We start from the raw sequence: 72,089 nt of genomic DNA on the forward strand, positions 1-72,089 counted from the left end.
ATGTAAAAGAAATTTTTCTTTACAGCAGTAAATGTATGTATAGTGAATGTGTTGTTCATTGAATTGAAATGCAACATATGCAATAACAGTGAATGTAAGAAATGTTTACACACAGCAGTGTAAATTTGTAAGGTGGGACAGAGTAATTGTTCCAGAAAAAACAGAGTATTCTGTCTTTGAAGAATGCACAGCAATGCAGAGTTTGCAAAGAAATGTAAGTGAAGTGCAGCAACACAACAGCAAGTGTAGACATAGCAGTGTGGGGTAGACGCAGCAAAGAAGATGGCACAACAGTGCAGCAGAGAACATGCAGCAGCATAAAAGAACAAAGTAATGAGTATGCACAACAGTGCAATGAATGTTTTGTTTTGAAACTGCATCTAAAGCAGTGTTTGGCAGTAATCCCTCCGTGAGAGGAAGTGAAGTTCTTAGTGAATCCCTATGTTAAAGAGGAAGGTGCTTTTCAGCACAGTGTCATGGTAAATCCCTCTGTCAAGAGGAAGATGCTTTTTAGCATACACATAGTAAATCCCTCTGTCAAGAGGAAGATGCTTTTTAGCATACACATGGTAAATCCCTCTATCAAGAGGATGATGCTTTTCAGCATAGTCACAGGTGAATCCCTCTGTCAAGAGGAAGGTGCTCTTCAGCACATTGTTATGGTGAATCCCTCTGTCATGAGGAAGGTGCTCTTAAGCACAGTTTCAGGTTAATCCCTCTATTAAGAGGAAGACTATTTTGCTGTTTGTGGAACTGCATCAGAAGCAGTTGGTGAATCCCTCTATGTGAGGAAGATGTCTTTGTAACAACAATGTTGGTGAATCCCTCTATGTGAGGAAGTGTTTGGGTATGACCGAATGCCCAGCAGTTGAAATTAAAGGGGAGTGTTGGAATGTTAATTCCAACTGCAGGTTGCAGGTTACAGGTGGACGTGGGCAGCAACGAATGCCAACTCAACAAGCGCAGCGATCATGCGTTTTTCGGCCGCCCAAAACTTTTCGCACCAGCCTTCCGGCGAAGGAATATTCAGGCGATCGACTCCGATACGATGTGGTGGTGGCACGTGTCTCTCGCCTGACATCAGCCGACGCAATTTTTCGGAGGCTAAAGTTTGGCAGCAAACTGGCTCCCGATATCTCCGTCCACCGTCCGATTTACTCCATCTACCTCCGCCGTCGATTGCTCCAAGATGCATACGAACCTGCATCGAATTAAAAATCATGCGTGAAGTAAAAGTCAAGTTTGATTGACCGCCACTCCAGTCTGCAAAAGGATTTAAATGCATAGTTAAGTGATCCGTAAATGTTTGGTAAAAACATTGAATATTGACTACACGGAGGTATGGGCACATATATTATATGTGTTATGTTTTTAAAAAAAAAAAACGTTGACCATATATATTATAAAACCACGTTTGTAAAAATGTTTTTACGTATATAATGAGCCAAAATGAAAAGCGTGTGTGAGTCGTAATTTTTTATGGACATATGTTGACCATTGTAAAAATATAGAGGAGCAACGAAGAACTATGTATTTTTGCATAGCAGTGCATAAATAAAAAAAAGGTGTGGAGCGCATATGGTTATGTAATATTATTGTTGCACACGGGAGAGGTGTAAGGCGCAGCAGCGAAAGAGCAGGGAGAGCTCAGAATGAAGACCAGGATGTGAAGCAGGGGAGTGCATATGTGCGTGTTTTTTTTAACCAGCGTGAATCAAGCTGTGTGTAAAAACAATTTTACACCAGTAAATGTAAAAGGGGTTTTACAACAGTAAACCCAGCACAGTAAATTCTCAGGTAGAGACAGAGTTTTTGTTGAATGTATTATTTTTGGTGAATCCCTCTCAGCAAAGAGGATGAATATGTATCAGAGTTGGTTGAATGTATTTTTGGTAAATCCCTCTGAGTGAAAGAGGATGAATGTGTATCAGTTATTTTTGTTTTAATGAATAGAAATGTTTTTATGGTGTGCAATACTCTGTTGAGTGAAAGAGGATGAATGTGTATCAGTTATTTTTGTTTTAATGAATAGAAATGTTTTTATGGTGTGTAATACTCTGTTCAGTCAATTTTTATTAAAAGCTTCCCTGTGCACAAAAAGATCCTGTGGCAGAAGGAAAAAAGAGGATTGACTCTGTGGAGTTTATTTTGTTTGTTTTTGGGATTTTCTCATAAAAATCCCCAACAGGATGGGGCTCCAAACGTCATGACACTTGGCTCCATTGTTTCCATATACTTCCTACCATGGTGATTAAAAAGACACTTTGAATAACTCGATGTCACACTCAATGCCAAATATCATCCTCCCAAATAGACCAATAGAAATCCTCCGTAGTCTCAACATAACCTTGCACGGCATCCAGATACATAATGCCCGGAGCTGAATCTCCATAGACATGGTTCTTGGGGATTCCATGTTCATCGACGGTAAAATGGTCTAGGAAGAAACCAAGATCGCAGCAAGCATCGTCGTAGTACGGGAAGTTTTCTTTATCAAACATCACCGCGGTCCTTCCAGATTCCCCATATACGGTTAATTTGCCTTGCTTATTTGAACCCACCTCTTCAGTACTGCTCATTTCGTCCGTGGGCTGAAAACTATTATCTGATCGCGCCTTCAACCCAATTTCATCTTCCAGATAATGTGTAACCACGTTGAGCTTCATCTCGCCCTCAACGTCATTCATTGTAGTATGCGCATCTGCTGAATTACTTTTGTTGGTACCCACATTATCGATCTTGTCGAGCACGGCCATGACATTACAGTCATGCCTCAACATTCCGCTACTACTACGCTTGGCCTCTCGCGAATCCAATCCACTATTCAAATATTCATGTCTCCCTCGCTTTTTCTGAGATATTTGAGAGAATGCGACCATCTCTGCGAAGAAATGCTGTGGGTAAATCGGAACATATACAACAAAAGAGACTTCGGTTTGTATCAGCGTTCCGTTTTCCTCTGCGGTTAAAATGGAACTCTTAGTATTTTCCGCCATACAACACTCATGGTCACACCACAACTATCTATCTATCTATATAAAGCTGCCATTAGATAGATCACAATAAATCCCGCTTCAAGTGGTAACTTCTCAAGTAACCTGTTCATTTTCATAGCCTTTTCCTTGCACATTGTTAAAACGGCACGACAGATGGAATCCCAAACCACTTGTTCAATCACGCACGTTGCCCGCATTTGCGCTCCTCTTTCAGCTTGATAAAGCTGACTACCGTCGACATATTTTGCACTGTATTTTGCATGTAATTTAAGCCATTCTTTATGTACTTTTTATCGCACACTTTTAGGATATTACCCGATCTATTCGCAGATGTTGATCTCATACACTTTCTTAAAAATTCCGTAATGTCAACTGAACATTTCTCCAATGTCTACTTTCCGGCATGCATGTGTTATACTGCCCCGCTATTGGTAGCTGGACAAAGCTGACTACCTTTAATTATTTGCTTCTGCGTTAATTATCCAGATTTGTATTAGTATCGTATCCAGAGTGCTACCCTCGCCATATTTGATTTGGCAATAATCCTTGAAATTTCTATGTATTTGGCCAGGAATTGAATCCATCGTACTATTTATAATGGATAAGAAAAGTGTTTGGAAATCAAGTCTTACTTAATAAATATAATGAACTTGCGTCACACGTTTGTTCACGACAAATATTATTGTTCAATATTATTTTGATGTAAATGCGCACACGACATTGACTGCGTGTTCGCAATCACGATTCTCACTTACCGACCTTTATAACGCTGGTCTCTTAGCCATCATTCCACGTAGTAGGGTTTTAGGTATGCCGTGCCTGGTCATTAGGGTTGCATAAGCCAAGGCTTTCAATGTGCAACCACACCTACTTTGGTAATGCTGGTGGGTAATCATGACAATCCGTATGCAATGACCTTCGAAATAAAAGAGTCCATCGTCGTCTGTTCTTCAAAACTTCCCACGTGGTAAGTGTATTCGCAATACCATGCCTGGTCATGTTCGTCGAAGAATTATCTTCATTTTTTTTTTTTAATTATCTTCAATTTTTTTATTACACATTCCTAGAGTATTTGTATTGTGAATCTCAATTACAATGTGATATTTTTAATTTTTTAATTAGGCTTTGGATGTTAGGTATAACTGATTGGAAAGATATATGTATAAAAGGTTAGAATATACTTTATTCTTATATTATTGGAATATAATTATTTAGGGAAACTTTTATATTTTCGGTGGGAAATAAATTTAGAAATAAAATAAATAGTATTTGTAACAAAGGAATTATTGTACTTATCTTACAAGGTAAAAGGAGAATGTAGAAACCCACTAAGCTCATTTCAAGAAGGGCATTGCTCGCAGTTTGGGCTTGCAACGAAGTCTAGCTTGGGTATTCTCATCGATAATGAGATGTTTCCAAGAAGCTTTGGGCTTTGCGCATAGTTAGACTTGCACCCAATGTAGGTTGGGTAACCTCTTACCCACGGAAGGGTGGTGAATATTCTAGCATGGAATTACAGTAGAACTTCATTAGCGATTTATCTATCAAAAGTGTTCAGTGTACAAACCCTCCTAACCATGACAAGAATATGGAAACTTGCCACCCACTTGAAAATAAGAATGTGGGAGCCTAGTAAGTAACCTGCAATTGAGCTAAAGTGTTATGCATTGCTCTGGTATTGTGGGGGTGTGAATGTTTCGTGCACGTAACAAAGTACATTCCAATTTTGCCAAAAAAAAAAAAAATTAAATTTTCTAAATGTTGACACCTAATCTTCATGATTGGGGAATTTGTAACATAAATAAATCGGGAATGTGAACAGTCATCGGAAGATGAACTGAACAATCACTCCTAATGTATAAAACAATAACATACCTATGAAATAAACACACCAATCTGTTTTTCTGCCCTTGGAGAGTTACTGCCTGGCCTGACATGGTATCAGAGCCAACCCTTTTTTTAGCTGTTGTAACTCCCTATTCTGCTCCTCTGCTCCTCTGCTTTCCATTCAAAATGCTGCCTGTTCATAAATATGGTAGCCTGCTTTCCATTCCTAGAGTATTTGTATTGTGAATCTCAATTACAATGTGATATTTTTAATTTTTTAATTTGGCTTTGGATGTTAGGTATAACTGATTGGAAAGATATATGTATAAAAGGTTAGAATATACTTTATTCTTATATTATTGGAATATAATTATTTAGGGAAACTTTTATATTTTCGGTGGGAAATAAATTTAGAAATAAAATAAATAGTATTTGTAACAAAGGAATTATTGTACTTATCTTACAAGGTAAAAGGAGAATGTAGAAACCCACTAAGCTCATTTCAAGAAGGGCATTGCTCGCAGTTTGGGCTTGCAGCGAAGTCTAGCTTGGGTATTCTCATCGATAATGAGATGTTTCCAAGAAGCTTTGGGCTTTGCGCATAGTTAGACTTGCACCCAATGTAGGTTGGGTAACCTCTTACCCACGGAAGGGTTGTGAATATTCTAGCATGGAATTACAGTAGAACTTCATTAGCGATTTATCTATCAAAAGTGTTCAGTGTACAAACCCTCCTAACCATGACAAGAATATGGAAACTTGCCACCCACTTGAGAATAAGAATGTGGGAGCCTAGTAAGTAACCTGCAATTGAGCTAAAGTGTTATGCATTGCTCTGGTATTGTGGGGGTGTGAATGTTTCGTGCACGTAACAAAGTACATTCCAATTTTGCCAAAAAAAAAAAAAATTAAATTTTCTAAATGTTGACACCTAATCTTCATGATTGGGGAATTTGTAACATAAATAAATCAGGAATGTGAACAGTCATCGGAAGATGAACTGAACAATCACTCCTAATGTATAAAACAATAACATACCTATGAAATAAACACACCAATCTGTTTTTCTGCCCTTGGAGAGTTACTGCCTGGCCTGACATGGTATCAAAGCCAGCCCTTTCTTTAGCTGTTGTAACTCCCTATTCTGCTCCTCTGCTCCTCTGCTTTCCATTCAAAATGCTGCCTGTTCATAAATATGGTAGCCTGCTCCACATTGTCACCTGATCATTGGTGCCTGACATTTCCTGCGCCCTCTTCTCTGACCATTTTTTTTCATATTTACTGTAAGTTGCGCTGCTCATCCTCTGAAATACATTCTGGACGTTGTCAGAGGCGTTAGAGGATTTGACAATCCTAGGCGTTGGAGGTAGGCAAAAGTGAGCACGCATTGGAATGAGTCTATCTACATGCCAAAGGAATGTATGAACGCTGCTCTTGATTTGAATGCTGCTCGTGAGTTGAATGGTAACCCTATATTGAATATGCTGCTCCTGATTTGAATGCACTCTGGAATGCTGCTGCGTTCTGAAGAACACTGGTATACGTTGAATGTGTTTTGGCTATACGCTGTCATGCTATGTTAAACGCTGCTTTATATAAATTCCAGAAATGCTGTGTTAAAACGCTGCTTTATATAAATTCCAAGATTGAATTTGTAATCACGTGAAAGGTAAACTAAGCAGTAATCCGTGGACATTGAAGAATCGATGCAATCATCTATTAACTGATCACATTTCTGAGCATTTCACAGATTCAGAATTTATGGTGAGAGCTGGTTATTTATTCATCTTCATTGTACGAGATGAATATAAGTTGTATGATCCTTTTTTTGTGGTTGTCGTTATATTTGAAATTACCATCTCACGTGGTAATTGAGTTTTTAAAAGGAGACATATGCCATATGCATATATAATAGTGGATTTATATGGATTTATATAAAACTTATATGAAGTTTATATGAGATTCATATGGTGGATTCATATGAGATATATAAGACTTATAAGGTGGAGTTTTTTAAGATTTATAAGGAAAAGTTTTATGAGTTTTATATGAGATTTATAAGATTTTTATGTGAGGTGAATTTATATAATGATGGATTTATATGAGTCACATTCTGGATTTGAAATCCTTTGAAAATGCTTTTTTGAGTACACTGGCAGAAGTATTCTTTTCTATCAGCAAAAGTTTTTTTTTACAGAATGCATTCAATCATCTCTATGGTAGGAATAGTTCTCACTGGCAAGGAGAACTATCCTGAATGGTCCCGAATGATAAAACACACCCTCATCTTCAATGAGTTGTGGAAGGGAGTGTGTGTCGGAGAAGGAGACAATGACCCAGTATAGCCTACATCAGACAAAGAGCTCATCATTTGGGATAACAAGAACATCAAAGCATATGCATTAATCGCAGCATCTGTAAATGAAGAAGTAAGTCGCCATATTTCATCATATTCAACTGCCTTTGAAGCTTTACAAAAGCTCAAAGAACTCTATGACTCACATTCTGCACTTGAAGTTGTTCAGCTCATGATTAAACTCTTCACTCTTGAACTGAAAAATAATGATCCTCTTGCTCTTGCATCTGAAGTAAAATCCATAATGCATGATATCAAATCCACTAAGGTTGAGCTGGATATCCCTCTTATTGCTTTTCTCAAGGCACTCTATCCTACTTACTCCAATTATCTTGAGTCTTTACAAGCAAATGGAAATCTTAAAGATGTAACCTTTGACTCTCTTGTGAAAAAGTTTGTTGAAAGAGAGAAAGCCTTTGGAAAGAAGACAGTCCCTGAATCTTTTGAAGAGACTGTTTGCCTTGCTCATAAAGAAAAGCATCCTGCTCAAGATTCCACAGGAGGAAGAGGTGGACGAAGAGGAAGAGGAAGATACTTCAGAGGCAGGGGGGGCAGACATTCTCAAGGAGAAAAAGCAGATCTGCATTGCATTCGCTGCAAACGAAATGGATCACATGATGCTTCTACATGCAAGCTACCATGGGACAAAATTGAGCAGAAAAGAAACCAACAGAAAGGTAAAACTGATGATACAGACAAAGGTAAAGCACCTGCATCCGCTCACTATATTGAGGCACAATGTAACATTGGAGTAAATGAAGATTTGTTTAATGCTTCACTTGCTTCTTCGAAAAATGATTGGTTGCTTGATTCAGGAGCAACATGTCATATGACTCATAGGAAAGATTTTTTGAAGATTTCACTGACAATGTTGATGGAGCAGTATACTTTGCAGATGAGTCAAAAATCAAGCCATCAGGGCTTGGCACAATCAGGCTTAAAGTGCCTGGTCTTCCAGATTTTCTTCTAGATCATGTTCTATATCTCCCACAGCTCAAGAGAAACTTGCTGTCCTTGGTCCACATCCGCCAGCAAGGTCACTCCATTCATATGTTTGATGGCAAGCTTGAGGTAAGAAAAGCATCTGACCACTCACTTGTCATGAGGGGAATAGAAGAAGAAATACTTCTCAAACTGCAAGGAACCTTTGCTCATGCACAACATTTCTCATATATTTCTCATCATGAAGAAGGTACACTTCCATCAAGTTTATTATGGCATGCTAGATTTGGACATTTAAACTATGACAGTCTCCGCTTATTGAAGAAAAATGGTTTTGCTGGTTTGCCTACAGTTCCTAGGAAACATAAGCAATGTGATGCTTGCATTCTAGGAAAGCATAGCAAATAGTCTTTTCATGATTCACATTCAAGAGCACATAGGAAGCTTGAACTCATTCATTCTGATTTATGTGGTCCAATGCCTGTTCATTCTGCAAATGGAAATAAATATATCATGACATTTATTGATGATTACACCAGAATGTGTTGGGTTTATTTATTGAAGAACAAATCTGATGCTTTTCAAACATACAAGAATTTTCATAAATGGATTGAAAATGATGCACAATCTCATATTGGGTCTATTCACACTGATAATGGAAAAGAATATACATCAAATGAATTTGAAAACTATCTTCGCCAACATGGGATCAAACATCAAACTACTGTACCTTATAATCCCCAACAGAATGGTGTAGCAGAAAGAATGAATAGAACAATTTTGAATATGTTACGATCCATGCTTTTCTTCAAAAATGTAAAGATAATGTTTTGGGCTGATGCTGTTCTATGTGCTGCATATATAAAGAATAGATGTCCATCTAATGCTATAAGAAACAAGACTCCTTATGAATTGTGGTATGGACATGTTCCTTCGGTAAAACATCTCAGGATCTTTGGTTCCACCTGTTATGCTTTGATACCAAATGTACATAGAAACAAACTTGGTGCTAGAAGTCGTAAGTGTATCTTCCTTGGGTATTCAAACACCTCTAAAGAATACCGCCTCTATGATGAAGTAAATAAAAAGTTTGTTGTATCTAGAGATGTCATTTTTCTTGAATCATCCAAATCTGACAATGTTGTTGAGCAGTAACTTGATCGCTTGGATAGATTCACAAAAACGAAATTATTTCAAGAATTTGATAATCAGATTCCACATCTTGAAGGGGGGATTCCTATACTAGAACAACATGTGGAATCTTCTTCTGAAGAACAATCTCCTCTGCATGAAACTCCAACAACGGATGATGCTTTAAGTGATGTAATTGATAGAATTGGGAGACTCAATCTTGATTCAGTCCCAACTCAATCAACAGAGAAGCCTGGACCATATCAGAAAGGTCCCCCAAAGTGGCTAACAAAGACACTTGAAAGTGTTCATCCTGATGAAATTGGAAAAATAGGAACCAGAAATTCAAACCGACAAAATGGAGGTGATGTAGATGACTCTAATTCACCTGTTGATATGAATGTTACTTATGATTGTGAATTGAACTTGTCTACAGATTTTGAACCAACTTCCTTCAAAGAAGCTGCTTCTCATGATGAATGGAAAGAAGCGATGAAAAAGGAGTATGATGCCCTCATAAAGAATGGCACTTGGAAGCTGGTTGATCCTCCATTTGGAACCAAACCAATTGGCTGCAAGTGGGTCTACAAGAACAAGTACAAAGGTGATGGCTCACTTGAGAAGCACAAAGCTAGGCTTGTGGCAAAAGGCTTTGCACAGAAGGAAGGGGTCGATTATGAGGAAACTTTTGCCCCCACAGCAAAATGGGCCACCATCCGGACACTCTTTGTACTAGCTGCTCAGAACGGTTGGAAAGTCCATCAAATGGATGTAAAAACTGCATTCTTGAATGGAGATCTAAAAGAAAATGTTTTTATGTCCCAGCCTGAAGGATTTGCTGTGAAAGGACATGAACATAAAGTATGCAAACTTGTGAAGTCCTCGTATGGCCTCAAACAAGCACCGCGAGCCTGGTATGAAAAACTAACTGAGCATCTTCTGAAACTCAACTTCAATCATTTTGATCTTGATGATGCAACTTTATTTGTCAAGAAAGTTGGCAAAACAGTTGTGTATCTTGTGGTATATGTAGATGATCTTTTAATGACAGGGAACAATGAAAGCTACATTGCATCCATAAAGAAGGAATTAGGGAAAGTTTTGAAATGACTGATTTGGGCTATGTTCATTACTATCTTGGCATTGAAGTAACCCAACATCCAAAATCCATATTTCTTTATCAAAAGAAATACATTGGAGATTTGTTAAATAGATTTGGCATGACAGAGTGCAATCCTCTTTCTACTCCAATGGAACAAAACTTAAAGCTCACATCTATTGAAGGAAATGAATTTGAGGATGCAACAAAGTATAGACAGCTCATAGGAAGTCTCATCTACCTCACTACTACCAGACCAGACATTTCATTTACTGTTGGAATCCTATCCAGGCTCATGCAAAAGCCTTGTGAGGGACATTGGTCTACTGCAAAAAGAGTTCTAAGGTACTTGAAGGGAACTCAAGACCTTGGAATCAAGTATACACAGGTGGACGACTTCAACTTGATTGGATACTCTGATTCAGACTTCGATGGAGACAAAGAAACTGGGGTATCTACTTCAGGATATGCTATGAGTCTTGGATCAGGAGCTGTCTCCTGGAGATCACGCAAACAATCAGTTCCAGCAGATTCCACAACTGAAGCAGAATACGTAGCAGCAGCTGAAGCAACGAAAGAAATTGTGTGGCTCAGGAAAGTTCTTGAAGATTTGCAGGTAAAACAAGTACAATCAACTCCACTCATGATTGATAACACCTCTGCAATAAAGTTGGCCAAGAATCCAAAGTTCCATGATCGAACAAAGCATATCAATACTAAATATCATCTGATTCGACATCATGTTGAGGCCAAAACAATCCATCTCCGTCATTGTTCCACAAATGAGCAAGTTGCAGACATCTTCACCAAAGCACTTGGAAAGGAAAAGCTTGAACGATTCAGAATGATGCTTGGACTCACCAACATCCCTTCAGATTAAGGGGGGGAATGTTGACACCTAATCTTCATGATTGGGGAATTTGTAACATAAATAAATCAGGAATGTGAACAGTCATCGGAAGATGAACTGAACAATCACTCCTAATGTATAAAACAATAACATACCTATGAAATAAACACACCAATCAGTTTTTCTGCCCTTGGAGAGTTACTGCCTGGCCTGACACTAAAAAACTAGTTTTAGAGTTAATTTGATTGGCTTTGTCTATTACTAGTAGAAGAAACCTACAATGTCAAATTTTTAATAGATGCAGAAGTTACCATTTAAAGAAACAACATCCCTTTTATACCTAAAAATGGCATTAAAATTTAGCAGCACCTATCCATGAGAGTAATGAAAAAACATTTTTCATTTATTGGGCATCCTGAATAGATTGTAGGGATTCAAGTACAAAAGAGAGAGAAAGAGAGATGTTGAAAAAATCAATTAAACTTGTTCTTCCAATATATTGAAAAAGCATATACAATGATCAATCCTACTTGAGTAGACTTTTATTTTCCCTATATTTGTCTCTCTATGCACCATGCCATATAATTGTTCAAGTGCAAGAAATGAACCCATTGCACCCACCAATTTGATAATGTTTTATGTGAGAGAAATCAAACAAAATGAGAATGTATTTGCAAATTGTTTACAACTGATCAACGATTTGAATTGTGTATAAAAATTAGGAATTTCAAATGCACTAGGTTGATATGCTTATTCGTAGAGGATATCTCTATCGAGTATCTCTTGTATCACCGTCAAGGCTAAACAAAAACATGAATAGGGAAAAATTGGCCTAAGAGAAAGAAAGATTTGAGGTCACAAGATGAGGTCACAAAGAATCTTAGAAAAATATGGGAAATACTATTTCTCTATGAATCAAATCCATTTTTTTTTCTGTTGTCTATAGGTGTTTCACAACTGAATGTGTGAATGATATGGTAATGTTAGCACAGAAAGACTGCATATTTCTGTCCAGAGGCTGTAATAATGCTTCACTGAATTTTCCAGGCCTTGTTGGCTTGGGAAAATAGTTTCCTTCACTTTGACACCATTGTTGTAAAACTTGAATGTGGGTACAATAAATTCCTTCAAATGTTACAAAAATCTGTTTGTTTTCAGTGTGCACCTTCAACAACTAAAGACAAGTCCATGTTAGAGAAAGTAAAACAATCCACAATTTTATCTCAAATGCAGCTCTCATTAACCAGCAATTCAATACGACTATGCTTTTTTTCAATGTCCACCTTCATCAATTAAACACAAGTTCATGTTAGAGAAAGTTAAAGAATGTTCTCTCAAATGCATCATAAAATAATAGTATTAATTCAATTTTAAAATTATATTACACATCAATTTCCAAAAAACAAATATCCATAATTTTCCTTTAGCATAAATCCCAAGCTCATCTACTGTATGCAATTTGACCCACAATCTGATGTAAAACATGAATGCTTCTAAAATATGTACCAAAGTTTTATAGGTCATCACTGTTCAACTACAACAACCCTTACTCCTTACGAGATGATCCACAATCTGATCTTCAACTTCATTGCTTGTAAAACATCTACAAAAATTCGGCATCAGTCATCATCGGTCAATTATATTAGCCCTTACCAAATTCTTCTGCCTATGGGTACCTTCAAGAAGTTGACAGAACGACACCTTCCACATAGCAGATCGAAAAAGGGAGAAATATGCATACATTGGTCGTTTTATATTGGGTGGAAATGGACTACTGTTAGGCTTGCATATCCATACACATATAAAGCAAGTTATTCGATGATTTTTTCATCTTGTGCTATGAAAAACATGAAACCTTAAAATGGGACTATTGTCGCTTCCAGAGACAACCTCAGATTGCTTACAAGACCAATGCCTAGTAACATCTAGATTTTATGTGTCTTATATGATCTTCAGGAAACCAAAGACATCATATACATTTTATACACAAATGTAAATACAAATATACAATAAACAACATGGGTTGGTTCCTTAATCCAAGGACATAAGCCATGTCCTTTTGGTATCCTTTCACATATACAACTCATAGGAATATAGGTATAAACTAGTGGAGGTCAAGTAATTCGAGGCCCTATAGTTTAATCAAATTTTCCAGAGTAATGAAAGAAGAGAAGGAGATAGACTAACTCATCACATAGAACTTGAAATATCAAGAATTCTACACTTGTATGAGTTAAAGATCGACATAATGGATGAAAGAGGATTGGATGTTGTGATTCATGGAGCACACTTTTAAAGATATAATCTCAAAGATACATACATGCATGTGCATTAACAAATCAATACAAATGAATATGTAATAACATATGAAATATTTCTGGCAGCTAGAATTACAGGAAATCAGAGAGGAAATGTGAAAATAATAGAATTTAAGAGAGAGGTGTTATAGACATTTTTGTGCCTTACAGCTCTAAGCATGAAATGTCCATAAACCAAGGGCTCCTAAGTCCCTAAAAGTGTTGTTCCAACCCATAAAGGAACAAGGTCAACAAATTACAGCTTCTCCCAGAAGTTCTCCACCAGAAACTGCTCAGAATAAGTCAAATCAGGATCATTTCAGCTGCTCCACTAGCCAAGTGCGTTGCATAGCACCTAAGTCCACTAGCTAGGTGCGTTGCAACGCACCTAAATGCACTACCAAGGTGTGTTGAGCGGGAAATGACAAATGGCAGTGTCATTCCGCGAGGTGGAGAGATAATGGAAGCTTCCAGAAGCTTCTCCAATGACACTTGCCTCACTGAATTCGACCAAGGATGAGTAAGAGGCTTTCAGTCTCCAAGTGGAAGCAAGAACTGACAGAGAGAAGCCACTAATCAAATCATGAGCTGACTCATCCTCCTTGCATACATCTATATATGGATCCCTCATCCCAGAGATCCAGAGGCTGGAATTTTGCACATTGTAAGGAATTGTTGTTGGTTTTGAGATACATATCAGAGAATTGGGTGATCTATGCTTTGTTGGGGTTGAAGAAGGGACTTCCTCGCTGGGAGGTTGATGCTGGGTCAGGAATCATCGATTGTAACTCCTCCTGGATCTTCTTGTATATCAATAAAACTATTTGAGTTTCTTCTCCATGCTTGTGTTTCATTGATGCTTGTTACATTTGTATGGTTAACTTAAATTTGATCCTAAGTTATTTATGAATATAAACCCATGTCTTTGTACAGTTTCCTTCTTCTGTGATCTTACAGGTACTTGGCGAAGCTAGGCGAGTAAGGGAGCAGGTAGCTGGAAGCTGTCAAAGAGGAGAGAGATTGGATCAAAGGACTAGCGCATGACACAGGTCGGTTCATCCTATTCCTCTTTGTTTATAGTTCATAAAGAAGAATACAAAAGTAGTTTTCTCTGTTTGTTTCTAAGGTAGCTGTCACACCTTAGTGGGATAGAGCAGTTCTAAATAGACACTTTTCCCGATAACAAAATGGCGACTCCACTGGGGATCGTGTCTAGTTAGTTTGTTTGTGTTTCTCTTGTTGTTTGTTTCATAAACTTATAAGTAGCAATTGAACTGCATTTGCCATTAACAAATGCAAAGTAGACATCTGCTGCTTCAATCCATTCACTCGATCTATTTATGATTTGAACAACTGATTCATAGACTAATTGATTGCCCTTGTGATAGCTCTTAGATCCCCCCTTAGATCCACCTCTGATTGTGCATTACTGATTGCTTTTACTCGGCCAAAAACCAAAGATTAAACTGCAAACCGTGACCCAGAACCTGGATAGAACTCTCGTTTCTGCCCCAGCGCAGGCTCTGTGAAGAGGTTCTGCATTTCAATGCACTTCCCGAGAAGGCTACCTGCGCTGCAATGTAGTTTCTCTGTGTAACAGGTGCGCTGATCAGCCTAGCCCTGTGCAGCTGAGGTTCTTTGCTTCATTCTTTCAAGTTTTGTCTCTGATTTTTGCAGCCTGTGATCCGTATTTGACTGTTTCAGACCCCTTTTCCTTACTGACATTCCACCTCATTTGTACAAAAGAATTGTAGATGTTTTTATATGTTTGTTGAGTCGTTTACAATTTTCCATTGAAAAAGTAGAATAGTCGTACTGTCGTCCTTTGATTTAGATCTGTCGCAGGTGTCGATTATGATCATAGGATGAAGTTTATTTGTTGCTGATAGTCGATTATGCTTTCACTTTTGCCTTTGGTTTGAATTTGTGACTTTCTAGTGTTGAAACGAGTATTTATTTCAAAATCATAGAGTGTCGTAATCATCTCTACCTTTTGATTTCGAAAAGAAGCTTGTTTGTGTTTGTCACTTGAAAGCAAATTTAGATTTGTACATCAACTTTTTTTTTAGGCATCAATATTAAGAAAGTGAAAAACAAATACATGCATGTGCATTTGCATATTGACAGTCTGTTTGGCTTGATTTAGGAAAGTGCATTTACAGTGTGCTCTTTGCTCTTTGCGAAAAGATTGTGTCTTTCTTTTCCCTTAGTAGCTAGGATTTTCATTGCTGAAAAGAGATAAAAGTTTGTTTATCATCTTTAGATTGCATTTTAGGAATTACATCTACATCTCGTGGTGATCCCAAAAGGCAAACTTCATAAGAAAGATCAACTTAAAATAAATTCAATGAACTTAACAACGCTTTGGAACTTAACGCACAACATTTAGTGTTCTAGGCTAGAGACGTATTCCGGTGTCGTAAAGCCTGGTAACTGTTGTCCTCATTGATGGTTGGGTGATTCCTCCACTTTGAGACGATAAGTGCCAGTACGGACTTGTGCTCCCACGTACCGTCGAGTATATATTGGGAGACCCCTATAGGCTTAAATCCTTTATCCATAGGAAGCCGTGTCGGCCGCCCTACTGATCGCAATGCACCGAACACAGCATTCGGGAAGATTGACTGCCGTACCGTAAAAAGTATTCTGCAGTTTTGCGATTGGTTTGGTACTCCCTCTACCTAGACCTCCAGAGCAGTCCCTTTCGTTCCTTTTCAGACTCTTTAACGGAAAAGGTCCATCTGAGCACTTGTCACTTCAGGCTCATTAAAAATCGAAGGAGACTAGAGTCATCTTTTGTTTTTTCTCGACTCTTAAAAACTGAAAAAACAAGTTGTGTCAAAGCGTGTTAAAATTTATTTTAAACGGAATATTCATACCCCTTTCCTATGTTGATCTTGGGTTGAGAAAATGGAGCCTACCAACCAAGGAATTCCCCTTGGTGGAAATCCTAGTCCCTTCTCCTCTTAGGGAGGTATTGGTGTGCCCCATATGGCCACATTGTCGCTTCCAGGACTGACAATTGGTTTGCCTATATGGCTCTTCTCAACCTCTGTCGTTCAGAACACCACCATTCCTGAACAATCGAATTAGCAATTAGACGAGTCCAGAGTTGCCCACCACCCTTCTACTTCCTCTAATTCTTCCTCTCCTCCTTCCTCTTCGCTTGATGGAGCTGGTAAAGCTAAAAGCCAAGTTCCTAAGGAGAAGAAGGAAAAGAAGAAGAAAGAGAAGAAGAAGAAGGAGCCAAAGGCGAATGGGGGAAAACGAGTGTCGTCTAACGAAAATCCACACACTGCACCGACCAGGCCTAAATCGCCATGTGTCATTTGTAAAGGAGACCACCTTCACAGAAATTGTCCTTGCATCCCTCGGATACTAAGGGACTGGTCTCCTCGTTTGCACAACCCGGTGTTGTCAACCTCTGATGATCATGTTGAAAGCACACCGTCAACTAGTGAAAGTGAAGCCCCAAGACAAAAAGGGAAAGCTAGATTTCCCTGTAAACTATGCAAAGGCAATCATGCCGTCCACCGTTGTCCCTTCTTAGACGAAGCTAAAAGAGTTTTGGATGATCGTTCGATTTCGCCATTACGACTTCCTCCTGGATATAAAAAACTCTTGCCAAGTCCGTCACTAGTTGAGAATCCAGCTGGCCCGCTCAGGTGGTCGGCTAAAGTGCCTATCATTGAAGATAAACCAATTGAATCCATACCAGACAAAAGTCAAAAGGTCGAGGTGGCAGTTGACCCGGTCTTGCCTTCAGAGGTTTCATCTTCAGATGATACAGTCACTGAAGAGAACAAGGATGACACCGTCCAAATCCTCTTCATAAACACAGACTCCGACGAACATGGGGGAAATTTACCCATTCCTTTACCGCAGGAATGAAGTTCGTCAGAGCCGTACCCAGCCGTCTATTCGGTCCCACCACCAAGCAACCTAGTTGTCTCCTTCGACTGGAATCAACTAGGCAGACCCCGTTTACCAGCTAGTGTACCGTTCCGAATTATCATTCAAATATATAGAATGGTTATGGCTGGTACCATCATAGATGAGGGGGCTTCTGTGAGTATCCTTTCCTCAACTGCGTGGAAAGCACTTGGTTCGCCATCGCTTTTGCCTGAAATGAGAAATCTGACAGGCTTTGATAAGGGAACCAGTCGACCTTTAGGGATCCTTCCCGATGTGCCCATAACATTGAGAAGGAAGACAGTTCGCATGAACGTAATGGTAGTTCAAGGACCCTTGGATTATAACCTACTCCTTGGACGAGACTATATTTATTGCATGGGAGCGATTGTCTCCTCACTCTTTAGAGTAATGTGTTTTCCGCACGAAGGAAGAGTGGTCAAGCTCGTAGACCAGCTTTCATTTCCTGGATCACGCATAGCAAATAGTCATATACCGTCCCTAAATGGTCTTTTCACGCAAGAAATGTCTCAATCCCCAGTCCGTCCTCCCGATGAGCGCGAGTAATTCGGAGGGATATGACTGAAACCCAGGGGGCATGCATCCTGGTCTGCTTCGGCAGGAAAACTTCAGGTATAGAGTAGGTTTCCGCGGGAGAATATGCCTAGTTTGTACCCCCGTCCGTGATTGGAAGAGGGGGTTATTCTAGTACAGGATTCTCTTGTCAAAGTTATGTAAGTGGGCGAGCACCGCCACTCACCTTTGTTTATCTCGGTAGACATCGCCGAAGAAATGTTTTGTTTGCGCCGCGAATAGAACAATCTTTGGGTAGCCTGTAAGAGGTAGTACCCTTCCTGATAAAACGAATGTTTTGTCAGCTCGAATAGAGGGTGACCTTGAAACTCTGGTTTATACCTGGGGGCATGCAAACCTTTTGGAGTGCAAGCAAAGAGCGATTATTTATCTGTTTTTTGGATTAGTCGTTTCCTAACTTGCATAAAGAAAGGATGTGGGGCAAAACTCTAAAAGTTGCCATTTTTATATGAGACATTCTTATCATATGACTGGATTAATCGAGCAGTGTTACCGCAAGGTTCAAGCTCGTTAAAAAAATAAACCCGCACCGAGCAAATGTTTCCACCCGCATTTAAGCTCGTTAAAAAATGAACTATCCCCTGGTAAATAACCACCGTGAATGTAACATTTCAGCCATTAAAGCCTTGGTCATGTTTGCACCGTCACCTCCACTTTTCCATTGGCCGATCATTCACCTCCATTTGATTGTTTACCCGTTTTGAGGAACAGCTGCGAAGAGTGATTTCACTAGCCATCCTTGTGACAATGCCGTGATTGGAAAATTCCAAACCTTACCTGGAATCAGCTGCTACCCATTTTATCACTCGTTCCTCAAAAGACGAGTCTTCTTTAAGCTCTTTCCAACTGACTCGTAAAATATGAAAAGATTGCCGAGTCCTTGGCCTTCTAGCTCGTTAAAGGGATAGGAAGTGCTATCCCTCATCTAGATTTTAATCTTTTTGGACCTGAGGGATTATTGCACAAAACGATCGAGCGCTTGTTTTGTTCGGCTCGTTAAAGCTATTGAAAATTCATCCCTTCTGTATTGTTTTATACTTTTTCGGACTTAAGGGATTAGGTGACGAAAAAGGAATTTTGGAGTTACCTTTACGTACCTTTTCAGACTCTCTAAAAATGAAAAGGACCGAGTTATCTTTGTCGTTAGACTCGTTAAAAAGATTAATAGCGACAAACTTGTCTTTAGATGAGAACGAGTTTCACTATCGCTAGGCTCGTTAAAACATAGCGATGGGTTTGCCCGAAGGGAAAATTATAGAACAAGCATATGTTCTCCTCCTCAAGCTTGACAAAAATAAAGAGGTACTGGTCAGCAATGACTGGGGAAAAATTGGGAAGAAAACTCAAAGAATCTTTATTGGTAGCAAGTCGCTCTTGAACATGACACTTCCACTCCGTGCCCGAGTCGGGTTGGGTTGTTTCATTCACCAGTCACATCGCCATGGTCTCGCCATACCATCCACATTTGGGGTTAATGCTACCAATCCATCACATAAGTGTCGCCTACATGTTCAAGAGAAGTCATCCAGAAAGGCCACCTGTGTCCCACCCACTACCATACATTATACTCCATTCTTTCATGACCGCCACCCTGAACCATATATCATCAGATCGTTTTCACCTCCATCAAAATCATTTGCTCCGTTCCGTGTCATTGATGTGGGATTCATTAAGGCCCTCCTATGACGGGTCACTTCTTGTCGACATCAGCTCATTATCCAAGAAGTTGATCTAGGAACACCCCATTCAGTACTTTGAAGCTTGCATGCCTCAATGGCAAGTTTCTCACATCCGGCGACAAGTTTACATCAATTACCTTCGACCGAAAGATTTTGCGTGGTGTTCGACACCAAGTCCTTTATTCACACCACGTGAATTGTACTGCAGTACCTTGAGGGTCATTATCATTATCGGTGATTCCTCTCGTGCTTGTTAACAATTTACATCATTGACTGGTAATCAAGCGATGTCTTTCCATGTTCGACTTCAAAACATTTCTCACATGGATCGACTTGTACTTCGAGTGAAGATCGGACGAGATTGAAGACCCCGGATCTAGTTTCATCCATCCGGGCTACAATATATATTCAGGAAAATAAAGACATTGAAATGTACAGCATTGCAGCACAGATAATCATCCTACCAAAAGGATGATGGCTCTATCAGAATCATCAGTCTACCATCAGACGATTGTCTGTCCTATGTACATGAAAATGAATTTATAAAGCTGAGCATGGGAATGCCCACCTCAGCTAGATCATGAAAACAGTATGAAGATAATGTATTGTATTGTATCTTATTACAGGTCTCCTCCCAGCATTGAAAGAACTTCGGATCCTCCTAATAAAGCATTTCACCCGATAAACGGCCTCATACTTTAGGGGGCAACTGTTATAGACATTTTTGTGCCTTACAGCTCTAAGCATGAAATGTCCATAAACCAAGGGCTCCTAAGTCCCTAAGAGTGTTGTTCCAACCCCTAAAGGAACAAGGTCAACAAATTACAGCTTCTCCCAGAAGTTCTCCACCAGAAACTGCTAAGAATAAGTCAAATCAGGATCATTTCAGCTGCTCCACTAGCCAAGTGCGTTGCATAGCACCTAAGTCCACTAGCTAAGTGCATTGCAACGCACCTAAATGCACTACCAAGGTGCGTTGAGCGGGAAATGGCAAATGGCAGTGTCATTCCGCGAGGTGGAGAGACAATGGAAGCTTCCAGAATCTTCTCCAATGACACTTGCCTCACTGAATTCGACCAAGGATGTGTAAGAGGCTTTCAGTCTCCAAGTGGAAGCAAGAACTGACAGAGAGAAGCCACTAATCAAATCATGAGCTGACTCATCCTCCTTGCATACATCTATATATGGATCCCTCATCCCAGAGATCCATAGGCTGGAATTTTGCACATTGTAAGGAATTGCTGTTGGTTTTGAGATACATATCAGAGAATTGGGTGATCTATGCTTTGTTGGGGTTGAAGAAGGGACTTCTTTGCTGGGAGGTTGATGCTAGGTCAGGAATCATCGGTTGTAACTCCTCCTGGATCTTCTTGTATATCAATAAAACTATTTGAGTTTCTTCTCCTTGCTTGTGTTTCATTGATGCTTGTTACATTTGTATGGTTAACTTAAATCTGATCCTAAGTTATTTATGAATATAAACCCATGTCTTTGTATAGTTTCCTTCTTCTGTGATCTTACAGGTACTTGGTGAAGTTGGGCGAGTAAGGGAGCAGGTAGCTGGAAGCTGTCAAAGAGGAGAGAGATTGGATCAAAGGACTAGCGCAAGACACAGGTCGGTTCATCCTATTCCTCCTTGTTTATAGTTCATAAAGAAGAATACAAAAGTAGTTTTCTCTGTTTGTTTCTAAGGTAGCTGTCACACCTTAGTGGGATAGAGCAGTTCTAAATAGACACTTTTCCCGATAACAAGAGGAAATATATTGTAGTACTCGAAGGTTGGAATCGCCACTATTTCATTTATATATTCAAAGATGCAAATATGGAAGTCATATAGTTTCAAAAATAACATGTAGTTTTATCTTTAGAATTCAGAACCATTTCTAAGTGTTTCTTCCTCCCTTTTATAAGGAGAGGTAGAACATGAACATTAAAAAATATCTCAGGCTAGAGCTTCCAGCAGCCTACATGACTAGTTGTCTCAACATGCTGGCTCTGTCACCTCCAATTATTACAACAATAATACACTTTATTGAAAATAATACAGAATAGCAATATCAATTAAAAAACAAAAAACAGAATTAACAAGTGAACTGAAATGATGGTCTTGTAGAAAATATCTCCACTCCACTCTCTTTTCTATCTTCTGGTCCAACCAATTGTCAATTTGCGATATCGAACCTTTGTTGTCTGCTCTTCTTTCCTTCCCTTCAAAGGCAACAAACCCATGAACTTCAATAGGCCATATCACATGATCCCAAAGTCCATTTTGGGACTTCCATATACCATTGGAAAGATTATTCTGAGCACTACTCAATGGAGAGGGATTGATTTGGCTTTGAGAGATTTTGTGGCTTGAAATATGCCTTCAATATTCACTTCTATTCTTCACTTTGAATAATTGAAAATTCATTTCGCAGTGAGTGACAACATTGGCTCCACCTAGGGATGGGGCATTAGATTGCAATGCATTGAGAACCTCCAGTTTGTGAACTTCTCTTTTTGGGCCTGGAGTCATCTTAAACAAGTGAAAATTTTGTGAAAGTGGAACTTTAAACAGAAAACTGAAAATTTCATATGAAAACTACAGTATGCACACCAATATTTACAATGAGTGCAAGATAGGTACCTTTAATTCTAGAAATAGAGTTTGAGGAATTGACCATTTACTAGAATCTCCAATGATTCACCTTCCAGATTTTCGAGTAGGTATGTATTATTTCCTTTTTCCTCTGAATTTTTGAAAGGGATGAATGAAAGGGAATCAAATTTTTCATGTTTACCTTTTTCTTCCTATCAGACACCCCATCGGAGAACTAAATCTCCCGGTTGAAGAGGTCGAGCCTTGATCTTTTTGTCAAAGGGATTTCATCTTCTATATGTAATTTTCCAATTTAGCCCCCACATGTTCCCTGTTTTCATGAAGCTCAATCAATTGGTTTATCCTTCGTGTCAAAGCACTTGGTTCCTCCTCACATTTTTGTAGGAACTTCGCCACTGACATTGCTAATTGGATTGGGAAGATTGCAGCCTTACTATACACTAGCTCGAAAGGCGATTTTCCAGTGGAACATTTAAGAGTCACTTGGTTGGCCCAGGGGGAAAACTTCAATTGGGTGTTCCAACTTCTCTAATTCTCGGTGATGGTCTTCTTCAGCACTCTCACCATGGTTTTGTTTGAGGACTCAACTAAACCGTTTCCTTGAGGATAGTAGGTAGTGGAGTGCCCGATGATGATATTGAACTTCTGACAGAAGCTGGTGAATTTTGTAGATTTGAAGACTTGAGAATTGTCAGTGATAATTTTGATAGGACAACCAAAACGAGCTAATATGTTCTCCTCCATAAACTTGATTACCACTAAGTTTGTAGTGTTTCTGGCTGGGATGGCCTCTACCCACTTGGTGAAATAATCCGTGGCCATTAATATCCACTTATGCTAACCACTAGAAGGTGGGTTTGTCTCTCCTATGAAGTCTACTCCCCACTGTCTGAAGGGTTTGTCCACATGCACTGGGATCAGGGGAAGAGGAGAAGTTTTTTTTCTCTCAGCAAAGACTTGGCACTTCTATCATGATTTGACTTGTAAATTCACATTTCCAAACAGTGTAGGCCAATAGAATCCCTCTTTGAGGATTTTTTGAGCGGTGGTCTTCCAGCTATAATGACCTCAACAAACTCCCCCATGAAATTCTTCAATCAATTTATGAGTTTCGCCTTCTACCAAGCATAACAACAAAACTCCCATCGGGTCTTTCCAGTAGAATTGACCATTAGATATGATATACTTTTGAGCTTGCTGTCTCAATGTCCTGTATTTGGATTTTTCCAACCCTAGTGGGCACCTCTGGAATAAGAGATAATGGATGATATTATTATACAAGGCTGATCCCTCATATTCAGCATAGATCTTTTGCTCCGCTATTTTAATCCCATTCTGCTGAACTTATGTTATGTCTTCCTCTGTTATCAGGTTTATTCCCAAATATTGGTAGTTAGATTCTAATAAAATATTAGTCAACCACTGGACTTTTATGATCTTAGTGGGCTTTATGTCTAACTCATATTCCTGTATCTTTTCTATCCACCTACCCCTTTTTTCTTCACTGTCTCCTTGCACAAGGATGTCCTCGACTGTTGTCATTGGGACAAATGCTCTGATTTCTGACTGTAACACATACACTCCAAATGCCTTCAAATCGTTGACTAGTGCATATGCCTATTTCTCCAAGATGTTATATTGTAGCTCAGCATCCCTCAGGACTTGGCTAAAGAAGGCGATGGGCTACTCATAACCATCTTTATTCTTCTGTAGAAAAACTGCAACAAGAGTATGTGGAGAAGCAAAAGAAAATATATCGAAAGGCATTGAGTACTCAGGGCTCACTAGTACGGGTGCTTCAACAAAAGCTTCTTTAATTCTAGCAAAAGAATTTGAAGAGGGAGGGATCTAGTTGATTTCATTTTCGTTTTTAAGCATATATGTAATACCCTTCACTATTTAAGCATAGTTGGGTATGAACGTTCTCAAGAAATTGATTCTCCCCAAAATTATTGGGACCTTTTTCTTCTTTCTGGGTAGAGGTATGTGACTGATAGCTTTGACTCATTTAGGATCAACTTTCACTCCCTCTTGTGCTACTATGTGTCCTAGTAGCTTCTCTCACTCAGGGAAAACTAATATTTCTTGGGATTCAAAGATAGTCCATTCCTCCTGCATTTCTGAAAGGTGAGCTTCAAGTGGAGGATGTGCTCTTCATCGGTTTTAGAGAAGACTATGATATCATTCACATATACCACTACAAACTTGTCTTTCTCCCCTACAAAAGTTATATCCATAGCTCTTTGAAACATGGCCGCTGAATTAGCTAGACCGAAAGGCATACAAGCATATATGAAAGTTCCCAAAGGGTTGGTGAAAGTAGTCTTCTTCTGATCATTAGGGTGAATTGCCACTTGGTTGTAACCAAAGAACCAATCCATCATGGACATTGTAACTGATCCCATCACCCTCTGTAATATATAATCCATCCTGGGCAGTGGGTAATTTCCTTTCAAAGATGCCCTGTTAAGGTTACAAAAATCTACACATAACCTTATTTCTCCATTCTTTTTTCAGACTGGGACTAGGTTGGCCACCCACTCTGAGTACCTTAAAGGCACTATGATTTTGGCCTGTAGAATTTTCCTCACTTCTTTTTTAATAGAGTGGATTAATCTGCCCGAGCTTCTGCTTGCATGGTTTTATTCCACTCTTTAAAGGTATCTTATGTTGTATGATTTTAGTATCAAATGCTTTTAAATCCTCATAAAACCAAGAAAAAAAATCCTTATAGAATTTGAAGAGATTTAAATACCTTTGTATTGTGAGGGGATTCCCTTTGATAGCCTGACCATCTGGGTTTCATCTTTTGAGCCAATATTGCAATCTTCTACTTGCTCGTCCATCTCCAGAGCCATTTCTTTGGAGGCTACATGATTCTGGTTAAATAATCTTTCCATTGGAACTAGCCCACGAGGAATAGTATTCCCTTCCAGTTGTATAATTTTCTTTCCAACCACTATGTTTTCCCATGAAGTCAGTCCTTGATCTGCCTCTTTTTCCTCTACTTGATCAATAGTTGAGCTGGTGAACTCCCCAACTACTTCTATAAATCGCTTGATCTCCTCATCATCCTCGAATACTTGCCAGTGCTTGACATTATCAGGTATAGAGGGTCTATGTCTCACCTCTACCTCATACCTGAGAAGCCTATTTCGAGAAGATTTGAAATTTCTTGCTGCTACCACAAGGGAATCAACCATTATGTTTCATTCTCTAGGCATAAATTGGATATTAAAGGCCAGGAAGTAGTTATCACTTAAATCCCATACTTCATTCCTGTACGTCCTCAATTTAGGGTGTTTAGCCTGGCATTGATTTCGAATCTGCTTTACGGTCATCTCAGAGTTTCCATGCACAATTAAGCATTCAGTATTCATATTCCTTGTTGTTTGTAGCCCAAGGAGAAATGCTTCATACTCTGCCACGTTGTTGGTTGCCTCAAAATCCAACTTGAATAAGGGAGGTATCACGTTTCCCTCAAGACTTACCAACAATACTCCTGCTACATTTCCCTCTTTGAAATTTGCTCCAACAAAGTATATTTTCCATAATTTGTTTTTATTTGTGGGCTAGTCGTCTAACGACATCATTAGATGTACCTGCGTTTCTTCTAATATGGTCTCATTTTCTTCTAGGAATAGGCAGGAGAGGTCACTTTCTTTTCCATACACTGGAGAATTTTTAGAACCTTCAGCTGGGGTCACAGTTTTGACAAATCTGGACTCTCTGTACAACCTCCTTTCTTCGCCTCCAAAAGTGGGAATAATGGCATAAGCTATATCTAATTTGATAGAGCCCCCCACCTTGGGACCCTAAGGCCTAGATAGGAGCATGCTGAACCAAGGGGGAATATCTGCCACTACTATGTCCATCACTACACTCTTCATAGGGATATGAGCCAGGTTTAACACCAGATATTTTATCATTCCCAAGCATTTGACCCTCTTGGATTCAAAGGAGTATAGGTCCTTCTAAGGTCTGGTGATCTACAAGCCAAGTTGTTCCATCACGGCTAAGGGCATGAGGTTATGCGAGGCTCCAGAGTCCAACATACAGTTGTGAAATAAGAGGTCATGAATTACCAAGGTCACATAGAAGGGTGCAGTGGAAGGATCAAGTTCTTTGACATGAGGCCCAAAGACAATCATTGGTCTCTCTTCTTGAAGGTTTAAACAATCATGGGTCGGTATTGTGGTGGATGGGAACATGAAATGGGAGACTTGACATTTATAAGTGGGTTGTTTTAGAAGTTCTGTTAGGGGAACAAGGATATTTATCTTCTTGAGTTCTTCTAAAGATTGAATGTAGACTGGCCCTTTTCTATGCCTCCCAACTCTACCTCTATTTTTTATCATCGGTAGCTTTTATCAGAATGGGTGCCTTTTCTTCTGTGTGTTCTTCCAAGCTATTTCATTCCTTAGTCAAGGAGACTTTTACTTTGGATAATTCAGGGCTAAGCTTCCCTTTTCCTTTATTTAACACCAGGGGAACATTTTTGGGAGTAGTTTCCTCTTGTTGTTCAGGTTCCCTTGACCTCTTTTTTGAAGATTTGAGGTCATACTTTCGATGTATCTATGCTTGAATGAAATCCGTGAATTCCTTACAATAATCCCCTACGTCTTCCTCATTTACTGTTGCTTCTCTATCATGGCACATCTCATGGTGAGCCATGTTTTCATGTTCCTCTTCAGAGAAGGAGGAATACAAGTTTCCCTACATTTCAGTCGTATCTGGTGATTGTTCATCCAGATAATCTTCTATATATAGAGGAGGATGGATTTGATCGAATTGATCTCTTCTTTCCCTTTGAAGTATTTGCAATGGTTGCCTTCTATATTGTGGGTTATAACCTCGGTTGTTACCTTGATCATTCTGTTTCGGGAGACTCTTGCTCTCAAGCTCAAGCTTCACCACCTTATGAGATAAACTCAATCCATTTCTTCCCACTTCAAATTTGGTTATTCTTTAGCTTGACCAGAGGAGGAAGTTTCTTCTTTCCCCTTTTTCTTCTCAGTAGGTTCATTCTTTCCTCTTGACTTCCCTGTCGAGGTGAAATTTTCTTCCACCTCAAGAGCATCAACTTGGAGTTGATCCAAAGTATGAGACTTCCTCTCCCTTAGGGTAAAGCCAAATTCGGACTCAAAGGCTCCCACAAATACTACATGAGAAATAGCTTGAGGAGGCTTTATCTCAACAGGCAGGTTATTATACTGCTTATTGAACATTTTTATGAATTCTGAAATATCATCTTCTAGCTTCTTCCTTATAGCATTGAACTCTGTGAGGACATACTCATGATCTCTCTTTTCACCCCACTTTTGTGTGAAAGAGTTTTCGAGTTCTTCCTAGGTGGTGATGGATGCATTAGGTAGGGCTTTAAACCATTTTCTGGCTTCTCCATCAAGGGATTGCATAAAGAGTCTTAGGTCCACATCCATTTTTTCTACATTTAGATTCTCAGCAAAAGCACAAAAGGTTTCAATGTGTCTCTATGAAGTGCTTTCATCTTCCCCATTGAACCTAGGCAAAAGATTTATGTAGTCCTTAGGAATATCACTTAGGCATCGAGGTAAATCAAGAGGGGCATATTTATTCAGTAAGAAACCTAGAACAACCATCTAGATTAATGGGGGAGGATTAAGATTTACAGGAGGAACATGGGCCAAAACCATAGTAGTTGGAGTAACTAGGCTGAGAGTAGTGCAACTGAGTGTATAGTGGATATTTCAATTATTGAGGATAACTTTACCTTTTTAAATATCAGGAGGAGGAGGAAATGAAATGAAAGGAGTCGTAACTAAGGTTTCTTTCTCTTCGATCTTTGATGTGGTGGCACGATGCTCTAGCTCATCTTCTGTAGGGTATGTAAGGACGTTAGGAGTAAAATATGAGAAGTGGATGACAACATGTTGAGAGATAGAGGAGGAAACTTCAAATAATGATGAGACAGTAGCACAGGTAGTAGGAGTTTTCTCCTTCTAGACTCTCTCGAAAATTAATTTCTCTGGGTCAGATACAGAAGGGGTTTTCTATTGATAGGTATCTAAGTAAGTGTGAGGCTTTCTAAAATCCAGGATAATAAATGATAATGAGATTCATGGAGTCTCCAAGGTGATGATGATGCACTCAAAACGTCTTTTCTCACCTACACAAAGAGTGCTTAACTTGTCATATCCCATGGGGAAAGTCCTTCAATACATTCCCTAGAAACAACACCAAAAGATGTTGTCGCTTCCAGAGAAAACCTCAGATTTCTTACAAGTCCAATGGCTGGTAACATCTATATTTTATGTGTCTTATATGATATTCAAGAAAGCAGAGACATCATATACATTTTATACACATATGTAAAGGAAAATATACAATAAAAACCATGGGTTGGTTCTTTCATCCAAGGACATAAGCCATTTATTTCTAGTATCCTTTCACATATACAAATCATAGGAATATAGGTATAAACTAGTGGAGGCCAAGTAATTCGAGGACCTATACTTTAATCAACTTTTGCAGACTAATGAAAGAAGAGAAGGAGATAGACTAACTCATCACATAGAGCTCGAAACATCAATAATTCTACAACTGTTTGAGTTAAAGATAGACATAATGGATGAAAGAGGATTGGATGTTTTGATTCATGGAGCACACTTTTAAAGATATAATCTCAAAGATACATACAGACATGTGCATTAACAAATCAATACAAATGAATCTGTAAGAACATATTAAATATTTCTCGCAGCTACAATTACATGAAATTAGAGAGGAAACGTGAACATAATGGAATTTAACAGAGAGGTAACATACTGTAGTACTCGAAGGTTGGAATCGCCACTATTTCATTTATATCTTGAAATATGCAAATCTGGAAGTCATACAGTTTCAGAAATAACATGTAGTTTTCTCTTTAGAATTCAGAACCATTTCTAATTGTTTCTTCTTCCCTTTTATAGGGAGAGGGAGAACATGAACATTACAAAATATCTCAGGCTAGAGCTTCCAGTGGCCTACATGACTAGCTGTCTTGACGTGCTGGCTATGTCACCTCCAATTCAACAGAAAGATACTTTTCTTGAAAATAAAACACAATAGCAATGTCAATCAAAAACAACAAAATAGAATTAACAAGTGAACTAAAATGATGGTCTTGTAGAAAATATCTCCACGCCACTCTCTTTCCTAGCCTCTGGTCCAGTTCCCGGTCGCTTTCTGTCTTAACAGTTTCACTCATAATGGCCATAACATATTCAGAACACAACTACCGATTCATCTATCCCTTTAACTTCATGTATCATGCTATCGGAGCCATGTTATGCCCAGTAATACTACCTTAACGTTGAACCGAGGGTTCTCATTTTTAGCCCTTTACACTAAACACATTTACAAAACATGCAAGTTTCAGGATCTTTAGGCCCCTTATGATTTAGCCACTTTCTGCATTCCTTCTCATATGACCGGGGCCAGTGACCTAGTGCTTAGCCTTATATCGGGGATCAATGATTGTGACTTTTGTAATCCATGTCTCTAGTTTTGCAACCTCCTAACCCTTGCGATTGCGATATACGATGAGTCGGGACCTCCGATCACCGATTTGCGAGATGATGTTATATTTTTACGCGTGTCATGTTATGAGTGGTGACATGTGTCACCCTATTTTGGCCCTGAAAAATGCCAAATCTACATGCCACGTGTCCTCCATACTGCCACGTCATCTCCGTAATGCGACATCATGATGACGTCAGCCACCATGTGGGTTTATCAAGACCAATAGTATTCTTCCACGTGGCCCTCTGGAAGAGAGTGAAAGGGTCTGCCTGCTCTTGGTTTTTTGCTACAAACCTTTGTTAAATCACAATCAGCCATTTTAATGTTATCGACATTGGGCTATTTCATGACGCTGCATTTGGTTGCACCCTTTGATACTTGCGATCATCGATTGCCAGTCACCCTCTATGCTAAGCCCTTGGATCTTCAATTCCTTATGTGATCGCAGCTAGCCCCCTTATCAAAGCCCTTTAGTCGGACGTTTAAACTTGATATTGTGATTTTCCTCATCCTTCGATCATCGATCCTTGAGATGACATCATCCTTTTCCACATGTCACCTCGTGAGTGGTGACACATGTCTTTTGGATATTCCCTCATAGGACCTTGAACACGCCAGATCAGCATGCTACGTGTCCTTCATACTGCCACGTCATGGTGACGTTAGCCGCCACATGGGTTTATCGAGACCAATAGTATTTGGCCACGTGGATTGTTTGGAGGAGAGAGAAAAGGCCAATCCTTCTCTGGTTTTGCAACTGATTTCATTTTTTAATCGCAATCATCCCTCCCTAGCAGTTTAACACCATCGGCGTATTCCCACCCAATTTCTTAAGAGTGGTTTATCTGTTGGACCCGCTGATCACCGATATGCCTAGACCCGCTGATGATTGATTTTCGATATTGGTGATCACTGGTTTTATCCCAAACCTCTGATTTCCTCATCATTGCCAGGACCCACCGATCCTTGATTTGTGATATCAAACCTCCACTCTATACTCTTCTTTCCTTCCTTTCAAAGGCTACAAACCCCTGAAATTCAACAAGCCATATCTTCTGATCCAGAAGTCCATTTTGGGACTTCCATATAACACTAGAAACCTTATTCCGAGAACTATTTAATGGAGAGGGATTGATTTATTTTTGAGAGCTTATGTGGCTTGAAGTATGGCTTCAATATTCATTTCTATTCTTCACTTTGGATAACTGAAAATTCATTTGGTAGTGAGTGACAACATGGACAACAAGTCGATATAGCATAAATGTCTCACATGAATGAATTACCAACTAGGTGAATTAATAACATCGTTGATTTGATCATTGCTGGAAACCACCTCTACTTCCCCTCAAAACTTGATATCGTAAATCTCTTCTCCACTAGATTTTTTGAGTTGTACTTGAACAGAGTTATAAGACTACAATAATAAAGCTGAAGTCAATAATAAAGTTGAAGAAAATACATATGAGAGGGATAGAGTGAAGGGGAAAACCTTAAGGCTATAGGAAAATAACATAAGAGGAAGAAGACTGAAGTCTCCCTAAATTGATGGCACTAGCAATTCTAAGGTATCATTGGAGCAGTCTGAGATGATAATGTTGAGATTGGAAGGTACTTGTAAAAGGATAAATTGACTACAATTTCAAGCAAGAAGAATGGAAAAAGGAAACTAGTTAGAAGGATAACCATGGTTGATTTAGTATTGAATCTTGGTCGATGCTTAAATGCACAATAAACATATTTCGTATCAATTTTGATGATTTCCATAAAAGTCCAATTTTGTTTAAAATAAAGGGCATGTTCCGAAGATAAATACCTTATAAGTCCAAAGATCACATGCGGGAACTTGCAACATTTTGTAGATGGTGGCATAGCTTATTCAAGGTAATGAAAAAGAAAGAGGGGAGGAATATACACAGAATAAGACAAGGTTGTTGTAAATTAAGCAGACAAAGAGATTGTAAAGGAGAGAGTGAAACCACCAAATGATGGAACAAAGGAGGGTGCCACAAAAGACATTTGAGGCGCAAATATATCATCAAAACCAATTGTATGAAATTTCTCATAAATAAATCGTAAAAGACAATTTTATGTTCAATGCTGAGAAATCTGCCCATGCAAATCGTAATGAACCAAAATTTTGATATAAAAATTCACAGAAAGAAATATCCTGATAAAATGTCCCATTAAAGACTGAGCTCTACATTCTCATGCTAATTAGTATGATAAACTAGGGCCTTCAATAATTATAAGAACTCAAACACAATTATGGCAGGAATTTAGAATTTTGTATAACCACCCTTCACGTTAATGTTGATTAAATTATGTACTTAGGCACATGGTGCACACAAGTACTGTCTTGAGTGTGAAAGTAATGCCTTTGGCCAAATCTATAACAATGTTGAAGCAACAACAAGATGGTGAATATCAGAATCGCCTATCCATGAGATAGACATTTGAATTCAGATGGTAGCAAAATAAGAATAACACCTTGCAGTAAAAGAAGTTGTAACAAAGGAGGGCACAAAGGAGAGGAGGTTCTGCTTATATAATATGTTACACATCAAGGAAGACTGCCAACCTCTAGAAATAGCAGCAAATGTTGCAATTTAGGAAAACACCACTGATAGAGATTAACAAATAGTTATACAATAGTTTTCTCTTTCCCAAAGGTCAAATCCCACACCAAAGAATTATTATATGCATACAAGAGGAGAATGGATGCACCATTGTGTGCACAACAAAGCCTAGAAAATTTCATTGATTTTGACACATATTCAATAGATCTCCACTCTCTCAATGTTAGGGTCCAACCCTAACCCCTTTATTTATGTAATAAGCCCAATGGGCCGACTCAGAGTCATAGTTAGTTAGACAACCAATAAAGCTCAGATTAATAATTTTAAGTGGTTGATCTGCATTAGAGAAAAGGGACCAAAGTTAGCTGTAAATGGGCCATAGTTAATAAATAAAGTGGTTAACCCATGTTATACAAGGTACCACTAGGAGTTAGGGTTTTGGATGTCATTTAGCTATAAAAAGTCTTAGTTAGTAAGGGAAATATCATCGAGTCTTATTGTAATTGAGATATGATTTGTTGGAAGTTTCCTCCTCAAAGAGGCAAGTGAACATTGAATATGATTATGAAGAATAAAACACCTTGCAATTTTTCTTATTTCATGTGATAATTCTGTTTGTTTGGGCTATATTTATTTGTATTTATGGTATTCTAGAGTTTTTGAAGGTCAAGAGTATAACAAGTGGTATCAGAGCACTTTTCGGGGTCAGATGTACCTCCAATTTTCACACAATGTTTTTTTAGGCTAGAGACGTGTGATCTATCGCTGAGTGCATAAACCTATGGATTTGGGGAGGCATGCATGCAAGAACTAAAAGAGTTGGTCACACTTGTTGGACTCCCTTGTAACCCCTGTGGGCACCCCTTCAAGTAATAGCGCATTAGACAAAACCACACATGGATTGCACTTCCATGTACCCTTGGGTATATCGGAAGCTCCCTAGGATCACCTGAAACCTAAGCTTAGATAAGTTGTTGACCGTCTTGATGCTACAATACACTAAGAATAACACTCGAGGCGATTATTCACAAATACAATAAGGTAGTTGGGTAGTACAACTAAGGGTACGGTTGATCCTCCTTAGTTAGCACCCTGAAAGATTAGTCCCAATACTATTGTTGGACCCCTGTGTATATTGTGATACGTAGCACTTGACACTCCTTTGTGATAATAGTTCCCTCCACTATATGAAGACCACCCTCTACATTATCTTCCATATTAGATCTAGCAATTGGGGTTCTGTCGCCACCATACAACTCATATTAAGTAGTTGGGGTTTTCATAGTGCAGGTCAAACTCTTTGCGTAGTGATGGTTTTGGCTGCCATACTCCAGATCAGATCGTCACAACACATTAGATAGTACCAAGACCTTAGGGTTTATGTTACTACAGTTCAGGCCTTATTTTTGCAAGACATTGGGCAATATTAAGATTTCTAGAATTTAGCCACTGTAGTATAGATCAATGGGGAGCAAAATTCCCTTCAGAGTAAAAAAAAAAAGCTTGAGACCATCCCAAGACACTTTCAAGAGACTTAGCCCATAATATTCAAGACAAGGAATGGGTCGTAGTGGCACCATTCGCTTATAAGCCCCAAATTTTTCGACGGTCCCAAATTTTTTCCCGGCGCTAGTTCAAGTGACCCACACCATTAGACTCCCAAGATTGTCGTCTTTCCAAGAAAACTACTCTTAAGCAAGCTCAAAAAATTGATCAGGTTTGGGGTATGTTAGGTACCAGATCTCAAGTTATGACTGCAGAAAAGGCAGTCAAGAGGGTCGACCACCTTGAGAAAATATTCGATGCATTCAAGGAGAATATTATGAAACAACTCTCACAACTAAAAACCCTTATAAAAATGTTTAAATAGGGATCAACCTAATGTTGATGCACACATAGAAGGAGAATCCAACCATCACATTCACTTCCATGGAAATCACCACTCTTCCAACCAGCAAACACCCAAGCTAGATGTGTACAAATTTGATGGCTCTAACCCTACAATATGGGTAGCACAAATGGAACAATATTTCTCCCTTAATGATATCTGCGAAGATGGAACTAAACTACATGTGGGATCCCTTTACTTGGACCAAGAGAGATGGTAGTGGTGGTAGTGGCATCAGAAATGTTATCCATGGAGAGCAACTTGGAACATGTTCTCAAAAGCCATATGTGATCGCTCTGACCAGGAATCTAATTCTTTGGGTCGTCTCACTATGCTCTAAAAAATAATTACAATAAAGGACTACATTGTAGCCTTTGAATAACTGGCCATCAGAAATGATGGTATAGGAGATGACTTCTACTTGGAATGTTTCATTAGTGGCCTAAAAGAAGACATATAAGCATGTGTCCAAATGCACCACCCAGCTACTTGGTTGGATGCATGTCGCAAGGCCTTAGATGTGGAAATTTCCTTAAATTCCCATTCCAATCATTCAAATTTCATCGCCAAGGCACATCCCACCTAGGCTAAAGGCCCCACCCAAACACTTAAGGTTTAAAAGGTGTCATTGATGGAAATGGTGGAAAGAAGGAAACAAGGACTGTGCTACTACTATGATGACAAGTACTCCCATGGACATAAATGCAAGGAACCAAAATTATTTCAAATTGATGCTACTGATAACAGCTCAAAAGATGAAGCTCCATCACTTGAGGTTCTCGAGGAAGAAGCAGGGGAAACCCAAACCGAGAATGATCTCACATCTACGCCCTAATGAGTTGGTTATATCACTACATGCCTTGGCTGGGATTTCTTCTCCTCAGACTCTCAAAAACTGAGGCTTTATTAAACATCAAATAGCAGTGGTATTGATTTATATTTGAAACACTCATAATTTTATCCATAAGAGAGCCACAGAAGCTACTCATTACTTTGTACGGGTGGTATCTAATTTCCAAGTCATTATCGTTGATGGGGGGACCATGAAATGTGAAGGTCGTTGCAAAAATATTAAGCTTCAATTGGGAGACTACCACCTAAAGACCCACATGTTTTCCATTGAAATTTGTGGCTGTGACATTGTCATGGGTGTTCAATGGCTTCACACACTGGGCCTTATCAAAATGGATTTCTAGGAGTTATATATGAGCTTTAAGAAGAAAAACCATATTCATACTTTGAGGGGACTCCAAACTAGTCCTCCTACTATCATCAACTCACATTGAATGGAGAAGCTTTCAAAAAAGGGCCATCATGGAGTAGTCACCCAATTTAATTCCATCTAGTCCATTGAATCCACTACTCCTCATATTCATCTTGAGATGCAATAATTATTAGATCACCACCAATGGGTCTTTGAAAACCCTAGAGAGCTTCCACTCTCTAGGGGTGAACATGATCATAACATCCCTTTGGTCTCAGGTTCCCAACTGCCTAATGTCCACCCACATCAATATCCTTTTTCCCAAAAGAATGAAATTAAAAAAACCATCAAGGAACTTCTTGAAGCTAGTGTTATTTGTCCCAGCATCAACCCTTATTCATATCAAGTGGTTATGGTTCTAAATAAATATGGAGAATGGCACATGTGTCTAGACTTTCGGGCCCTTAACAAGATCACTATCAAGGACACATTTCCTATTCTGGTTGTTGATGATCTACTTGATGAACTACATGGTGCTAAATTATTTACGAGGCTAGACCTCCACTCAGGCTATCACCAAATACACATGAAGGAAGTATACATTCCCAAGACCATCTTCCAAACTCATGAAGTCCATTATGAATTCCTGGTCATGCCATTTGTTCTTTGTAATTCTCCATCTACTTTTCAAAGCCTCATGAACCGCCTTTTGAAATCATATCTTCAAAATTTTGTCTTGGTCTTCTTCGATGACATTCTCATCTACATCATAACTTGGGGCAAACATCTTCAACATGTAGACTAGATATTGCAACTACTTTGAGATCACAAATTATTTGTAAAATTATCCAAGTGCTCTTTTTTCGTGGAAGAAGCCAATAATTTGGGACACATTTTGGGTCATGAAGGAGTGAAATTTGATCTGAAAAAGATTCAGGCAATGCAAGATTGGCCCCAACCAAAAACCTTGAAGAGTTTGAGGGGATTCTTGGGTCTCACGCGCTGCTATTGCAAATTTGTATGCAATTATGGACGCATTGCTAGACCCCTCACTAATATCTCAAGTAAAATTCATTTCTTTCGACTGATGCAACTCAACAGGCCTTCTTGGCTCTCAAACAGGCCACGTTCTCCACTCCCATATTGGCCCTACCTGACTTCACCAAAAAATTTGTGATTGAATGTGATGGTTCAGGTACAGGTATTGGTGTTGTATTAATGCAGGAAGGTAGACCATTGGCTTTCACCAATCAACAAATCAGTGGAAAAAATCTGAGTCAATCTACTTATGACAAAGAAATGATTATCATCTAACATCCAGTAGACACCTCGCGTCCATACTTATTGGGGCAATGTTTCCAAATCCTCACGGACCATCAAAACCTAAAATATTTTCTAAAGAAACTTCTATTGTCCCACAACAAAATAAATGGCTTTCCAAAATGTTGGGATATGATTACAAGATAATTTACAAGAAAGGGCATAACAACGTAGTGGATGATGCTTTATCATGCCATTTTGAGGATGAGAGAACCCTTTTATCAATCTCTCTACCCATACCAGATAGGAATTAAGAGGCCCACAAGGAATGTTTCTCCCACGCCTCTCTTTCCAAACTCATTAATAACTTAAGAGAATATCCTAATTCCTCAGCAAAATACTCTTGGAAGGATGATATTCTTTGCTACAAGGATCGAATAGTGACATCCCCGAACTCCACCCTCAAAATCCGCACCTTGGATGAGCTACACTCATCTGCAATTACAGGAAATTCAGGATTTCAGAATACTGATTCTCGTGCATGTCGTTCTTTCTTTTGTACTGGCATGAAAAACAACATTCTTACTTTCGTAGATGAATGTTATGTGTGCCAACGCAACAAAGGGGAAACAATCAAGTTACTGGGAACCTTACAACCATTACCACTCCCTCCTTATGTTTGGACAGATGTTTCCATTGATTTCATCACTGGTCTCCCAACGTCAGGCAACACACCAGTCATCATTGTGGTTGTTGACAAACTTTCTAAATATGCTCATTTTTTCACTTTAACACACCCATTTATCCCCACTTTGGTGGCTCAAGTTTTCTTGTACTAGATCTTGAAACTGCACGGCATGCCGACTTCCATTGTGTCTGATCAAAACCCCACTTTTACCACCAAATTTTGGTAGGAACGTTTCAAACTATAGAGCACATAACTCCAACTAAGTACCGCCTATCATCCCCAAACTAATGGTTAAATAAAAATTTTCAAAAAATGTTTGGAGACCTATTTGAGATGATTCACTTAAGACAAGCAACATCAATGGGTACCATGGCTACCTTTATCTGAATGGTGGTATAATACTACTTATCATGAAGCCACGAAGATGACTCTATATGAGGCAGTGTATGGCAAACTCCCACCTTTGCTTGTTTTTTATATCCCTGGATGTTCTAAAGTACAAGCAATTGATCGACTCCTACAGAATCATGCCACCATGATCGCTCATCTCAAAGATAATCTACATCAAGCATAGAACTGAATGAAGAAATAGGCTGATGAACATCATTCTAAGTGCTCATTTTAAGATGGTGATGAGGTATTCCTGTGACTCCAATCATATAAGCAAAAATATCTCAAAGAAAAGGGTTGCTAGAAACTAGCACCAAAATTCTATAGGTCTTATCAGATACTTCAACGCATAGGATAAGTTGCCTACAAACTAGCCTTGCCACCTACTTCAAAAATCCATTTTCTCTTCCATGTATTATGCCTCAAGAAAGTGGTGGGGAACAACTGTAGAGTTCAAACAAGTCTACCCGAATTGGTTGAGGAAGGCTAACTTTGGCTCCGACCAAAACAGGCCCTCGATACTTGTGAATGACATCTCTGCAGGTGCACAATCAAAGAAGTCCCCATCAAGTGGAAAGACACCCCTCCAGAATATGCGACCTAGGAACCAACCACTATTCTTTAGCAGTTTTTGCAGCTTCAACCTTGAGGACAAGGCTTCTTTTGATGGGGGAGGGATGTTAGGGTCCAACCCTAACCCCTTTATTTATGTAATAAGCCCAATGGGCTAAGTCATATTCATAGTTAGTTAGAAAGTCAATAAATTCCGCATTAATAATTGTAAGTGGTTGACCCGCATTAGAGAAAAGCGAACACAATTAGTTCTAAATGGGCCATAGTTAATAAATAAAGTGGTTAACCTGGGTTATGCAAGGGACCACTAGTATTTAGGGTTTTAGATGTCATTTAACTATAAATAGTCTTAGTTAGTAAGGGAAATATCATCGAGGCTTATTATAATTGATCTCTGCTCTATTGGAGGTTTACCCCTCGAAGAGGCAAATGAACATTGAATCTACTTCTAAATAATAAAATACCTTGTAGTTTTTCTCATTTCATGTGATAATTTTGTGTTTTGGGCTATATTTCTTCTTATTTATGGTATTCTGGATTTCTCGCAGATCAAGAGTATAACACTCAATCTAACAATTTTTCTTAAGTCTGGACATCAAGGATTGGTACCCACTTTCAAGAATACAGAGAATAAAGCATCCTCTAAGGCAACCATAACTGCATACCATTCTGGACAACTTTCTCAAAGTCATGTTTGAACTCAGTCATAAGGAATTTTCAAAGCAGATGAGTATCTTCGGAACGTTTAGTCCAATGGGAAAGAAAAAAAGCCTAACAATTTCTATTAAAATAAAGAAAGAGAAGATGGATGAGGTTATCACCAAGAATGGAGTGCCTTCATGTCACTCTAGAGGCTCCAAATTCTGTCGACTCAAGCAACATCTGGAAAGCCAAAGAGATTAATGGCTTTCCCTCTTGAGAATATATAAGGAGAAAATGAAGATGGTATTCTTGTTCTGGACAAAGGTTTAGCTACATATTTTCAATTTTCGAAACCAAAGAGGCAAGAATTCATGATTTTGTTGTAGATCTAGATAACATAGCATTTCCTTTATTTACTGAGGGTCCAAATGTGATTATACAAAGTTTTATGGTAATGCTCAACAATTTTTCATGCCCAAGGTACCTAACTACTTTTGATTGCAATTTGGTGTTAAGATAGAATAGAGATGAACATACTAGGTATGGCTAACAATAATGAAGGTCGACTTAAAAGCTACTTACTCATACTCCTCCGATGGGACTAATTCTAGTGCCAAAAATTGTCAAGTTGGTACGAAATTTAGATGCTAAACCCCACTTACCTACAATTGTTAAGGTTGATAAGTTAAGGTGTTAATTTCCTTTTTAGACCATTTTCTCTGCTCATTAGCTTGGTTCACGACAAAAGTAAAAGGGATGCAAGAAAGCCGAAATGAAAGTAAGACTATTGCATATTACATATGGCCAACCAAAGACATAACCTTATTACCTTAAAATAGCCTGATCTGGCAGGGTACATCAATAAGTCAAACAACACATAATAACAAGACCATTGTCTCTTTTTAATAGGAATTTTGATGGCAGCTTAAGCAACTTGTCTATGGTAATCATATGACTAGCCTTAATTACAAGGAAGTAAAAAAACGTATAATTAATATGGTGCTTACAAAACACCAATTTTTAGAATTCACCTGCAGTACCATTTCAGTGGTTTTATTTGTGAAAGCTTCTTTATGTGCTCTTACAATACATTAATAAAATTGTTCAAAAGAAGCAAGGATCTAGAAAATAAACCTGATAATTTATACTAAAACCATTCATATTGTCGAGGTGACAAATTTGTCAAAAATGTGAAGAACATGACCTAGAAAACATTCCAAAATTTCTACCTATGTTTCACAAACAACTAATGAGAAGAGTCCCTCAACCAAAGAGTGATATGTGTCTAAGTTACCAGAAGTGGGAAAAGGGAATAGAAGCAGGAATAGAGTGAGAGTTTGAACTAGAGGGTTTCAGGAGATAAGAAACATAAACCCCAACTTCCTTGGTGTATTTTACAAATGCAAAACTGATCAACAATGCACTAAGTTAGTGTCAAGACACGAACAAAATGAAAAATAGGTCACCTGGTCATGTTTATGTAATATAGATATGAATATAAGATAAAACCTATGATAAGGGGAATAGGCACACATAAAATGAAGTCGTGTATTTGATTCTATGATGTTATAGCCTATAATAAATCACTATATAGATATTTAAAAAAGATGGTCATTGGGAAAAAAACTAACATGTTACCCCTAATTTTGAACCAGGCCTCTATACACTACTTGTGAGAAGCAGCCAAATTATTCTTGCAGGAATAACCCAACACAATAGATGCCCCTGCCTCTTTCTTGGTCTCCAGAGTAATATGTCATAGTCTACACTCCTTCTCAGACCGACTCCCAATACTGTCTAATTTCCTCCCTTGATCAGAAGGTGCATTCCCTTATGGTGCCTTCACCTCTAGGTCAGGACCCTTCTCATGATCTACATTCGAACAATCAGAAAGAGAACACCTTGTGAGATCTGAAATTCCTACAATATCAATATGAAAAGCATTAGAATAATCATATTTCATCATCATAAGTTCCTCCATTTGAAGTATACTGTGAATGCCATGACTGATCTTCAACATCAGAATAATTTGGGTTGTCTTCACATCCATCCATAGTTGGTCTGCATCAGATGGGTTCCTCTGACTCCTCATATGATGGAACATTTTTCTACTCATCTTTAACTGCAAAAATTGAAGACCTCTCCAAGAAAACGTAGAATGGGCTATAAAATTTGGCTTAATCATCAATATGACTGAAAAAGCCCCCGTATTTCCCCCATTTCTCTTCAGAACTCTTTTTTCTCGCACTTACTATGTTTATGTGCTTAGGGACCACAACCAACAAGCAATACCCCAACAACAACAACGATCATTTATCATTTGTTATGTGTTGGGATGCACCCAATATTATCTAAGAAAATATCAAGTCCAAAACTGTAACTTTGAGAAATCTCCTTTGAGATGGCATGTGAATAACAATGCTCTTTAACGTCAATGATGACATGTGAGGGAGATGGAAAATGGGGCTCAGTGCAATTCAATTATGGAGGTATTTTTGAGGGGGCTCGATTGACCAACATGAAGGAGAAGGGTACAACATGCCAAAGAGGAGGGCATGAAAATGAAAAGTGGAAGGGAGGGCATAGGTATGGTGAAGGGTAGAGAGCTACAGAAATAGGTAGGTAGTAGAAAACAATTTGGACATATGATAAAATTACATTGGTTGGAGGGACATACATATGGAAAAAATTTATTGGTTGGAAGGGTGAAATCCAAGCTTTCCCATTGGTTGGGGTGAACAATGTCTTCCCACCCCAAGCGAGCAAAGAAATGTCTATGGGCATAAAATTAAAAACAAATTATTAACAGAATATGATTATCCATGGAAAGTTTGATTTTTTTTCAAGTTGGAAATAAATTTAGAAATAAAATAAAAATAGAAACAAAACAATAGAAATATTGAATCTTATATTTAAAAATAACTATAAAACAAAGTTAATTTACATAATTGGGAAAATTAATTATTATCTTTGTGATATAAATTATATTGTAATTAAAAATATGTTAAAAATCGTTATATTATAAAAAAATCAATTTATTTAATGGAATATCTTAATATAAATATGAATGTAAATGTGAATAAAAGGATGCAAATATCTCTCAAAATATATATCTAAAAACAATAAAGAGTAACAAATATAAATAAATTGGAAAAGTGTATTAGGGTGGATTGTGCTAGGAATCTTATCCACAACTAATTGCTTTTTGATTTGGATAGTCTTCCAACAGTTATGACACTCCCTATGATGAAGAGAAAATGTTTTTCCTACATATTTGTGGAAGAGGTATGTAGTCTTTGAAATGGAGGACCCTTTTCCATTGTTTTCGGTGCTTTGTATGAGTGTTAAGTATCAAATGTATTAGTCGTTTATTGCAGTAAATAATGCATGTGATTGTTTGCTTTAGGGTTTGGTGGATTTTTGTGAAGTATTAAAGCACATTCGATATGGGCAACAACTAAAATCCAACTTTTTGGTGGCCAGCCACATAGTGAATAAGAACAATTATCGTATAATAAATCACACTATTGGATGCACACACTAGATATTCTACCCAACCATAAACTATGTTTCTATAGTTCTCTTAGTAGCAGGTCATAATAGTTCGTCCCCAAGCCAACATTATGAATCCACAATAAAGGATGCCTCCTATAACACGTTATTGTCAACTCATAGCTCAATAACTACTAAAATCTTACATCAATATAATTCCTATAGGAAGTCCCATCCACAAACTCTTTCTTTCCCCTCAGCCTGTGTAATCCAAGTAATGGGATCCCCTTATGTGTCCGTCAGGCTATTCCACTTCCCTAGAGATCTCTAGCATAAACTGGCCAGGAAATATCTTTTTGTGTCGGTCCACAAAGTCTAGTTGATAAGAAACAATTTCCCTTACTCATGGGTAATGTCCTCAATATAAAATCACTCACAAACATAATATGTATTGTTCAACCCCAACCCCAACCCCACAAGCAAAGTTATCTTCAACCCAACTATGAATAACTTCTCTTCCAAGCACATAAGAATCTATTTTATTCCTTTCTCCTAGTTGTAAACATTAAACTATCTCCATATTTGAATATCATTTTCTCCCATGCATGTTTGAGACAAAAGTATTGCACTTATCCCATGATTTCAGTAACTATGTGAGTTTTCCTTCCAACCAAAACTCTTACACATTCAATGGGTAGGTTTTTCAAATAACGAAAAACAAAATTAGAAGGATCATTACTAAAAATTATTTAGAAAGGAGGATTGGGTTTATTAGACATATATAACTTTCAAACGGACCCCTTTTAAACCCCCTTTCTTGTGGAAAAATGCCACATGACTCTATCCTTATCCATTATGGTCAATGATGTACTTTATTTTTATTACATTTGATATATATAGTCTACATATTACATTTCTTAGCCCATGGCCATACATCATTTTAGAAACATACATTGTTAGTCTCAAGATTACAAATTGGGGCCTTACATTCTCCCCCTCCTACATTTTGCACCATTCATGGTGGAAATTATGATATCAGTGTACATGTACATAGATACAAAATTTTACATCAATACTCAATAATTTTGGAGTTTAACAAAACCTATATTAGTTCCAAGTAGCAACTCTCATTCCCCTCAACTTGCATAATCAAAATAAGTCTACCCACTTCTCTTCACCAGAGTCCCTCATGCCATCCTACTTCCCTTCCAAGGGTCCAACTCAGGTTAAACATGAAGACTCAAAGTTATGGCTCCAAGAAATCTAGATACAAAAAATGGAGTCTTTGTACACTTATATACAGATGTACATTCAGGTTTCTTCAAAATTTATAAAAATTTATGGGTATCACTCTCCCACGGTCTCCTCGTGCTCTCACATGGTGTCTTTAAGAACACAACAACTCCATTGGAACTTTACCAAGTTGATGGCTTGATTCCTTGATGTTGTTAATTTTTAGCCTACACTACAAGGAAAAGACCCTGTAGTGAAGGTTTTTGCGAAAGCCCCTATAAAAATAGCCCAAAAAATTGTTTGTAGCAAAGGTGGGCGGGAAAATGTTTTCGTAGAAGACTTTTTTATGGTGCATCTACAATATACAAGCACACTAGTGCATTACTATCCATATAAGCACCGGTGACGAATAGAACATGGTGCACTGTGGAAGATTTATTTTTATATAATAAAAAAATACGGTGCTCTAAATAGCAAAACACATCGATGCTTGACTAATCGATAACACCAAAAAAAGGTTAACTTTTAAAAAATTTCGATGCTATATACATCTGAAGTACTAGTGCCCTTCTTGAAGTAAAACACCCCGATGCATACCTAGAAGGAGCACTGTTATAGCTTCTAATTTTCAAAAAAATGTGGTGTTATATTCAAACAAAGCACTGGTGTTGTTAATGTATTAAAATGCACTAGTGCATCTTCTAAAGAGCATCACTAGGTTTTTTTTTTTTTTAAATGCAGTGCTATAGTCCAACAAAGCACCGATATGGTACATGTATTAGAATGCCCCATCGACGCATCTTAACAAAGGAATAACTATATGTTTTTTAATTTAAAAAAAGTAGTGCTCTTGGATATCTGAAGTACCCATGCGGTTATAATAACACATCGAAGGAGGGTTAAATAAATAAAAAAACTCCTGGCCATAAATTTGATTTTTACCATCTATAGTGCTGGAGAGATCTGAAGCACCAGTGCCACTCTTTCTTCATGCAAGCACCCTGACATTGGTGCTTATCTTGCTCACCATCTTTTTGTACCATGCTCAGTGTGTGGCTTTCCAAGTTTCTAAAATGGTGGTGATTTTTTTTTCTCGATTACGTGTCAACAATGCCTCCCCAACGAGAAAATGTCTAGGTAATGTCTATATTTCTCTCTAATTTATTTTTTTTAGCAAATTAGAATTGCAAATTAGCTCAAAATATCCATTTTTCTTGAAAAGAAAAAGAAATCATCATGGTGCGCTCATTATATTCGGCTCGCACTAATAATAGTTTATACTGTGCACCACATTTATGTGCATGAACCTAACACAACGTTATTATTTCGATGTGTTTCATAAATAAAATGCACCGAGAAAAGCTATAAATTGTACATCGATGCCTACATTTTTAGGTTACGCCTGGTGCTTTTACATTTACCAAGCGCACTGTAAAAGCAATATTGAAAAATATATCTTAGTACATTTGATAAGCTGAATGTTACATACAAGTGCGAAAATGTTATATGTGTGCACCAATGCATAAATGAGACACATCTCAATGAAAATTTAAACATGTGAACTAACCATGGTGCATCAAATGTATGTGTGCACTGATTTCAATGTGGATGTGTTTGAAAGTGCACTTGAGCCAGTGCTTTACTGTTTTTTGGGCACACTGGGGAATTTTTTTTTTAAATTAAAAGTTATGTTTTCATATTTATAAATACATTTTTCATTTAATAAAAAAAAATTGTATTTTATGTACGAGGCTGATGTATTTTATATGCCAATCATGTAAGAGAGACGTCAACAGAGGAAGCATCAACTTGAGCAAGAGAATATGGCATACCAATACAATATGGTCCGACAATGGGAGGCCAGAGAGAAGGAGAGATATCTATACCCTTGCCCTATTAGTGCAATGAGTTGAGCGCTATTCAGGAATGTAGGACTCCTACAGTACTATGAGGAGGTTACATCCCTGAAGGCACACTCTATCTTGTTGGTGCATCAGATCCATCAATGGAGTGTCTAGGAGCAGGATTTCCATGTCGATCCTGAGGTGTGGTATAGACCCTTTGAGGAGGATATATATTTTATCACTAGCCTATCTAGGAGAGGGGAGGATTTTCCCCAGTTCCCTGATGTCCCCCATGGGGTTGAAATGGAGAGTCAACTTGCCTACTCTCAAATATATGTTGGGCCTCATGTAGTTTGTCCCATAGATATTGAGGTGTGTGGTGGACAACTACAGATTTCCTCTTTTGTTTCACAGGATGTTAGGTGCCTCTCGTTATTATTCACCACCATTTCACACTTTAGTAGTGAAGAGAAGCACATTAATTTCCTTCTTTTGTATTATGTAGATTCTTTGATTCAAGTGCCATGATGTATCAGACGGTCTACCATTTTTTTGAGGCAGTTTTATATGGATTTAGATAGATGTTGTGTGATGATTCATGGGAGGGTGGGCTTCCCTTTCTCTTTAGAGCTTTATTTTTTATTTTTTGAGAGGCTTCGGGAGACAAGGCCTACATTTGACAGTCTCTTTCCTAGGCTAATGAATGAGGTCTGGATGCACATGTGAGGCAAGACAATTCACAAGAGGGGCTTGTTGGAGTATCCAACCTAGATTTTTGCCCAGGCACTAGCACCACTAGCTGGTGAGTTTGACCATGCATTTGTCTTATTGTCGTTTCATTATGCGGGGATTGATTGAAGACAATGTCCCAACATACTCTTCACACTAGCTGATCCTCCAAATGATAGAGGTAGTATTAGTGTTTTATTTAAATTAATCTAGTTTCATTTTATTATTTTAGTTAGAACACAATTTATTCTAGCACTTTTTTAAAGTTGTTTAATGAAATTGTCTAATTATTGTTGTGTACTATATATTTTGTAGATATCAACGTATTCCATGGAGACATGCCTCCTCCCAGAACGGCCGGAGGAGATGTGGAGATGGGCGAGGCCAAAGAAGGTGAGGCATATGTTCAGGGGGGCATGGGCATCTGAGCCCGTAGGGATGGTTTGAGATTTCAGATGGATTACTGTGACAGATTGTCTACAATTTTGGTTGAGGAGGGAGTCTTCCCTGTGAGGGCTTGAGTCATCAGTGAAGATCCTATGTTCATGGATCTCTACAAGGAATTTTCATTCGAGATGATGTCTCTTATGCATCATATTGTCAGAGCTAGTAGGATATTGGCAACGATGAGGGATGCAGGGCATCCAATGACACATACATTAGATCATGATCATGAGGGTGGTGAGCATGATGCTTCTAGTAGTACTACCCCATTGGATCATGGTCATCAGGGTGCTTGTGATCCTTCTGGTAGTTTATGTCCTCCTTAGTCAATTGATGATCAGATGCCAGAGCTATCGGATGTGCCTTATATTTCTCTTGATAGAGCATACCAACCACCTCCTCCTCCACCTTAGAGTTTGACAAACGTTGAGGTAGTTTTTGACCATCCATCATCTATTGTTGCAAGTTTCCACCTCCTCCTCCACCTTAGAGTTCGACAGACGTTGAAGCAGTAGTTCACCATCCATCATCTTATGTTGTAGACCAGGATGACACTACTATGTCTGTTGTATCAGATATTTGATTGCAATTATTTGACTTGATGTAGTTATTTAACTTGTTTGTATATATATATATATATATATATATATATATATATATATATATATATATATATATGGTGCATTTTTTTCTTTATGTTTTTGTACTTAAATTATATGTTGGCATTGATGTGTATATTGTTAGGTCATGTTAGATATGTTCATTTAATGTGCTTGTAGATATATATGTATGTGATAACAATTCCCTGACATGAGACATATATTGATTTGAGGATGTGTGTGGTGATGATGTTAGATTACAATGTTTGTGTTTTGTTAAATGTGATCACGATATTATATTTATATTATTATATTATTATATTTATGTGCTAGCTTGATATTTATATGTGCTAGAGTTGTATGTAAGTAGATAATGGTAGTGAATTTGAATGTGTATCTTAGATGATGTTTATGTTTGTTAAATCATTATCATCATGATGTTTATTTTTATGAAATAATATTTATTATAGATTATGTATTGGTGAACTTATATCAAACTTTTATATATGAAATTACATGCAATGACTTACTTTAAAAAATATGAACAAATATTTTTATAAATTACAAAGTTAGTATGGCTGAAACTATAATTGTAAAATTACAACAAATATTTTTCTATTTTTTAGATAGTTCCTTCATATTCATTCTATCTTAATTATAAAATATTTCAATGAACACAAGGATAAAATAATTAAAGGTTGTAGGTTTTAACCCTTTATAGAAATTACTTGCAAAGGAATTCTTAAAAAAGGAAAATATACAATGGCGAGAAACACAAAACAAATACAGAGAGATTTTCCCATGGATCCCAAAACCGATACTACCAAATTGATTTTTCATTATATTCCTTGAATGTTACAATACATATATATACATGCCGAAGCATTCATAAACCCGAATCCATTAAAATTAGATTAGGACATAACCGTAGTTCCCTTGACCGAATCTACAAAATACCATGGACAGAAAACCATCATGCCCAAAACCATGTGCAAAACCATAGGTACATCTTCCCACCTAATATAGGGTCCAAAAAAATTTCTGAGGCGCTACCCTTGACCCCGTGCAAGGGGGCTATCGCCCCCCCTGAAACCCCCAGACAGGGGGGGCTACACCCTCCCTACTGTGCCGGAAAGTAAGTCTTCAATGTTGTTTCTAAATTCACTATTTTCTCATTTTGGTTATATTCTTCTCATTTTCCTATTTGAGAAGGATTGTGACTTTGAATCCTTATTATCATAGATATTTTACACAATTGGAAATACTTAGTTTTAAGTGTAAAAATGTTTCCATTGCAAAAAAAACGCGTAAAAATGTTTGTGAATCTTACCAATTATATAAAATGCCAACAATATCAATACAAAAATATTATAATTAGTGAAATAAAGAAAACAAAAACATACAACAATAGTATAAATAATGAAATAACACAAGCACATATCACTCTTCATTGTCATCACCCTGATTATCTTCCTCTCTTGGCATGATAACATTGTTGTTCTCAAAAATATGTTTTGATATAGGGCTGTGTTTTAATACGAGCCACTGATACCTATCGAACACATCTAGGTAAAAAGACACCTAGTTGTAGTGATTTAGGAAAGCGTAAGGCTCCCTAGGTTCATGCGACATAATTCTAGAGTTGATAGATATCATCCCACTATTTCAATCTTTCTTTACATTATTCTGATCAAAGGTGTCTCACCACTTGCACCTTAAAATAACACATTGGAATGAAGAAAATTCCACTCAAATGGTCTCTTGTATCTTTCCAACATAACCTACCGTCCCCTACATTAGGTTTTGATCATGGTGGCTAGCACAACTAGGTTGGTCGAAATCGACTTCCACTCCAAAGTCTTGTGTAATGCATATATCATTGGAATCTTCTATGCTAAAATGATGTCCATATGCCCACTTAGATGAGAAAAAATACACCTATAAAATATTGAAAAAATCACAATGTCATGTGTCTCATGGCCCAAATGTAATTAAAAATATAAAATATATATAGACGTTGCAATTTTGTAGCGCCTCTGCCCACATTTACCCACTTTCAACGGTTTACCCAGGGTAAACATGAGCTAAGGATCACTATGATAAGAATGAACCTCCTAAATGACCTTAAGGAAATGGAGTCAACAACTTCAGACCTTACTGACTTTCTTGAGGCACTACAGGACCTCCAGGAGCAACTCAACCCCTCTAGGTGTCTAACACGTGAGATGAATTTGTTTGTCATTGACCTAAAGCTCCAATCTCTCCCTTGCTAATGCATGTTAGTGATTATGGCCCTCTAGTCACACTGATAAGCCAACCTCCATGCGACTATGTACTTTTCTACTCAATTTTATGCCAGTGACCCTGAACTATGTGCAAATTTTCTCATGGCCAATACTCAGGCCTTTGCCCATAACTAAGTAAAACTTACAAATATGATATATGCCATAGAAATAATGCTTGTAAACCAATTTAATTGAAACCAATACTTGACCTAACATTCCCCAAACAACACTGACATTCCGTGAAACACTTGGTAAACATGTAACCTACAGGTAACGAATGAAAATCTGAACATAAAGATCTGAAAACTTGTTTGAGGTTTAACAAGAAGGATCACTACATTCTCACATTAGCTATCATAACATAAATTAGGTCTTGCATTCATTATTCATTCAATTTCAAGTAAAAACATGGAAAGATCCATGACTAAGAACTATAAAATAACCATGTCTATAACCAACATATAACTAGATAAATAACAATGAGAGAACAACCATTAGAGCCACATAATAACAAGTACATTTACTCATCAAAATAAAGAGAAACGTAGCTCTAATTAAACATAGGAAAAATCCAACCAGGTTTGGGACTTCCACGTACTACTCAACCATAGGTTGGCTGAACCAAATATTTCTTTCAACCAATCACCCTCGTGACATATTCTAAGCATGAAGGTGGGATCTCATTGGATAAAACAATCCATAAAAAACCAAGATAATTGAGAGGTTAAACCATCTCCACCCTCACCATACCATAATCTCACCTAAACTAGTGCCAAGATCACAAAACCAAACCAATCTTGGATGCCTCAGAATTTCTTCTCCAATACCTTGAAGAATTTTCCTGTTTCTACCCTCAAGCTTTACCGTGTATCCTGCCATTACCAGTCAAGGGATTCCTAGGCCTTTGAGAATTTTCTTGAGCCAACCTCACCCGGATCTAAAATATTTTGGCAATCCAAAGCTCAAATCGAGAAAAGTCCCATCACAATATGGCTATCCAGAAATGGCAAGGTAATGCTAAAATCCATTGTCGAAACCCAAAAAAATCGATGCCAATGACAACAAAAGAACTAAATACCAACATGCAAATACCATGCATGTAAAAGCCTGTTAAGAAATCATACATGCAACCTGTTACCTGCAAGTATCCCTGTTGAAGCTACTTGATCCAACTTTCCCTTGCTTGATCCTTGTTTTTCTTCGCTTGCTTGCTTTTCTTCTCCTCTTGGTTCTCTTCTCCTCTCTGAGACTAATTCCAAAACTAAATTGACAAAAGGCTACCAACTGATGCTCTAATGTCTCTTTATTATTGATGCCTCTAATTTCTTCATTTTTACTCTATTTTCCTTCAATTTCCTCCTCACATGCAACCTGTGACCTTTTACCTCCGTTTTCTCCTAATTCCCTTTATTTTCATAAATAAAATATCAATTAATATAGTGGTGGTTGATAATCAACAAATACATTGTTGAATCTTCAACTCATTTTGTGTATCAATTTCAATTCTTAGAATGCAATGTTCAATATTTTGTGTTGAGTGTTCACCTATGACAAACTGCAAATAAATACTTAATAACCTGATAACTTGCGAACCATATTTTGTGTATAAATTTCAATTCTTAGAATGAAATCTTCAATATTTTGTGTTGAGTGTCCCCTCTGATAATCTGCAAATAAATTCTTAATAACCCAATAATCGGCAGACCACGATTGGCCAAGTTCCTCAACAATTGCAAATGGTCAGATTACCAAATGCAAGGGTGTTAAGTTAATAAATCCCATACTTCCATTCCCCGGCAGCGAGGAAGAATATAATGGCATCAAATAATGTTAGGAGCAAACTTGGGGGCGCCTATCAGGGCAGTTCGATATTCCTCTGATGCTACTCCAGAAGCCATATGGTACACTTATGACTATTAGTAATTGGAAAATTGATTCAATGCATATTCAAGTAAAGGGCCGATAAAATAGATTCCTGTTGTGTACCACTCCTAGTAATCTCTATGATATACCAATACCACTCTTTAATTGGCTACTGTAATTGTATTCCAACGCTGTAAATAAACGCTCATGAAAGTGTGTAATTTCAAAGAAATAGAACGAAGTGATGTTGACACGGTTCAGTAATCCGTTCGATTACAAATTAGAATGAAATTATTTCAGACCGCAGTTAAATATTATATGTTTAGCATGTTGACAAAAACTAGATATTTAGCTAAAGGAAAATGACTATTCCACGACGGCCTTCAGCTTTCAGTATGTCTTTAACTTATACACGATTCAAAGTTTCTTTTTCATAGGTGCATTACAATAATTTCGAATGGGGCTCCAAACTTCATGAAACTTGGCTCCATTGCTTCCATATACTTCCCATAATGGTGATTAAAAGGAAAGTTTGAATAACTCGATGTCCACTCAATGCCAAATATCATCCTCCACTCAATGCCAAATATCATCCTCCCAAATAGACCAATAGAAATCCTCCGTAGTCTTAACATAACATTCCACGGCATCCAGATACATAATGTCGGGAGTTGAATCTCCATAGAGATGGTTCTTGGGGATTCCATGTTCATCGAGAGATAAAATGGTCTAGGAAGAAACCAAGATCGCAGCAAGCATCGTCATAGTACAGGAAGTTTTATGTATCAAACATCACCGCGGTCCTTCCAGATTCCCCATATGGGGTTAATTTGCCTTGCTTATTTGAACCCATCTCTTCAGTACTGCTCATTTGGTCGATGGGCTGAAAACTATTATCTGTTCGCGCCTTCAACCCAATTTCATCTTCCAAATAATGTGCAAGCATGTTGAGCTTCATCTCGCCCTCAACGTCATTCATCGTAGTATGCGTAATCTAAATTACTTTTGTTGGTACCCGCCATGAGATTACAGTCTCGCCTCAACATTCCGCTATTACTACGCTTCGCCTCTCGCGAATCCAATCCACTATTCAAATATTCATGTCTTCCTCTCTTTTTCTTAGATATGTGAGAGAATGCGGCCATCTCTGCGGGGTAAATCGGAACATATACAACAAAAGAGACTTCGGTTTGTATAGCATTCCATTTTCCTCTGCGGTTAAAATGGAACTCTTAAGTATTTTCCACCATACAACACTCATGGTCACACCACAACTCTCTCTCTATATATATAGCATTAGATAGATCAAAGTGGAAACTTCTCAATCAACGTGTTGATTTTCACAGCCTTTTCCTTACACATTGTTAAAACGGCACTGACACGACAGACAGAATCCCGAACCAATTACATGGACATTGTCGGCTCAAATAAAACGGACCTGATGACATTGAGACTTGATGAATGGCTAGAAGGTAACAAGTTGTATGTGTATTTTTTTGGTTGATTTATGGATACATTATATATGTATGTGGCTTTCTAGTTATGTGTTGTTATTGGCATAGAGGATTGGTTGGATAGACAGTGATTTTAGCTTTTTCTTTCCATTTTATGGATAGTCATGGTGTTGTGGGTTTTTCCACTTGATTGTTTTATGGTTGGTGCTCATAATTCCTTATGGCTGTGGGTTGGAACAAACACTCTGAAAGCCCTAGAACAACTTAGGTTGAGTTACTAGTTCTAGAGCCTAGGTTAGGACAAGCACTCTGAATCCCTTGGTGAGTTGAGATACCAATCCTTAGATTTGGGTTTAACAAATGTTCTGGAGTCCTAGAAGGTTGTGGGTTGAGTTATTAGTTCCTCGAACCTTGGAAATCTTGGGTAGAGATCAATCTAGTTGGTGTTAGTGATGTCCGACCGTGAAGTGGAATCATTGGTTGAGGGTTGAGGTGGTTTGGACTCTAGAAGCAATCATTGGTATTTTTTGGTTTATTCCATGAGATCCTACATTCATGCTTGAAATATTGCATGGGGGTGATTTGCGGAAAGAGATATTTGGTCTAGTGCAATCTATGGTAATGTGGTATGTGGAAGTCCCTAACTTGGTTGGTATCTTCGTATGTTAATAAGAGCTATTCTTCTATTGTGATTCATGTATATTTGTTGGAAATATGTTCATGATATTATGGTTGGGTTTCCATGGTTTATATGTCGATTATTTTCTAGTTATAGGTTTGTTCAAATGATGTGTATCTTCTATGGCTCTTGTCATGAATTTTTTACCTATTGATCGGTTGATGAATAGATGGACTAATAAGTGTTGTTGTAGCTATGTGGAGAGGGAATATGTTCACCCCGGTGATTCCGACATGAATCTCGGACTTTTATGATCAGATATGCATTCATGACATGTAGCTTACATGTTTGACAAAATGTTTGTTATGTTCTACAAAGTCTAGGTAAAGTTCCACCTTCAAGTTTATATGTTTAGCCTTGTTGTCATGTCATTACTGATTCTAAGAAGTCTCAGGAAGTTCTGGGCAGTGGTATGGAAGCTGACATGGAAATAAGGCTCAAATCTTGGGACTGCACCCTCTGAATTGGACAATTTGGGTCCCAACTGCACTCAGGCAAGTTTGTGAGTGCAATTAGAGGCCTCCAACCACATGGAGGCCTTTTCATGCATGCAGTTGTGGGTTAAGTTGTGTGAAAAGGAACCACAACTTAGGGTTTGGTCACCTATGGCGGTTATTTTTCCCTCAAGTGACCTATAGCCCTGAAGGATGAGGTGAGTTGTCATTTTGTGGTCAATAAGTCTTTGCTGTAGGTCCCACTTACTTAACTGGAGCTTGGAGGTCGTGTCATGTCCTAGTAACTCTTCATCTCATGTTTACCCTCACGCGCTGGTGAAATTGGGTAAATGTGGGAGGGGTGGTTACACAAGGAGAAAAATAAATTGGGGGCCACGACCCACGGGTATCAGGATTGAAACAAGAAGATAAAATTTGATCTGAAGGAACCCTAGTAACCATTTTCATCATTATCTATTATCTAAGGTTGCATAAATATTTTGCATGATCCTATCAATATCATACACCATATTGTCTTCTTAGATGTTATGCATAGTCCTTGACCTATCTCCCTTGTGAAGATAGCCATTATGCATGTGGTATCCTTAATATTCCCAACACTTTATCGGATATTGTTTTAGCCTCTTACCTAAGCAACTTGTCATTTTAGGTTCAACTTATGTTGGCTTCCCTTGATAATACACATAAGAGATGTTCTCGATGTATGGGTACTTTAATCATTTCTTCCTCTAATCCATATTACCTTTCTTCTTATCATCCTATGGTTTTTGAAACAATGGCTTCCCCTTGTTTTGGTAAGACAAATCGTTTTCCTTCCTCGTTGTTTCCCCAAAATCTTAGGCTCATTGAATTTGATTTCATCTTTGTAGAATGATAGAAGCCCACTCAAGAATCTTTGATTTTTCACCTTATCATCCTTGATGAAATCCACATACTCCAAGCTTTAAGGAATTTTGTCTCATACTCATTAATGGTTATCTTTCCTTGCTTCAACTCAAATAATTATTTTATTTTCACTTCATAATAATGCTTTGAAGGGCCTTTGTTTCTAGAAGCATCTCTTAAACTATCTCTAAGAAATTATATTCTCATTAATATCCTTGTCTAGTTTTAGTTGGTCCCATCACATGGAATATTTCACCTAAAGAAGATATACACCAATAATTGTTTTCAGATTTTATGACTAAGCTCTAGCTAATTTTTTTTTGTCATCTTACCCTTCCTATGTTATTCATCAAAAGTTGGTGGCTTAAGCTTCCTACTCTCTTCTCGCAAAATATCCAACTTATGCTTCTTCCTCTGATATTTGACTAGGGACACACTAGGGTTGTTTTATAATTTTGAGAGTGCACACACTCTTCAAATTTAATCTCTAACTAGATGATGATTTCTACTAGGACTTCTTGAGTGCAAATGTCCTTTGTGATCATCCTTCCTATCACAATATATGTATGTTGTTGCATGTCTTGCATTAACTACATGTTTTTTGTTGGAATTAGTTACAATAATGAATGATAGTTAATGTAAAGAGATCCAAGACAATCAATGAACTGAGATTCCAAAGATGAAGACAAAGATGCCCAATATGTGAGTGACTGTGAAGGGTGACCATGTGTGTCAGGTATCTCTCGTTGGTGTTTTATATTGATGCAATTCTTTTCATATGTAAAGATCATTCCTAAGTTTGCTTAGTAAGAAGTGTTGTAGCCGAAAATGAGTTCTAGTTGCATGCACTCCATGAAATGTTTATTGAGTGGTGCACTATAAGTCTTGATTGACATGTATAGAGAATGTAATATAGAGATGGATACATTTTGCATCAAGACTACCTTCCTATAGAACTAATGAGTTAATGAATGGCACTAATGCATCTTGGTAGATGGAAGTAGGTCCATGGTATGTTCAATTACTTAGTCTTCATGGTCAGATTGATGTTAGGACCTAGAGTACAACATGTTCTCCATAAATCTAAGGTACCACTAATTCTAGTGATTTCCTATTTGTATATGGTGACAATTCATTAGGTGAAAGGAGGAGCATAAACACTTTCTGAGGTGGAAGCAAGTTGCAATGTTCTCGCTTGAGGAAAGCAAGTGTTGTTTGTATGGTAAATTTTTGAAGTGGAATAATGAGTTTGCTACTGAGAGTACAAATAGATCCTTGATACAATAGAGATATCTTTGAAACCTAGTCTAAGGAAAATAGGTGATAGTACATCTTGAAACATTATGGTAGCAGAGGATAGTGGTTGGAGCATGAACATAGATTGAGTGATGGTGGAAAAACAAATATGGGTAAAATTATGTGAGTAAAGTAGACTCGTGACCATATTGTAATATGATACACAATTTGTAGTTGTAGCAAGTCTATTTTGAGTTAGTGGTCCTTGGAAATGTGTAGAGCATGAAATCTCCATGAGATGGTGTGTGAGCATCCTCGTATTTATGTAACATAAAAAGGGCATATTGCTATAGGACCTAGAGAGGCATACACACCCCTTTTCCATGTGTCCTTGATGACTCAGATATCTTATCTAGTTTAATTCAATAGCCTTTTTGAGGATGTTCTTTAACACTCTAAACAATGCATGGTCTATTTGTTGGATACAATTGAGTGCAACATATTGGTTGTAGACTTTGGGAGGTGAATTTTAATATTCAAGAGGAATTCATTAATAAGTTTAATGAACCACGAGATTAGAGTCATGCCCCAAAATTCCACTATTCCTTCACTTTACCTCTGGGAAATCCTACCCACTATTCAAATATTCATGTGTCCCTCACTTTTTTCTGAGATATTCGGGAGAATGCGTCCATATCTACGAACAGATACTATGAATAAAACATAAGAGATACAACAACATAGACTTCGATTTGTATTTGTGTTCATTTTTCCTTTGTGGTTAGAATGCAACTTTTAATATTTACCACTATGTAGCACTCATGGTGACACCAAAGTTGTTTATATATATATCACTGACACTGGTGAGGTCACAATCAATCCCTCATAAAGTGGAGTTTATTTTTATATCATTTTCCTTATAGATGGTTGAAATGGCACTGATAGGGCAATGGAAACCCAAAGCACTTGTCCAAGCACCCACATTGCCCACCTAATTAAAAAGGATCTCACCACAATAATGAGATACATGATTATCACGCAACTTCCAACTAGGTTTGGAATTTCAAAATAGACCCACTCAAAGATTTCCACACTTCTCTAATCTAGTTTTACAAATTCAACAAAGGATATTTCTAGTTTTACAATTTTTTCCACTGTATTTAACGAGGAAATCACACCATGAGAAACAATTTACCCGTCAAATTCCATCCATACTTTAAACACAATTCAAAAGACACAACCTTCCTCATTTAGCTCGACAAAGTTGACTACCGTCGACATATTTGACGGGCATTAGTTACCCTAAATTCACTATTTTGCATGTAATCGAAGCCATTGCTCATGTACTTTTCTGGCACACTTTTCTTATATTAAGTAAACTTTCCTCAAACGTTGATCTCTCACACTTTTCTTGAACTTCCGTAATGTCAACAAAATGTTTCTCCATGGTTTACTTTCTGGCAAGCATTTGTGATTCTAACCGACCACTGGTAAATGGATAACGCTGCCAACCTTAAATTATTTGCTTTTGCTTTCATTATCCAAATATGAAAGTCTTTTGCAAGTATTGTACTGAGTTTTCTACCTTCCATATTTCTTTATAATAATGGATAAGAAATGTATTTGAGAAAAATGGTGCTTACTAAATATTATAACTTACGTCACGCGTTTTTGTTGGTGTACATGCACTTAGACTAGCTGTGTTGGTGTACATGCACCTAGATTAGCTCCAGTTAACTTATTGCTTGCATGTGGCACATGTGCACATTAACATAAGATAAAGCACACTTAGCTTTAGTTAGCTTTAGTTATTGCATGTAAAACTAAGCTTAACTTAGTTGCTTTTATGTATTTATTCTAAAACTAATATTGTAGAATCAATTTCATTCTTTTCTCAATTCTTGCTCGCTTCCTTCCTTCTCTTGCAAGATTGTTTATTGTTTTGCAGATCTAGATTTGTGTATCTCAAAAATCTTACATGGTATCAGAGCACAGGGATTTGTAATCAGTGCACAAGCAATTTTATTTGCAGGTTCAGAAGATTGAAGCAACAACAAAGAATGGAGTCTAAATTGGAGTTTCCACAATCGGCAATTCTCACTCCATATAATTATTTCGAATGGAAGCCAAAGATTCAACTTCATCTCAGAAGTAGAGGTTTATTTCGAATAACCATGGAAACGGAAGTTGAACCAATATCGGCAATGGAGAAAAAAATATATTTCAATCGCATGGACGAGGCCTTCGGCATCCTATGTTTATCTATTTCTTCGGAACTGCTATTTCATGTTGAATCATGTTTAACTCCAAATGAAGTATGGAAAATTTTGGAAGAATTGTTTGGAAAACAGGATGAAATGCAAGGTCACATTCTCGAAAATGAGTTAAACTCATTAGATCCGAGAAACTTTGAGAACATTCAAGATTTTTTCACAAGGTATAAAGCCTTGTTGGTTCCGCTGAAAGGATGCGGGATCGACAAATCCAAGCAAGAAAATCAGTTGATTCTTTCCATTTTATCAAAACCTGGTCCAGAGTATGCAGTATTCGTCTCTACATTCCACACAGTCAGATCTGCAACTGGTGCAGATTGGAAGATGCCCTCACTGGATTCTTTTATTCAGTCTTTGATGCATAAGCAAGATAAGCTCATCAAAATGGGCACACTTAAAAATTCCAAAGCGCATGCACTTACTGTGCATGCAAAAGGAAAGGCAAATTCCAAAGACCATCAGAAAGAAAAAGGGAAGAAGGATCCTGATCCAAGAAAGGGAGGACATCCCAAACCCCCTGATGGATCATCTGGCTCAAAGGAAAGGAAAGGAACGAAAGGGCAATCAATGTGCAATTATTGCCACCGTGGTTCTCATCCTGAATCTGCATGAATGAAGAAGACTATAGATCTTATGGCGCAGACACTCCAGCAACACAATCTTGGACACCACATTCTTGAGAATGCTAAGAAGAAGTCTGGAGAAAAAGCACCAGATCCAAGAGGTAATGGGCATGCTTTGATTGCTCTTCATTCTGCACCACAAGAATGGATCATCGATTCAGGAGCTTCACATCATATGGCTTCTTCAAAGGAATCCTTTTCTTCTCTACATGCATACTCAGGGCCTCCCATTCTCATGGGGGATAATTCTGCAGTTGCAGCAATTGGACAAGGAAGAGTGCAATTCGAAGATGGAAGTTTTGAAAATGTCTTGCATATTCCAAAGCTTTCTGTGAATCTCCTCTCAGTGTATCAGATGACACACACATGCAGCGGAAGGAAAGTGGAATTTACCCCAGATTCCGTGAGCATTTATGACATGCAAACCAATTTGAAGATTGCATCTGGAAAGGTAAATGATCAATCTCGTCTGTATACATTTTCTGATTTTGTTCCTCAATCAGATTCCTGTGATGGAAATCGAGGTCAATAAGCAGTGAAGGGTTCTCTAGGTGTACCCTTCCCCCCAAACCCAATGAGGGTGAATGTCAAGGCTGCTCCACCTCTAAAGCCTTCCCATGATTGGAAAATATTTGGCCAAGAACTCAGCAAATCTACCGAAGCTGTTGTCACCAAAGTGGAAGATAGAGATCGTCATTATCAGCCCGTTTTCCGTCCACCCTACGCCCATGCTGCTTCCTATGTAACAAACGAATAGAGGATACCTTATTCAACTGTCAATCAGAATGGGTTGCAATCACCGAACTGGAGCAATATCAGTAATGGTGAGGCTGGGGAGATTTATAATATGCGTGATCTGATAAAACCTAGTAGAATTTCGCCACTTGGTGTTGCCGGCCCTTCGCTTAATGCAGTAACTGCTCGACCGTCCATTATGGAATCTGAGGAACACTCGGATGTGGAAGCCTCGGAGCGTAGGCCCGTGGTGGTTGAAGAGCGTAGACCAAGGAAAAGGGGAAGGAAACCAGCCAATGGAAGAGAAGAGCCCCTCAATCACGTGGAAGCAGAATGCCAAAGACGTGAGAAGCTTAACCAACGATTTTATGCATTGCGAGTAGTGGTGCCAAACATCTCAAAGATGGACAAAGCTTCATTATTAGGGGACGCAATTTCCTACATTCAAGAACTCCAGAGTAAAGTCAAGGATATTCGAACAGACGTTAGTCCATCGCCAGCGAAATCATGGGATGCCTCATGAAGCCGCGCAGACGATACAATGTTGCAGTACTCCGTCGAACGGGAAGTGGTTTCTTTTCTCTACTTTTGCATTATATTTTGAGGGGGGGTTTTCTTCCCACTGGGTTTTCCCTCTTTCCTCCTTTTTATGCATTGTATATGGGTACCTAAAATGGCCGTGTTGCCGGGACTCATTCATTTTGCATCACACTCACCTAAGTTATGCTTAAGGGGGGGTGTTGGTGTACATGCACTTAGACTAGCTGTGTTGGTATACATGCACCTAGATTAGCTCCAGTTAACTTATTGCTTGCATGTGGCACATGTACACATTAACATAAGATAAAGCACACTTAGCTTTAGTTAGTTTTAGTTATTGCATGTACAACTAAGCTTAACTTAGTTACTTTTATGTATTTATTCTAAAACTAATATTGTAAAATCAATTTCATTCTTTTCTCAATTCTTGCTCGCTTCCTTCCTTCTCTTGCAAACTTGTTTATTGTTTTGCAAATCTAGATCTGTGTATCTCAAAAATCTTACAGTTTTCTCAAAACAAATATCATAGTTCAATATTATTTTAATGTAAACGATGACCCTTATTCTTTTGAGATCATGCGCATAGGACACCGACAGCGTGTTCGCACACCGACCTTTATAACGTTGGTGGTAATCATGAGAAGCCGTCTGCATCGAAATTTGAAATATACATTTAATGACAGATTCGACATTCCTCTCTGCTTCCAAAATTTCCACGGAGTAAGTGCCTTCCATATGCCATCATATGCCTCGTCATTCATTACTGTTGCAAAAGCCGAGGCTTTAAATTTTATGTACACGGAGTTGCCCTTAGAATTGTCCATCCAGATTCCACACCGAAGTTGATAATGCTGGTGCGTAATCGTGACAATGCATATGCAGTGAACTTTGAAATTTCTTCGTCTGTTTTTCCAAACTTTCCACGTGGTAAGTGACTTCGTTATACCATGCCTTGTCATGCATCTCCTTCAAATGTCCATCGACAGAATTGTCTTCATTTCTTTAATTACACAATTCTGGAGGTATAACTGATTGGGAAAATATATCCATACAAATTTGAAAATATAGAAGGTTTACTTTATTCATATATTATTGGAACATGATTATTCAGGGGAACTTTTTATTTATTTTTAATAGAAAGCAGAGATGAAAATAAAATAAAAATGAAATAAATTAATTATAAAATTGAATTATATATATATATATATATATATAAAATAAATTTAATTTAATTTAAATTATTGAAAATTTGGATTTTTTTAATACAAATTTTATTATATTTAAAAAGATGTTAAAAATCTTAAAGACAGAAAAGGCATTTTAGTTTACAAATCATTTCCGTATAAATCTGAATAAAAAGATACAGATATCTCTCCAAACATATAGTTTAAATTAAAAGTAATCAATATAAATAAATTAGTAAAGTGACCTATGGTGATTGAATTACTAATTTGATAAATAACTAATTATTTTTTATTTGAATAGTCTTTTAAGTATGACACTTTTTATGACAAAGAATATTTTTCTTATATTGCATGCTTTGTCTTTCTCTTTTGTGGAAGAGGTATCTAATCTTTAATATGAACGGCCCTTGTCCATTGTTCTCGGTGCTTTGTATGAGTCTTAAGTATTAATTTTGTTAATGGTTTCTCTTAGTAAAGAATACACGAGATTGGTTGTTTCAAGGTTCGGTGGAATTTTGTGCACTGTTAAAGCATAATTGATATTTTATCAATTAAAATCCAACATTTTTGTTACACCAATGTAGTGAATAAAAACACTTATTATATAAATAATTACATGATTCGATGCATACATTAGACATTCCACCTAACCATAAACTATGTTGTTATAGTTGTCTTAGTAGCATGTCACAATAGGTCACCCCCAAGCTAGGGTTATGAATCCACAAGAAAGGATGGCTATTATAGGTAGTTAATATCAACTCATAGCTCAATACCTAGTAAAATCTCACAACAATCTAATTCCCACGAGAAGTCCCATCCACCAACTCTCTTTCCCCTTAGCCTCCCTAATCCAAGGAATGGGATCCCCTGAAATGTCTCCAAAGCTACTCCAATTCTTCAACAGAAGTTGGCAAGGAAATCTTCTAGGATTTCTAGTTGTATCGAAAACAATTTCTCTTACTCATGGGTAATTTCCTCAATATAAAATCACTCACACATAATATGTATTTTTTAACTCTAACAAGCTATCTTCAACCCCCCACTATGATTGATTTCTCTTCCAAGCACCCAATACACTCTTTTATTCCTTTCTCCTAGCTATAAATATCCTATCTACATATTTGAATTTCATTTTCTCCCATGAATGTTTGAGAACAAAGTATTGTACTTCCAAAAATATTGTACTTAACCCATGCTTTTCAGTAACTATGCGAGGTATTCGTCCCGTCAAAACTCTTACATGCATTAAATTATTTGGTTTTTGAAATAATGAAAAACGGAAATAGAAGGTTCATTACTAAAAGCGATTTATTAGAGATATATATTTTTCCAATGGGCCCCCTTTTAACACCCCTTCTCTTGTGGAAACATCCCCCATGACACTATCCTTATCCATTTACATTTGTTGATGTATTTATTTTTATTACGTTTAATGTACATAGTTTACATATTACATTGCTTGGCCCATGACCATACTGTTGAAAATAATACTGAGAGGGGGGGTGAATCAGTATTATCTAATTCTTTCAATAAATCTTCCTTATTTGTTCTTTGAATTATTTTTGCATGTCAGTACCATAAAATAATGAGCATGAACAAAGAAAAACAGATTGTCACACCAAAGAACACAAGATGTAAGGTGGAAACCCAATGTGGGTGAAAACCACCTGCTGCAATATGTCTCTATCTTCTTTCAAATTAGAAACTTCTTTTACAATGGTCTTGTATTGGTGCAGTCCTTTACCAGTATGCAGGCTGCAACCTGCAGAGAGCTACAACTCTCTCTCTCTCGTTTTCCAATCTCTCCTGGAAGGGAGCTACAACCCCCTACTTCTTTTCATAAAGCATCAAATGATCATCAAGTACATAAAAGTTACAGTCCACTACAGTTATCAGATCAACAATAACAGAACTAACCCAGAACACCTTATCAACAGAAAAATTCAATCAACAGAACATCTTAAGACAGAAACGCAGTTTCCCTTCTGTGGCCTACGTCGCTACGCAGTTCACCTTCTGCTTCCCTGCGTACACCCGCAGAGATCCTTCTGCCGCCCTGCGTGCCCACGCACTGTTCCTTCAACCGCACTACGTACTATTACTGCAGGTACGCACCCAGAGACATTATCGTGCCGCGTACTATTACTGCAGGTACGCACCCAGAGATACTATCGCGCCGCGTACTTTTACTATAGGTACGCACCTGAACCTTAGTCGCTCTGCGTACCCACGCGGTTCTCCTTCTTCTGCTCTATGTACCCACGCAGATCTCCTGTTTCTGCTCTGCGTACCCACGCAGATCTCCTGTTTCTGCTCTGCGTACCCACGCAGATCTCCTGTTTCTGCTCTGCGTACCCACGCAGTTCTTCTGTTAAACACCTGTGTACTTCTGATTAGGGCTGAATAGACAGTCCACCAGAGTGGCACAATTGCTCAGATCTGATCATGCGCTCGAGAGATCACCCTTCACAGATTTGCCTTCAACTTCCCTTTCATATAGATCAATCTTTTAAGACCATAACCCAATATTTCAGATCTGAAGATATTCAATTGCAAAAGATGCTTAGCCAAGTGATCTTCTTTGCTTTATATAGGCAAGCTCCTCCTAAAATCATGGAACAATACCACGAGCCAAAACCATAATAACACAAATACCGTCGGCTAAATACCAAGAGTAAAACATAAGAAACCCCACGTGTGCTTTTCTCTGCCTTGAAATGTGTGCACTGGGGGTACGCACCTCCTGAACGGCTGGCCTGCGTATCTGGACGCAGTCCCTGCATGGTGTACCTGCAGGTACGCACTTTCTGAACTGATTTCCTGCGTACTTCTTAATTTTCAACAAATTGAGAGCCTTGCCACGGGAGTTGCCATCAAGTACAACATCTGTAACATATAGCCATACCAGAAACATAATGCCAACAATCTCCCCCTTTGGACTTGATGGCAACCTCACAATCTTCAGCTTCATTCTCCCCCTTTGACATCAAGGGCAAAGGGGTATGCTCCCCCTAAGAACATGCTCCCCCTCAATATGAACCAGATCTGCAACAAAGAACCATAATCCACCATGAAAGAGATAGAGACATATTGCAGCTATTTCCAAGATCTCCTTCTGACCATCCTCCATAATGCCAACAATGCATTATATGCTCCCCCTGAACCTGTGCCATCAATCTTCAACCAATCAGCCACCCAGCACGTGTACGCATATACCCCAGATGAACCATGCGTACAACCATCAATCAGAAGAGTTTCAACAATAAGATGATGCATCAACAACCCCCAGCTTTTGCCTGAGGTATTCAAAAGTGTCCCTGGGCAATGGTTTGGTGAGTATATCAGCAACTTGTTCCTTAGAAGGAACATACTCCAACTTGACCTTCTGTTCAAGCACTTGTTCCCGAAGAAAATGATACTTGATTGGTATGTGCTTGGTTTTTGAATGCATGACAGGATTCTTTGAGATGTTGATCGCACTTGTGTTATCACATAGAATGGGGATAGGTGGTGTACAAGTGATTTGAAAATCCTGCAAAGTCTGCATCATCCAAAGAAGTTGAGTGCAACAAGATGCAGCAGCAACATATTCTGCTTCAGCTGTAGACAAGGCAATCGAACTCTGTTTCTTGCTGAACCAAGATACCAGTCTGGAACCCATAAAGAACGCACCACCACTTGTGCTTTTCTTATCATCCACACTTCCGGCCCAATCTGCATCTGTATAAGCATGAAGTGTGAGATCTGTATCTCTGGGATACCATAAGCCATAATTTTGAGTCCCTTGAAGGTATTTGAAAATTCTCTTCACTGCCTGAAGATGAGTCTCCTTCGGGTTTGCCTGAAATCTTCCAACTATTCCAACTGCATGCATGATGTCCGGTCGGGTACCTGTCAAATAAAGTAAACTTCCAATCATAGATCTGTAAGTTGGTTGATGTACTGCTGCAGATTCATCATTTGCACTGAGGTTACATCCTGTGACCATGGGTGTACATACTGGTTTTGCATCTTCCATGCCATATTTCTTCAAAATCTGTTTGAGATACTTGGTTTGAGATAAAAAGATTCCTCCTTCTTTTTGTTGGATTTGCAAACCAAGGAAATATGTTAGTTCTCCCAGCAAGGACATTTCAAATTCTTTTTGCATAACCAAGGCAAAGCTTTGACTCATAGCTTCTTCATTGCTGCCAAAAATAATGTCATCTACATACACAACAAGTATTAGCAATTTGTCATTTTCAACTTTTATATAAAGATTGCTATCTGCTGATCCTTTTGAAAAACCTTGTTGATGAAGATATTTGTCCAAACGATAGTACCAAGCCCTTGGAGCTTGTTTGAGACCATACAGAGCCTTTTTCAATCTGCATACAAGATTTGGATCATTTCCAAGAATGAACCCATCTGGCTGCTCAATGTATACTTCTTCTTCCAAGTCTCCATTTAGAAAAGTTGATTTCACGTCCATTTGAAATACTTTGAAGTTTTGAAAACTTGAGAGAGCAAGGAACATTCAGATGGCCTCAAGTCTCGCAACAGGAGCAAAGGTTTCTTCAAAGTCTATTCCTTCTTGCTGCGCATACCCTTTACAAACAAGTCTGGCCTTGTTTCTAATTACTTCTCCATTTTCATTCAATTTGTTTTTGAAGACCCATTTTGTTCCGATAACATTCTTATCTTTTGGTCTAGGAACCAGCTACCAAGTGTTGTTCTTTTCGATTTGCTCAAGTTCTTCATCCATTGCTTTCACCCAACATTCATCTTTGCATGCCTCTTTCACATTTTGTGGTTCAGTGGAGGAGAGTAATGCCAAATAGCTTGAGGCTTCTGCAACTGTTCTTCTTGTTTGTACACCTGCTTCTTTCTGCCCCACAATCTGAGATTCTGGATGATTCTTCTGAACATATCTGGATGGGGTTTTCTCTTCTATTCTTGTCTGCTCCTCTGGTTCTTCTTGAGGTTCTTCTTCTTCATCATTCTGTCTTTGAGGGTAGCCCTCATCTTCTTCGATGTCTTCATGATGTACTTGCCTAGGAATGTATCCCTTCTCATCAACCACTACATCAATGCTGTCAACAATTCTGCCAAGTCTTTTATTGTAGCATTTGTATGCTTTGCTATGTGGAGAGTAACCAAGAAGAATGCCTTCATCTGCTCTAGGTTCAAGTTTGCCAAGCTGCTCATCAGTATTCTTGATATAGCATTTGCTCCCAAAGATTTTGAAGTGCTTTACCGAAGGAGTCTTACCACTCCAGAGCTCATGAGGAGTTTGAGTGCTGTTCACCCGGACATTTGTTTTGTTAAGAATAACAACCACAGCATGTGCAGCTTCACCCCAGAAAGTTGCGGGAGTTCCTGATTCATCAAGCATAGCACGAGCCATTTGTTGGACTGTTCTGTTCATTCTTTCCACAACTCCATTTTGCTGAGGAGTTCTAGCTGTAGAGAATTCTCTTCTTATCCCATGTTCTTCACAGAAATCGAAGAATTCATTTGAGGTAAACTCCCCACCTCTGTCGGATCTGAGGCACTTAATTTTGTGACCTGATTCATTTTCAACCAAGGCTTTGAAGGATTTGAATTTTTCGAATGCTTCATCTTTGTGCTTCATAAGTCCTAGCCAGAAAAATCTGGAGAAATCGTCAATGAATAATATCAAGTATTCTTCTCCTCTAGGTGTTCTTTTCCTGAATGGACCGCATGTATCTGTATGTACTAGCTGAAGAGGCATGCTAGGTGATCCTTCCTTCTCTGGAAAGTTAGTTCTGGTTTGTTTTCCAAACTGACATGATTTGCATATGGTGTTGTCAGGAATTTTGATATCTGGAAGATCGCGAACTGCCTGATATTTGCATGCTTTCCTTATTTGTGAAAAGCTTAGATGCCCCAACCTCCGATGCCATAACGAGTGCTCATCATCCTTGCTCAGATAGCATTGTTGTTGTCCTTCTTCAAATATGTACAGATTATTTGGAGTTCTTTTGCCTTTGATCACTGTTTTACCTGTATCAAGATCACAAACAAGACATCCATTTGATCTGAATATAACCTCGGTTCTTTGATCACACATCTGGCTGACACTTAGAAGATTATGCTTCAATCCATCAACATACAAAACATTTCCAGCCTTGACCTTTTCTTTTAACTGAGCAGTGCCCTTTCCTTTTATAGTTGCAGGAGTATCATTTCCAAAAGAGACTTTCTTTCCCTTTTCTAGAGCAGAATAAGACTCAAGTTTTTCTTTATCACCTGTCATATGCTTCGAACATCCACTGTCAATGTACCATAGATTTTCCTGTCCCTCTGCATAAAATGCTATCCCACATCTTTCTGTTTGAGGTTCCTTTATTCTCCATGTTTTGGTGCTTGAGGCTTGTTCCTTTTTCGGCTGAAACCTGCTCCTGCATTCAGAGTCTTCATGACCAAAGTTATTGCAAATAGAACATTCAACTTCATTTTCAAGAACCGAAAAGTTGTTATAGGTCCTTTTTGTAATCCCTGTCATACTTCTTTGTTTTTGAGCTTACCTAGTCATGATCGTTTTATATGCAACACATTGAGCTGCTTTGTGACCAAAGTTATGACAAGAAAAGCATTGTCCATTGAAGAAACTTCTGCGGTTATCGAATCTACCAGCCAACTGATTGTAATTTCTATTTTCATCTATTCTTGAACCAAATTGAGAAGATTTTACCTGTGCCTGGTTGTAGCTTTTGTTCACCCTTAAGATGGATTGCCCCTGATAGTTTCTGTTTGTAATTCGTCCTTGCTTTACCTGATGATCTTCATTGTTCTTTTGCTCATTTCTTCTTGCTGCATCAAGATAACTTTTTGAGGTGGATGCTTGAGAAGTTTCTCCATTATAGCCCAGACCTGTCTTGTTTAGTGGAGACCGCTGCACATTGATAATCTCATCCAAAGTTTCAGATCCTTTGACAAACTTGAGATTAATAGCTTTTGTTTTCTCAATCTCTTTTCTAAGACCAACAATTTCACCTTCTAATTTTTCAAGATGTTTTTCTTTTTCATCAATTTGAAATTGTAGAGTATCAATGATCATGTTCTTTTCTTCTATACATCTCTTGAGTCTAGTAATTTCATCATAGAGGTTATCCAAATCTATAGCATCCATATAATCATCATCTTCAAATGCCATTAACAACTTATATTCATTACCTTGTTCATCTTCATCACTGTTTGATAAACCATCACTATCTTCATGAGTGTAGTAGCTTTTCTTATTTGCATTCTGTTTCTTGTTCCATCTAGCAGGTTCCTTTCCTTTATCCTTATAAGGACATTTTGCAGCATAATGACCTACTCTTCCACAAGCAAAGCATTTAAAAGGTAACTTACCTCTGAACCTTCCAGAACCCCTTTGAAGATTTCTGACAAAATTTGATTCTTCTTCCTCGTGGCTTGCTTCATAATAATCTCCTTTGCCTGATGCCTTGAAAGCAGCTTCTCTTCTGTCTGATGGACCTCCCTTTCTCATTTCATAAGTAGTTAGAATTCCATGTAGCTGAGACATAGTAAGAATTTGTAGATTTTCCTTTTCTTCTATTGCAGATACTTTAGATTCAAACTTGGGGGACAATGATCTTAGGACCTTTTCAACCACAATAGCCTCTTTTATTTCTTCACCCAAAATTTTCATACAATTAACAACCTCATCTACCCGAAGAAAATAGTTAGCCACACTTTCATCATTATACATTTTGAGAGTCTCATACTGAATTCTGAGAGTTTGAAGTTTAGCACGCTTTACCTGTTCGTCTCCTTCATAGCTCGTGACAATTTTGTCCCATATCTCTTTTGCGGATTTATAGTGCATTACCTTCATGAATTCTGATTGAGATATACATCCTAATAGAGTACTGACTGCTTTCGCATTTGTTTCATACTTCTTTTTCTCGGCTGCATCTGTAGGAGTAGCTGAAGGAAAAGCATAGCCTATCTCTAGGATGTCCCAAACTTCTGTACCAAGAGATTGAAGATAGGCAGTAACTCTTACCTTCCAATAATTGAAGTTTGTCCCATCAAAAACCGGTGGCCTGATTGATGCTTCTCTCTCGTAGTTGCTCATGATGAACGATCTACCTTCAAGCGATAAAGCTTCTCTGAAGGACCTGCTCTGATACCAATTGTTGAAAATAATACTGAGAGGGGGGGTGAATCAGTATTATCTAATTCTTTCAATAAATCTTCCTTATTTGTTCTTTGAATTATTTTTGCATGTCAGTACCATAAAATAATGAGCATGAACAAAGAAAAATAGATTGTCACACCAAAGAACACAAGATGTAAGGTGGAAACCCAATGTGGGTGAAAACCACCTGCTGCAATATGTCTCTATCTTCTTTCAAATTAGAAACTTCTTTTACAATGGTCTTGTACTAGTGCAGTCCTTTACCAGTACGCAGGCTGCAACCTGCAGAGAGCTACAACTCTCTCTCTCTCGTTTTCCAATCTCTCCTGGAAGGGAGCTACAACCCCCTACTTCTTTTCATAAAGCATCAAATGATCATCAAGTACATAAAAGTTACAGTCCACTACAGTTATCAGATCAGCAATAACAGAACTAACCCAGAACACCTTATCAACAGAAAAATTCAATCAACAGAACATCTTAAGACAGATACGCAGTTTTCCCTTCTGTGGCCTGCGTCGCTACGCAGTTCACCTTCTGCTTCCCTGCGTACACCCACAGAGATCCTTCTGCCGCCCTGCGTGCCCATGCACTGTTCCTTCAACCGCACTGTGTACTATTACTGCAGGTACGCACCCAGAGACATTATCGCGTCGCGTACTGTTACTGCAGGTACGCACCCAGAGATACTATCGCGCCGCGTACTTTTACTGCAGGTACGCACCTGAACCTTAGTCGCTCTGCGTACCCACGCAGTTCTCCTTCTTCTGCTCTGCGTACCCACGCAGATCTCCTGTTTCTGCTCTGTGTACCCACGCAGATCTCCTGTTTCTGCTCTGCGTACCCACGCAGATCTCCTGTTTCTGGTCTGCGTACCCACGTAGTTCTTCTATTAAACGCCTGCGTACTTCTGATTAGGGCCGAATAGACAGTCCACCAGAGTGGCACAGTTGCTCAGATATGATCATGCGCTCAAGAGATCACCCTTCACAGATTCGCCTTCAACTTCCCTTTCATATAGATCAAGCTTTTAAGACCATAACCCAATATTTCAGATCTAAAGATATTCAATTGCAAAAGATGCTTAGCCAAGTGATCTCCTTTGCTTTATATAGGCAAGCTCCTCCTAAAATCATGGAACAATACCACGAGCCAAAACCGTAATAACACAAATACCGTCGGCTAAATACCAAGAGTAAAACATAAGAAACCCCACGTGTGCTTTTCTCTGCCTTGAAATGTGTGCACTGGGGGTACGCACCTCCTGAACGGCTGGCATGCGTATCTGGACGTGGTCCCTGCATGGTGTACCTGCGGGTACGCACTTTCTGAACTGATTTCCTGCGTACTTCTTAATTTTCAACAAATTGAGAGCCTTGCCATGGGAGTTGCCATCAAGTACAACATCTGTAACATATAGCCATACCAAAAACATAATGCCAACACATACATCATATTTACAAATATACATTGCTAATCTCAATATTACAAATTGGGGTGTTATATTCTCCTCTCTCTACATTTTGCACCATCCTTGGTGGAGATCAATGTACCTGTGTACATGTACATGCTTCCAAAATTTCACATCGCAATACTCAATCATTTTGTAGTTTAAGAACACCTATAGTAATTACAAGTAGCAGCACTCATTCCCCTCAACTTGCACAATAAAGGAAAGTTAACTCCTTTATCTTCACCATAGTCCCTCATGTCGTCCTACTTCCATTCCAAGCCTCCAACATAGGTCAACCATGAAGTCTCAAGGTTGTGGCTCCAAGAACTCTAGCTACAAAAAATGGAGTCTGTGTACACTTATATACCAATGTACATTTAGATTTCTTCAAAAATTATAAAGAGTTGTGGGTATTCCTTTCCCATGGTCTCCTCATGCTCTAGAATGGTGTCATCAAGAACATAGAAGCTCCATTGGACCTTTGCCAAGTTCAAGTATTGATTCCTTGCCTCTTTGACCTTTTAGTCTAGCAGGTTTGGTATATCCACCTAAATTCCCCTTTGTGCTCCACCTGGCTCATAGTCCAATCAATCCAGTGGTTAGGATTCAACACATACTTATTCAATAAGGACACATGAAACACATAATAATTCTTATGGATGTAGGAAATGTAAGCATGTATTCAACTTGGATTATTCTCTATAGAACTTTAAATGATGTAAGATATCTCACTATTAATTTTTGGAATCTTCACAATCTCAACAAATTTCTACCATGACATATTATTTCACTAGTGTGTTGCATTTTCTACCATGCAAGGCTTAAAATTGTGCTAATTTTTAATGATGCTTATTAGTAAAAATTGTTATAAATGAAC

General features: G+C 38.2%; 1 pseudogene; it reads right to left on the bottom strand.

The window, feature by feature from the left end:
* Nucleotides 1-3,028: 3,028 nt before the first annotated feature.
* On the bottom strand, nucleotides 3,029-52,519 carry LOC149171038 (uncharacterized; annotated as a pseudogene).
* Between the last annotated feature and the right edge of the window lie 19,570 nt (nucleotides 52,520-72,089).

Source organism: Pinus tabuliformis, chromosome 4_2 (assembly GCF_031772625.1).
Source record: "Pinus tabuliformis cultivar Carrire ecotype Pingquan chromosome 4_2, CPIR1, whole genome shotgun sequence".
Lineage (NCBI taxonomy): Eukaryota > Viridiplantae > Streptophyta > Pinopsida > Pinales > Pinaceae > Pinus > Pinus tabuliformis.